Raw genomic sequence first — 72,089 nt, forward strand, 5'->3', positions numbered from 1 at the left:
TTTGTTTGAATAAGTAAATGTATATTTCCATAGGACTACCTCAAACAGATAAACAAACAAATGTCCGTGAAAGAAACCCCGTGTCCTAGTGCATCCCTCATTTACAGGAAAATCTCTTTTGCTTTAATGAATACAGCTTCTTTACAGATAGCCCAGCTTCCAGGGAGACTTGTAGATATTAGTGAGGGAAAAATAAATACCTTCTACAGTCACTCAGATCAACTGGCTCCAAGCTGGCAATCAGTGTGGTGACAGATGTCACACCTGTGACACACACACTCAGAACCCGCACCTGCTGGCTTACACCTGAAGGTAATTTCTCTAAATCGGGGGGTGGGGGGCGAGGGGAGGAGAGACATCTTGTTAAATGATGATCTGACTTGTTTGCATTGTCCTATGTTTAAAAAGAACATAAAAAGGCAACAACATGGTTAGAATAACAAACGACCTATTTAATCTTAATGGAAGAAAAAATGTCTTTTAAGTTTTCATGGCAAAGTGTGAACTAATTGTGGCAACTCTCACTCAGGAATTATATTAAAATACACAGAAATGGTAAAGCAAAGAAGTTACACTGCTTTCAAATGTGCTTGTCCTTCCTCCTGGGTACCAATATTCTGCTACTTCATCATATTTAATCTCCAGAAACGTTTGAACAAAGAACTGGAAGAGGGGGTTCTAATCATTTTTTTGTCTCTCTATTTAGGGCAATAAGTATTTATTAAATATCTGCTGTGTGAGAAGTACTGCATCTGATACTACAGTAATAAAATGAGTAACAAAGGATTCCAGCTCTCTACTAGCTTACTTCTAGGGGAAAGCGCCGAGGAGAAGGACTCACAACGCTGAGTTCAATGCAAAGCTTTGGACACAAAGCTAGGGTCAGGCTGCGCTGTAGAAACAGACAACAGACTGTTATTGCAGCCTGGGAAGTACTCACTTGACCTTCTCTCTCTCCACCCCTCTTCTTTCACACACACACACACACACACACACACACACACACCCCTCGCTCACTCTACCTTTAATGCAATGGAATACTAAACCTGAGTTTGAACATTCCTGCATAATTTAAAGGTTAGGGTTTCACTCACTGCTTTTGGGTGCATTTTGGTCTGACTAGTCAATAGATTCTGGAGTCCTGTCCGCAGGGCGTGCACCAAGATCCTGTCATGTGTGTGTGTGTGTGTGTGTATGTGTGTGCGCGCGCGCGCGTGTGTTTGGGCAGCTCCGCCCACCGGGCCTGCACTTCCTTCCTGGCTGGCCCACGCTCTGCCCTGCAGTGTGGGGTGGAGGACTGCGCCGTGGATGCCCCAGGTTCTCAGGTCACTGCGGACCAGGTGGTGGAAGAGGGAGAAACCAGGCCTCTCTCCCTCCCTCACTGAGTCGAGGTCCGTCGGTCCTGCATGGGATTCCTCCCCAGGTGGCTTGGACTCCTCCTTCCAGCAGCTCCGCACCTCGTCCCCCGCCTTCCCGGCTCAGGGGGGAGAGGGGCTTTCTGCTGCGGCTGACATCCAGGCGCCTCAGTGTGCCCCGTTCTGTTTAGTTTCTCAACTAGTCTGTAACTGTGTAAACCATCCGTTGTGTAAAACTCGCTGAATTTTAAATATTCAGAGTTGTTTCTGTGTTGTGGCTTAGACCCTGACTGATCCCCCTCCCAGACACTGCACCAAGTGCCAGAGTCACACTGAATGGCGTTCAGGGTTGTGCTGACCCACTTTCAACTACACTGAGTCATCTCAGTTCACTGTATTATAATAATAATAGTAAGGACAATAATAGTAATAGTAATAAGGATAAATGCTTAACATTAATTGTGCTATGAATTTCCATGTGTTTTACATGTGCTATTTTACTCAATCCTTCCAAGAACTCTAGAAGATTGGCACCATCATTTTCCTAGTTCACAGGTCAACCACAGCTACCTGGTTGCCGGGAGCAGAAGAACCAGGATCCTGCTTGGCCTTTTGACTCCACCGGTGCAGCTCAGTGCAGATAACTCCTGAGAGCCCAGCATCGTTTGCTTCCCTCCAAGCTGTAGTCTCCATCTTTATTCGCTACTCTGAATATGATGCATCCTGGGAAATCGCAAAACTATACCTGACAGACTTAAATCCATCATATGGGCAAATGCAGTCCACTCAAGGGCCTGGAGAGAACTTGTACGAGCACAGCCTTCAAACTTCAATGACAATAGGAGGATTGTTCCAGCTCACATGGCGATTCTCTGCTGTGCGCTGAAGTGTACAGGTTGATGCCTGAGCTCCTACTGTCCAAATTATTTCCACATACATAGGATCTCTGCTATGAGTAAATTGTGATCTCTCTGAAGGCAAAAATTACATTTTATTTATCTCTGCAATCCCAGTCGAGTTCCAGATCCGAGTCACTGAAGGCACTCAATAAATGTGATTTGTAACAGCAGTTGGATGCGTATATGTGTAAGTGAGTAAGTACAACGAGATAAATGTGTGTAAGGCTCTAAAATATATGTGTGTGAGTACCTGTAAAATAAATGCCCCCAAATTATACAGAATAAATCTGCCATAACTTTAAGAATTATCCCATATTACACACACACACCTGCAGTTTGCAATCTAAAGGTGATTTAGATAAAAACTCTTTGAACAGAAGCACTCAACTCAGATAATGTCACGGTCACATTTTAGTTGCGGGTTGCTCTTCACATTGGTCAGTAGTTGATTTTGACTTCTGCTCATGCATGGGAGGCTGAGCACACAAGTATTTCTCCAGAATATGCCCTGAGGGCCCCTTGAAATGGCCGAAAAGAGGTTTAAACCCCAGTGCAAACCCACAAAGGGAAAGAGAGCAAGATGGGAACCCTACAACAGACAAGAGATGCCCACCCATTCTGTAAGCTGCAAAGCAGAGGCGAACTAGGTGTTCCGTGAGAAAAAATGACACCTAGGCCTTGCGTGGAGCGGAGAACCACAGCAGGCTGACTCCTCCCACAAGGTCACAGAAACGCTCAGGGCTCGGAGAAAGCAGGTGCCTCCCAAGGGAGGCAGTTTGTCCGGAATCACGGCGGGAAGGATGGTGAACAGGTCTGTGGGAGAAGCAGCTATGTTCTCAGATGTCTCCTCCCAGTGCAAGTAATTAGGCAATCATCCCTTCCTCTTTGGAGAAAACTGGAAGCTTCCTCCCCGGAAATACTGAACCACACAGTTTATAACCTTGGAGACACTCAGTGGTAAACATTTCCATCTAGAAAACAGTAAAATGTATGTGTCGAATTGTAGGCTCATTCTCCCCTCAATCCTAGTGGGAACCTGCAGGACTCCCTCCCTCCTTCTGGCAAATAACCTGCCTAAAAGAAAAACCCATGAAAAACTGGATTTTTTCCAATAAAAAGCCAAATTCCCCCATGGTCACCCCTGCGGGGAGATCTGCCAGTCAACCAACACCACCTGTTCTACAGAACCTCCAGTAACCACACTGTACTTCCACGGGAAATATGGATCACCTGGAAGAGCCGTCGGCGTTTGAGGAAAGTCAGTTACAGAAATCACGAAGGCCAGATAATGCCATGGGGTGGCGCAGGGGGTGAACGCTTCAAATATAATGTGAAGCATAAAAGAAACCATCAAAAATCACACTCAATTTCCATTTTAAAAAAAACATAAAAATTATTATAAAGTTAATACTTTTCAAATGTAAAAAGACAGTATGCCAGTAAAACAATACCAGAATGCTATAAAAGGCAAAACTGTGAAACAAACAAAACACCCTTGAATGAAACCTCTGTAATTAAAAAATAATTAAAATTTAAAATTAAATGTTAAAAAAAAACTTTCTGTGGAGGAATTTAATGAAAACCTTCTCTCCAAAAGCCTCAAAAACAAAGACGTGAAAACATAAGGAAAAAAGCTAACATTACCTAATCAATTCAAGCAGTTAATTATCTGAACAATGGGAGCCCCAAAAAGAGAGGGAGGAGATGGAATTATCAAGGGAATAACACAAGTAAGTGTTCCAGAGCTTAAGAACGTGGGGATACAAGTAAAAAAAAAAAGCCAAATCCTATTATAATGAATAAGAAAAGACTTATTCCAAGTATTTCATAATCACGAAATTTCAGAAAAATAGGTATGCAGGGAAAATTTTGAAAGCATTATAGAACAAAAACAAGTTATTTATAATTGATCAAGAGTCAGACAGTATCAGAATTTTTAAAATATCATTAAAAGCTTGAGTAAAGCCTTCTGGTTGAAAAAATAGATACTAGTTTGAACTGGGTGCAGGGAGAGAGTGGAATTCTTCACCCTGTCAAATCAATAATCATTGTACCTTTTAGTGATTTCTTATATGTTTTGTCTCCCAAGTACCAGTCTTAAAAAGGTCCCGTAGAATACAGCATAGCAGAGAGGTTGGCCTTGCTCAGAGAGAAAGCCTGGCTTTTGCCCTTGGAATTTTATGCCTGGTAGGAATGTCTCTGTTTACCTGGTGGCCTGGGGCCATGCCACACAGCCTAGCAAAGAGAAGCAGGGTGAGAGCTGGCCACAGCAGAAAGACAAGTAATGCAACATAGCGTGAGGGTTTGGGGTCACACCATGTCAATCAGCCTGGAGACTGAGATCAACCAAGTGTGCAACCAATCCATCCATCACGCGGAGGTGGTGGAACCCAATAAAAAGGAACTCCAAGGCTCAGGAAAACTCCCCTGGTTGACAATTCGTTGAGTGAGTTGCTGTCACTCATCGATGAACGGAAAGTCATGCATCCTCACTCCACCCGGAGAGGACAGGAAGTTCTGCATTTGGTACTTCCCAGGCGGTTTATCTATGTAAAGTACTCCGAATAGTTCGCCTATTTTCTTGCCCTGTGGTACATCGTGTCTGAGAGGAAAGCAGCAGCCAGTGACTTGTGCGAGTCCTCCTAGCAAATTATCAAAACTGAGGGTGATTTTGCAAAACTTCCAAACTTGCTATTGGGGTCAGAAATTAGGGTGGCAAACTGTATTCCCTCTCAGCTTTCTACTTGGTTCTTGAGTTATGGCAAATATGCTGCACCAGATAAGGACATGAGCTGGGAAACAGTACGCGTTGGGACTGCAGAAACGAGGCCCATGGCAAAGTTGAGCGGAGCTCTCAGGAGGAAGAGAGGGCATCCCCCCTACCAGCTGTGCACCAAGTCTTTGTAAGCAGTGGGTTGAGCAGAGAGCTGCAGGCGTCCAAGAAGGAGAGGAAGGAGGCTGGGGAGAGGCTGGGAGGTGTTCAAAGTAGCAGGCACCTTAGCAAGGCTCCCACAGGTTAGAGTTACGTAAAAATGTGGGCCCCTACTGTCTGATTGTTTCATTTCTCAAGCTGGAAATGCAGCTTTCGACATGATTTTTCTAAGGAAGCATCTAATTTTTAATTGCTGACAAGAAATTCTAACACTGCGTTGTATAAACATCACAAATCTGTGGGTCTCATCCCACCAACACGCCACTGTTTGCAGCCTTGCTCACCAGCGCCCGCCTTCCTGGCTCCAGCAGCATTTCATGCCGAAATGAAGGCTCCGACGACATTCCGTGTCTGTTGCTGAGGTTCCCTTCAACCTCCTTCCTCATGCCTGCTGGGTTTGTTTTTGTTTTTGTTTTTTTGTTTTTGTTTTTGTTTTTGTTTTTGTTTTTCACAAATGACGTGGAATTCCAGACCTGTCAGTTTGACTCCATGCTAAATGTTCATTTACTCTCTCAATCTCTAGACACGGTTTCTAGCAGGGTCTCCAGTGAGAAGTCAGCTTCCAGGGTTGACACCGAGCGCCCTCGTTTGCATCATGAGGTGAGAGAGGTTGGGCTGCCGGCACTGTCAGGAACGGACCACTGCCTCTCCGGCCTTGCTTCTCTCCATGGGGAGGACTTCTCCCAGGAACCCAGGGCGCTCAGGGGACCCCCTACAAAAGGGTGCTTCGGTTTCAAGGGACCACCAGAGTCCTTGAGGAGTCAGAATCGCCTTCGAGTAGAATCTAGAAGGTAGCCATTCTCACTAGTTTTATCATGCAGCAGCCCCTCCAATCCCGTACACATCTGCCACCCAGACGGTTGCAACAGAACTCCAGACCGGCCACCCACTGCCACCCCTGTCCTCCTCTGTTCTCCCCATAGCACCAGAAGTGTCCCTTGAAAACTACAGGACAGGTAATGTCAGTCATCCATTCCAAACTGTCAGGGGCTCTGTCTCATGCAGAGTAACGCCAATGTGATTGTGTCGCCCTTACCCTCTGCCCCTGCCCCATCTTCCCCCCGCTCTGTCCTTCCTTGCTGTGCTTTTCATCAAATTAGCCTGAAAAATACCCCCACTCACAAGATGCACACGTCAAATCACTGGAACCTGCGGATTTCACCTGATAGGACTAAAGCAGTGATAAGTTAAGAGTCCTGGGAAAATCTGTTTACCCTGGATTCTCTGGGTGGACCGTGAATGCAATCCTATGGACCCTTGTAAGACACAAGCAGAGGGAGTTTTGAGAGAGATGCTGTAGGCAAGACAGTGTGGTGACAGAGAATGGAGAGATGTGGCCAGAGACCAAGGGACCCCTGTGGCCAGCAGCACCTGGAATGGGCAGGAGTGGACTTTCCCCTAAAGCCTCCACAGAGGCAGTGTGGCCCGGCAGTTTGACTCCCGAACTCCGGCCTCCGGACCTGAGAGAATGAACTGCTGTTTTTGAGCCACCATGTTGGTGGTCACTAGTGCAGCAGCCACAGGCGACTTGCCGCCTCTTTGCTGCTTTGGTCATATGCCCCCTTGGCTTCCTTTGAGGGGCTTTAGAGGCACCCTAGTCCCGGGGAAGCTGCACGTCCAGATGTCTGGGTGTCACGTGCTCATTCCCAGACATCCAAAGGGTGTCCCCAGGTCTGTCCTGAAGCAGCACCTGTTCGGCGACGTGGTCCCTGACCGCCCAGCACCCCCAGCCCTCGGGCCCACTTCCCCGCCAGCATCCGTTTAATACACTTGTCTCACTCACAAGTGTGTTTCTTCTCTGTCTCCCTCGGCAGTCGTGACCAGCACCAGGACAGTGAGGGCAGTGGCCTGGCTCCGCTCTGTTGCGCCCCAAATCCCCAGCGCTCGCATCAGGGCCCGTGGCCCCCACACAGCCCAGAGGACTGCTGGCCCGGGCGGCCGCCGGCGGAGCCAGGCAGAGAGCCGGAGGCCAGGCCATGGGCGCTCCTTCTGGCTCCTCAATGAGGTCGGTTTTGTTCAGACTTCTATCTCAAGTTGCTACAAGACTAAACTTCATTTTTTTTATTTTAACACAATTGTATTGTCTTAGCATAGTTTATTGGTGTGTGATCTTATTCAAATATTACATTAATGTTTTCATCATGACTCGCCATGTTTTCACTACTTTTAAACTTGTTTTACGTTTATTCAGACACTTTGTACATTTCACTTTAATCTTATTCTTACTGATCAGTGAGTCCTTCTTCTTGAGTCTTTTACCTCCAGCTTTCTATTATTAGTTTTATTTGATCTCTTCATTTACATGTTACCCACATTAATAGAGTTAGAGTGGTTAAGAGTATAGATTCCGAAACCACGACATCCAGGTTTGAATCCCCCCTTGGAACTCGCTAGACATGAGGCTTTGAAAAACGTTATTTAATTTTTCTTGTCTGGAAAATGGTAACAATCATCATTCTTCACATCGAGGGTTCTCATGCAAATTAATGGCTGAGTCTACTTTCAGTTTATCTAACTGTGTCTGGCTTGGAGTAACCATCAAAAAAAATGATATTAAGTTTCGGACTTTTTTTATTACATGATTTTTATGTCTGAGTTTTCCTTATTTGTTTTATTATGACAACCTGACAGTATAGGCATAAATTAAACATTAGAATCACCACACTCTTAAAAGGCTGATTTATTTGAAGTATTTTCAGTGCACATCGCTCATCAACAACGCCTCCTGTAGCCACACTCATCCCTGCCGTGAGGTCTGCCACCTCCCGTCTGTGGACTGATCCCAGCTCGCTGCCTGGCAGTCGTCACTGGCATCGGGTGTTCGAAACAAGGACATCTGTATTGTGTTCCCCATAATAAAGAAGGAGGGGAAATCATTTTGAATCACGAAGTAAACTACCCTAAAGGCTAAAATTGGTGCCAACTTAATAAGCCCACTCTGGCTTATGAAATATTTGTGCTCTGTCTCAGAGCCCACAGTAGAAACCGGTGGTGGGTTTTCAATTGGATAAAAAGAAAAACAGAATGTATTGGAATGAGGCCACATTCATCTAAATCAGCAGAGACATTTCCTACCGCAGTGACCTTCACTGAGCTTTGAGGGCTGCCGCAGCGCAGAGAAACTTTTTTTTTCTTAAATACATAAAACACCCTGAAAGAGTCTCTCTTTATCTAGGCTCTTTCTTCCTGTGATCAAGATTTTGAGACCTCATTATAAGGGTTTCATACGTTTGGCATTGCCATACGTTTCTCTCCACCACCACGAGCTACTCTTACATTTTACGGAAATGCTGAAAGTTCCCCTAAAAATGCCGTATTCCTTCCCTCGATGGTCATCGCTCAGAACAGCAGCTTTCTAAAAACCCATTGCGTTGACATCCATAAAGAGGAATATTCTTAAGATGACTGGAATCAATCAACATAATGGAAAATCTAATGGTTAACATCTGTAGAAATACTTGGATATAAGTATTAGTAATAAGTATTAATTTCTTCATCTCTTGTAGATTACATTATAACAGACAAGACACAATCTGACTTTCGAGTCATTCTATAGGTCTTCACAATTTTAATACAAATTATAATTTTTTCAAGTTGCCAAATTTTCAATATCCTAATTCAATTATGATTGAATTAAAAGCGATGAAATCTTTTTAAATTTCAAGGGGAAATATGGAGTTAATTTGTGTTCTTTTTCTCCATTTTCCCCTTTGGCCAGGTTAACTTTTGTGAACACAGGTATTATCAAATTGCCATCACTTAATAATTAAACTAAAGAGAATATATATGCCTTTTCTATTTCAGAACTTCTTACACAAGGGCACGTCTCTGCAGGTGCATATGTACATATGAACAGGTTCACGTCCATGGTTGCTCTCCCCTTGGCATTTGCGTGCTAACATTAAACCGTCCATTGGGTCATGTGGAATGGTGCACTAAAAAGTAATCCAAAATACCAAGTATGTTCGTACAATTTGAGAAAAAAAATGTAATCACACATATTTGCTTACCCACAGCCCTCCCTCTGCAGGACTCGCTCATATGCCGTGACTAGAAGCAAGACCCGAAGGCCTCTGTTCTTCATGGAGCGCCTGCTCCAGCCCAGCACTGCTGAGGGGAGCTGCTGCCCGGGCATCCCTTGAATCAGACAGTGAAAGAACCTGGGAAAACTCGACATGATCTATTACAGGGGGCACACGGTGCCTTATGAGCCACTGTGTGGGATTGAGGTATCACATTACTATGCAGCTGACTGTGGCTTTCAGGACCAGGAATACGGACCTGCTCGGGTGCAACCTGATGGGTGGGTGCAGAGGGCGCTGACTCTTGACTGGGGGGTCACATGCTGGTGCAATGTGGTGGGATGGGGGATCTCGGGTCCACAGGAAGTACTGAGAACACAGTGACCGCTACAGGCATCTGGGTCATCATGCAGGGCAGTCTGGCTACTTTCATTCATTGATGCATGAGATTTTAACCCATTCATTCACGGAAAAAAAATTTACTGGGTGCCTATTCTGTGGCAATATCTCTTACAGAACTTGGGCTTCATTCGAGAAGAAAACATAATAATAAAGAAAAAAATTCAACCTATTTGAAGTTTGCCCGCTTGAGGTAACAGATAATAAACACAACTAGTAACTAAAGTACACAGCATAACGTGAAGCGATATACAGTGATGAGAGATAGAACAAAAGAGAGCCACAGAAGGATCAGGTGTACGGGTGAGGGTGGCTCTACTGCCATTGCAGATAAGGTAGCTGCAGCAGGGTTTACTGAGAAAGTGACATACTCACAAAGACCCCAAAGGGGGGATGGAGACACAGGGCAGTCACCGGAAGCAGAGCCGAGAGGCCCGGGAAGCAGGTGTAAAGGACAGGCTCGCAGAGGGGACAGCACGGTGCAGGTCATCCGGGGCTCTGCTCGTCCTTGCACGGGTGTTCGGTGGTAAGAAGCAGCATGATCTGCTCACAGGGCCACTCCGGCTACTGCCCTGAGGACAGACAGCAGCAGCGACGGGGACAACGGTGGGACTACCCTGACACTAACTCTAACCCGGGCAACAGATGATGTTGCCAAGGCCCACGGCGACGCCAGCAGAAGTGACAAAATGGGTCGAGATCACTTTATTGCTACATTCCAGAGTCAATTCCTGATGGGCTGGATGTCAGAAGGAGGAAAAGGGAGGGGCTGAGAATGACGCCACGGCATCTGCGGGCGGTTGTGGCTGAGCTGGACGGAGCGGAGCTGCCCGGTCAGCGCAGCCCGTTCAGGCCACAGGGAACCGTCAAGCCGTGAGCCACAACGTCGGCATGAGCAGGAGTCTCGAGAGCAGGCGACGTGCCCTTCTTCCCCACGGGGTGGCTCCCTGCGAGGGACAGCTGGGTCAGCACACACTTGGGGATCATCTCCCTGCTGAGGGAGCCCCAAACAAAAGGGGTACGTCATCCTACGAATTCAGGGTTTAGGGAAGGAGCAGGCAGGGCTAGGAGGAGAAAACTACTAAGTCAGAGTGGGAGAAGTATCTTTAAGGTTTTCCCCTGGACCCCAATAAGGAGGTCTTGGCAGAGACGCAGGGGAGGGCCGCAGTGGGGGGGGGGGGGTGGGCGGCCTCCAGATGAAGGCCCCGGGCCAGGAATATTGAGAGAACAGAGGTCTCTGAAGGAGGCAGAGGCCTTGACTGCAGCCCCTTTACAGACCACAGCGCACTGGCTGCACCCCAAGCCTATGCACAGGGTGGTTTTCCCCATGAGTCCTGCCACGGAAATGATCCAGGGTGGGACCTGAAGGGTCACCCAGAGGTTTCTGGGCAGGAGGCAGACTCCCCATTAACCTAATATGATAGATGACAGACTGTTAAGGATAGAAGATCTTCCAGAAAAGATGGAGGAGTTCAGTTTTGGACATATTTTGTCTCCTTTCCTGAGTCTGTCAGCTTAAACTAAAACATGTAATACCAAACAAACCCCAAATCTCAGTAGTTTGCATAGATTAAAATTTTCCCATACTATGAGTCTTTTGTAGATAGCCTGAATGTCAGCCTCCTGGGGAGGCTGGTAGCGGTGGGAGAGAGGTTGATTATACTGATTAGGCAAATCCAAAACCTGAAGTCCAGAGGGAGGAAGAGGCTGGGGAACTTCCTGGGCAAGAGCTGACACAGCAGCCCAAGGACAGACTTTCAGAATTTCTTCTTCCTTAGGGAAACCTTAGTTCTGTTTTCTAAGGGCTTTTAACTAATTAGATCAGGTCCACCCAGTTTATCCGGGATAATCTCCTTCACATAAACTCAACTATTTTTAAATGTGAGTTATACCTACCGAACACCATCCCAGTAACACCCAAATACATGTCAGAATGAATACTTGGGTACGGTAGCCTAGTCACGTCACCCAGAAAAGTCCCCATCACAGTGACGTACATGTCACTTCTGTTCACATTTCATTGACCGAATCAGGTCACGGGGGCCAAAACTAAGCTTTAACTTCTGCTCACATTTCATCTGCAAAATCAGGTCACAGGGCCACACTCAGAGCTTCATATCAGGAATATATAACCCTATTGCAGGGAAGAACTACTAGGAATCAGGGCCTGACACAGGGAAAGGGAATAACTTGAACTCTAATAAAGTCTACCACAATTTCTGAACTGATGTGTCTTTTGTTCCTTGGTTTGCTATTGCTCCTCTCATCCTCAAATGTATTTTTATCCCAAAAGATAAAAAAATATCCTTTGTACACCATTATGGAGCGACAGGGATGTCTTTCCACTTACTAAAATACTGTCACAGGGAGAATAAATGAAACCTCAGCAACCAAATTCATGGCAAGACACCCCACCAGTCAAGTCCATGCTGCAGAAGTTTCAATAATCGACGAACACAACATTTTATAGAAGCAAGAACAATCAACTGGAGCCAGTAAATGAGATTCTGGCCCCCAACCCTGGCCTCCAGTTTTTTTGTAGGCCACTTTAAAACCTCGAATGTAGAATCATTGGTAATTTTTAACGTCTTTAACCAACTAAGACTCTCGCAATTGATGTTGCGCGTGGGTCACTGGCCAGCAGTGACCACGGAACGCTGCGGATGGCTCGCCGAAACACACGCGAGAAAAAACAACACATGCACAGAGACAAACTAGTTTCTGTGGGGAAGTAGGGACGAAATGGCCACCCCCCCTAGTGGGGAGCGCGCTGATTTACCCTCCATACCTGCTTTTATTGGGCTCATGCTACATAATAATTCAGGTAAAGTGCAGTACTCATTAGGGGAAGTAAGGAACCATAGAAAACAAAGAACTCTGCCGGTCTATTGAGTTGGGGTCAAAGAGCTGTAAGACTGAGGAACAAACTAACTTCCTCCTAAGACCCTTCTCATTCAACTGAGAGCATTCTAAACAAAGAAGGTTTCACAGTAATTTACATATTCTTTCTTAGGCCTGATCACCCCGGGGAATCCGCACTTCTCAGTACAGAGCTGCACCACCCTGTCATTGTTTCAGGCTTAGGTGGAGCAAGGGAACTAAGGCAACCGAGAGATAAGGAGATTTTCTTCCAGTCGCTGAGAACTCAGGCTATGTCAAAGCCGAGGAGCGAGGGTCCATCACCCCCCTTTTGCTGCAGCCCCCCCAAGTCCTTCTTTTGGGGGGCCTCCCAAAGTGATCGTGCCTGTCTTAGGGTCGTTACCCCGTGGGGAATCTTACCCGTCTTTGGCTAACCGACCAAGCTTTTTGGGGTTCAGTTATGAATAAAGCAGCAGAAGCAGCATTCCTGCCAGGAAGATAAGCTTTTGTCTCCTTGCTGGCTTACGGTTCCAAGGGCGTTCCCTTAGCCTTAGCTAGGCGGGGGTTTCAGCCTCTGATACCAGTCAGGGCGGTTCCCAACAAATTGACAGTGACAGAACGCCAAACCTAAAGTCTATGGAGTCACAACTGAATTACTTTTCTCCCCAATTACAAAGGCAGGGGCTCGGGGGCTCAGGGGGGGTCAGGGGTGCCACGAGGCACAGCAACTGCGACTCTGTGTTGTCCGTCTTCTCAAACTTGCCCTCCCCTGCATGTGTGCAAGACGACCCCGAGAACTGCAGATCTCAGGTCTCCCCAGCCTCAGGCCCAGTGGGAAAAGAGGGGGATTTCCCCCTCACCACTGGGAGGGCAGCGCGGGCTCCCTGCGGCGCCCACAGCCTGTGCTTCCGCCGGGTTTGTCACTTCGGCTGGGGAGACGGCCGCAACCAATTAGGTCTCCTTTCCAGAGCTGCGAAGACGTAGATTTGGCCATCAGAAACACATGCGTGGATCACAGGGGGCGAGTTCCCCAAAGGAAACGTAGAATTGTCTTTTCATGGGAAAAATCGAAGGTAGGCTTTGTGAGTGTAAAGGCAGATTATACAGCAAGAATCGCCAGGTGTTCTTTCTCCACAAATGAAAGGATCTATCCTAGAATATTTCAAATGTCTCTTCTAGGTCAGTGATTTTTTTGCAAGCTTCTAAGTCATTTATTTCATGCTTTGAAACTCTGGGTCCTTTTTATTGATAAGATTTATGAGGCTGAGGACTCAGGTGGAATTGGGAATATTTTATAAATAGGAAACATTATAATGTAGTTCAAACAATCACTCTGATTTTTCTTTCCTCCATTTAGAAGCTAAGCTGCACATTTTCAATCAACTGTGGATAAAGTCTTGATTTGTATTCATCTCTTCAGCACACCTACTAGTTGATTTTGATGCTTTTTCTGTAGGGGAGTTTTGTTACATGGAATTTGTTAAAAATGTTTATCCAAGATGCAACTAAATTTATGTATATAATGTTGCTTAATAATAAAATTGCCTATGATTCATGTTTCATATTTTAATTTTACTAGTTGTAATGTGTGACTTGAACTGGACATTTCATATTCACATTTCTTCAATGTACAGCTTAATATGTTGTTACCATAAAATTTTCTTATATGGATAGAACATTATTTATTACTATTTCAAGTGGTCATTCTTATATTTTCAAGGGCTGACACCCACTAGCTTTCATTCCTTTCTGCTTTGGCAATAAATCACAGAGAAGGATAATTATCACTTTCAAGATAAGGTTACCAATTCCCGACCGATGTATCACAACCACGACTGGAAATGTTTGTGCTTAATGAACCCTAAAGGAATAGAGTGTTTGAATAATGTGGTCCATTATTAAAACTTAAAATGACAATTAAATGGTTAAGAGCAGACATCTCTGCACTATTGGGACAGAATGAACATGTCGATACGCAATAAAAAGACCATGGGTTTTAGTGCATTTGAACTTTTAAGTTTAAGAACTTAACCACTGCTTATCAATCAAGTAGCTTGTTAATAAATTTGACCTTTAAGCCTTAACTATATGATGAAGTATTTGCTCTCAGCTACTCCACATTTCCTTGCAACAAAGGTAACTATTTAGTTTTTTTCTCAGTTCTGGTTTTGGGCTTTTTTACACAACCAGGGGATTAATGCTTCCTCAGGGGATCTGAGTAAGTCATTCTCGGGATTTGCTCCCTCCCTCCGGCCTCCCTAGTCCGTCTGAGCAGGCAGACACTGCCCGGATGGAGAGAGTATCTGACCACCCACATTTCCTTTGTCCAGGTGCTGCCTGTCACTTGAACATGCCCATTATTCACTTTTCTCATCCACAAATATTCAGCGTTATCTCTAGGTAAGGCTACCTGTGCAAAGAGGGGTCAGCTCTTTATCTCCTGATGAGTGGTGACAGCCAGCGAAGGGATTAGAGTGTCATTCAGTTAAGATAAGACCTGGTTACAGAGAAGGCAGGTAAATGAAATCCTGTTTAGTGCTCCAGGCAGGAGGGATCCTATAGCACTTCAGTCCTTTCCTAATAGAGGAGATTCATGCGGACTCATAAAATTTCGATTATAAGCATATGTCCCATGAAATTGTTTTACTGTATATCCTTTTTAGACATTAAAGCAATATTAACACACCCAATCAAAATACACAAGGAGAAGAGCTTGTAGTTCTATGAGAACAATCCGTCAATATAAAAATGATAACTGGGAGGTTATGCCTTTCAGTTCTCAACTGTTTGGTACAAATGAAGCATTTCCACTGATCTCTTTTACAGAGAAATATTCCAGCCATACGACTAACTTTCTAATTTTAATCACTGTTTAGTAAGATGATGGAGACATACGATGAGTATAAATTTGTGAAGACAATTGTACTACTGAAATCAAGGGAGGAGGTAACTACCGTGGGTGTCTTTCTAAACCTGTATTTTTCAATACGTGACTACTGCATGCTTCAGATGTGGCTTGTCTAAACTGAGGTATGCTGTGTACATACAGAATATACACCAGATTTACTAGTTCAGAAAAAAATCAATTACATCAATAATTTTTACAATGATCACAAAGAGAATGTCTTGAATAGTTGCGGTTAATAAAACGTTACAATTGATCCCACCAGGTTCTCTTTACTCCTTCACATACAGCTGGTAGAACGTTCTACACGGTACATAGTTCTTACATTTTGATTGGACTGCCCTGTTCTCAGCAATACTGCATAGCGTCAGCATACTGAAAATTACTTTTTTCCACTCAAATTTCACACATGGTTCATATAATCCATGGCCTTTATATTAAAAAATGGCCTCATATGGCTACAGCCATTAGAATGTGTTATCATAAAGGAATAGAGAAATGAATTTTCCTCTTTCGTATAACTTCACAGCTGACACAGAAGTAACTACCGCATGCATTAGGGATGTCTGGTGCAAAGTATAAATCTCAGCAGGGATGGATTTTGTTATGATTTGTTTTCATTCATTTTGACATTCCCAATTACATTTTGGAAGCCTTCCCTACAGTGTCCCCAGCAATCTTTCCAACCAGCTGAATAAATTTTGTTAAGTTCAACCAAAGTATTGATGATGATTTATTCATTTAGCTATGAACTCTAGTTTCTTTGACATAACCCAAAATTGAACTTGCACCAAATTTTGTTTGCAATCTTATTATTAAATAGGATGAAGCTGTTAGGGGCCCATTTTTAAACACACTGAGATCCTATTGTTCCTTTCTGTGGTTACTAAAGTGTGTGAACTTTTAAATTTTTTGCTCAGTAACTAGTGGCATAAAAACTGACCTTTTATAAGCACTGGTGAAGTGAAGAAAATATTCTCTTTGCTATTTCCACGAGCAAGCCCAGATTGTTTTGTCTAATATTTAAACTTGGTCAAACCCTTGAGTAAATCAACTGTTTTTTTTTCCTAAGCTCACTTGACAAAAACTTTTTTTCAAAAGCTAAACTACTTTTTTATGTACCACTTTTATCAAAATCAAGAACAACCAAATGTCAAACAATCTGTTTCTATTCTAAGAAGACTTCTATCTCAATGGTGTTTACAGTATTCAAATATAAAATAACATTTTTGGGAATATCAAATAAGGAAGCGAGGTGACCTAAAAATCCACTGCATAAAACTTATAATCATAAATTATTTTTGCTCTCCACCACAATATAAATGAAAAAGTCAAGATGAAAGGCATTCACGACCAAAGATGTGCTTTGACAGGGAGGAACGAGACTCGTGCCCACGCACGTGAACCGCACGCACGTGGGCGCCTGACTTACTGCCGGCAGAACTCCCGGTTGCACTCACTTTAAATGCTCCTATAGAGACAGAAAAATTCATCCTTCCAGAAAGGTATTGTAGATAAGACAAAGCAAATCTATTTATTTGTAGGCTCTCATTCTTAAAATGATATCTTTATACAGCATCAATTCTACCCTCTTAAGTCCATGTGCAAGAAACAAAGCAGACTGTGTAATGCTCAAATATTTTTATTCGTCCCATCAGGAATCAGAGTTAAAAGTGTTCTGTTCACAAAACTAAGTCTATAGAGAGTATTTCTTGAGCGTACCAATGGATTCTCTAAAACTACACTTTCTTTAAAGTCATGGTGCTTAAGATAATCAATTAAAAATAGTAAATTTACAATTGATGCTTATGTTTAATTCTCTCAGTATGAAATGGGACATTCCTCATTCCTTTTCGGTAATTCAGACTGGCCACTGTCACACCTTACAGCCAAGGGAAAGGTCTCTAGGGCTGGAAGGAGGAGCCCTGGTTTGCTGGGCTGGTAGCCCTTGTAAGGCAATCTTACAGCTTTGTGGTGGAAGTCAGTTCAGCTGCAAGCAGTTAGGAACTCAGCTTTTACTGAGTATTTGCTGCACACTCAGACACCCAGACCCGCCCTGATACACAGAGACCTCTACACACCAGAGCAGAGGGCAGCTGGGCCAGCCTGGAAGCAAATGGAAACCAAAAGGGCAAGGTTTTCTTGGGAGGCTGCAGGTGGCACCTCACTGTTCCTTCAGGCTTCTCCTTTATTAGTCTGCCCTTTACAATTTTTTTAATGATAGAATCATGCCTAATTCCATTTTTTAAAATTCTCTTTGATTTCCTGTTGTTAAATCATTGCGTCTCGAGCTTCAATGTTTTCTTATATGTTGTATGTTACTGAAGTGCATTTTTTAAAGAAAGCCAGAACCAGACTGTGGTTAAAGTGGTACAAACAGAGGTTATTCAGAAACCACCGCAATAGAGGGAAAGAGACCTCATTACGGAACGGGGCTCCCTTCCAAATACCGCGAGGGCAGGTGGAGACTTGGCGAAGGAGTGGGGAGGGGCCAGTGGATGGGAACTTACTATGGGGGCACATCAACGACAGGGCACTTCCTGCCACACAGGATTTTTGCTAAAGCTGGGCTCAGCAGCTGCAGCGGGGGTGGGGCCAAGGGGGAGGCCCGCCCCCCAGAAGAGGCTCAGAGGAGCCCGACAAAAGTCTGGGCCAGGAGAAGGCCTTTGTCAGTATTTATCTGGTTCTTCTCCAATAACCACCTCTGTGGAGCAAAATAATGATGTCTATAGTTCTAGTATTTTATGCAAAAGATTTATAATAATCTTGTGATTATTTCATGCAACCTAGCTGCTTTTTCTCTTTCCCCTTTAAGCATATGATTCTGCCAACCATTTATTTAATTGCATGGGGTTAAGAATTTGCTACTGAAAGTGTTTCAGAGAATCCCAAAACAATATTTGTCCTAAGATCATAGAAGACATTGAAATGGAGAAACAGACAATATTGAACACAGGGCCGATGGGAAAAAGTACTACTAGAGAGGAACAGAGAAGTAAAGAACCAAATATTTGGCATAAACTACTCTTACCTAAACACTTTTTTCCCTTTTTAAATTAAATGTATCTGGGTGATACTGGTTAATAAGATTATATAGGTTTCTAATGTACATTTTTATGGTATACGACCTATATGTTGCATTGTGCACCCACCACCCAAAATCACATCATCTCCTGTCACCATATATTTGGTCCCCTCCACCCTTTACTAGGCCCACCCCCTTCCCTCTGGTACCCACCATGCTGCTGTCTGTGTCTGTGAGTTTCGGTATCACGTCCCACCTACAAGTGACATCATATGGTTCCTAACTTTTTAGGACTGACTTATTTCACTTAGCATGGTACTCTCCATCCATGTGGTCACAAACGACAGTAATCGCTCTTGCTCTATCCCTTCCCTCCCCCAACCCATCCCCAGAGCTGTCAGCCTGTTCCCTATCTATGAGTCCGTCTCCATTTTGCTTGTTAGTTCAGTTTGTTTACTAGATTTCCCATATGAGTGAGATCATGTGGCATTTTTCTTTCTCTGACTGGCTTATTTCACTTCACATAATGCTCTCCAGGTCCATCCATGCTGTTACAAAGGGTAAAAGGTTTCTTCTTTTTCATGACTGAGTAGTATTCCAGACACTGAAAAATACTGCTCACAACTCAGATTGCATTAAACACACATGCACACAATCAGCGAACTTACATCATATTTAAATGGACAATAAACACGGAGACCACTGAGAGAGGCGCTGCAACATTTGCTGGTGTTTATACACAGGCCAGACACATCCAATCGCCAGTCTTTACAGACGTGGGAGCCTCAACAGTGCCGCACATACCAAAAAAGCAGCCACTGGGTCCTCTCACTTTCCCTTCTCCCTCCTAGAAAACCCAGAACCTCCCCTCCGCCCCCTTGGTCCTGCACGGCCCTTCTGTGAACCACCCACCCTGGGACCATCAGCGAGTACCCTCCTGGCACTCAGCATAAGCTGCGCACACTGCTCTCCATTCTCTGGAAAGAGCAGCATCCTCACGTGTTGCCCATCTACAGTCCGACCCTCGTACAGCAGGGATCTGAAGCGTGCAGGCCCCCTTATGCAAGTACGCAGATCTTTTGCAATACATATAGTTGGTTTTTCGTATTCCCTAGCCCTCGTTTCACATGCGTTCACCAACCGTGGATCGAAACAGTATTTTCATCTAAGGTTGGTGAATCTGTACTTTCCCCTGCAGCTGGTGAATCTGTATTTTCCATCCACAGCTGGTGAATCTGCAGATGCTGCTGGCCGACTGTATTCACTGTTCTTAGCCTCGTTTCATAAGGAACTGGACCATCTTCAGATTTGGGAATTTATAAGGGTTTCTGGAGACAATCCCCTGTGGATACTGAGAAACAACTATAGTTAAGTTTTGGAGGAGTCAAGATATAGCATATTTTGGACTGTGGGGGTGTCAGTGCCCCTAAACCCTGATTTTTCAAAGATCAACTGTACTTTGTTCAACTAATGTCAGGTTTTGGAACAAACCCAGACTTACTTCTGACACTCAGGGAGCAGGACTAAGAGCCCTTGGATTGGGTAGCAATATCTCGGGGAAATCCAGGGGACAGTCAGATCCGCGGCTGCTGACTTTCACCCCCGCTCTGGTCCGTGCCAGAGAGGAGTTCTCATCCTCACACTGTCCGCCACACGTCCACGGATGGATCGCTCTCGTCTTGCTGATTCACGCCTACTGCTCATGAAGTGTGTCTGAAAACAACACACTGCGTGTACACCACGTGGAGACACCCAGCATGGGTCAGACTGGGGACCGTGGGAACTATGCTGTCAGCTAACGGGGTTGCCCAAGTCTGCTAACAGGATCCCATTTGCCAGCTGAGGCTCACACTCTTCCTTCTCCATCCACCCTCGCCAGCAGCACTGTGCCCGCAAAATCATACTGCAAGATGCCCCTTGTGACTCCTCAATTCCTTCTAAACCCTATGGGCCCACTTTTACTTCAAATCAGATACAATCCACTATTGTTATTAACTAGCATCATCAAACAGAGCAAGGGACCACTTCTACCACGTCTCGTTTAGGAAATGCCCGGAGATAGTTTGCACCTAAAGTTATCACCAGGATGCCCATGACTGGGGCAATCAAATCAAAACTCTGTAATCCAGAATCTGTACCAATGGACCCTGTAAGATTATATAGAGATAAAATTATAGCTCTTCCTCAATAATGATAAAGCCCTGCCAATGATACATGCCCGTACAAATATGGGCCTCTCTTCCTATTGTTTACAATGATCCCTCTCCTCCTCCAGTACTCACTGAGATGGAAAGACCTTGCACTAGACACATGGCCAAGGGTATATTACTATGGACCTCCTCCCTGGCCACTTATCAAAGTATATAAGGAAGGCAATGTATACAACATGGTATTACCTGGGCCAAGGCATCTGTAAGCAAATCAGGGACTAAAATTGTCTTGGGATTCTTCCCTAAGGTAAACTTCTCACAATGCCAACTGAAAGTTTTAAGTAACCCTCCGTGGGTGGGAGCTCTATGGCCATTGTAACACTGTTTGCCTGTGGTAAAATAACCTTAGGTCTCACAGCAAAGTCAATTCTTATGAAAAATACATCTGATCACACGGGGGAATCAAACAGCTCTCTGCATGGGAGTTTCTCTGCTCACATTGACAACTGCTTGCTTACAGCTATGATAGAATTCTCTGTCTGGGTCTACCAGGACCACTATTAATAAGAATTTAGAAAATAAATGAGGAAAAATGCTACCCAATGTTATTCTTCTGGGGGATCCTTTAAAAAAGAAATGATCATGAAAAGCCCAGGGGCAGAGCGAACCTGGGAAGAGATGTAGCGGTGTAGTCACACGGCCGTCCTCCAAGAGGCCACCCTGAGGCTATCGCGCCATGGACTGCCCAGAGGAGTTCCCACAGAAGGGAAATGATGGGGCAGGTCATCCCTCACTGGAACACAGCCATGACATGACAACCAGGTACAGTAATGGGCCAAATGCAAGATGTAATTAGTGTCTGTTTATAAAGAAACAATGGCCCGCTTTGAGGATCCTATAGGTGAATGTCCCATAGCTCAGGATATAATGTTGCATGCAGTGATATTAATAAAATACAAACAGAAGGCTAATATCAATGAAAAGTATTGTTTTTAATATAATAATCTTCTTCGGTCATCGTTTTTGGTGGGGAGGAGCTCCTCTGTGCCTAGCATGTTCACCAGCCTCCCTGATCTCTCCCCACTGGAGGCAGCTAGTGTCCCCAGTCCCGCCCGCGACAAGCAGAAACCTCTCCAGTAGGGCCAGGTGGATTCAGGTGTGCGATGGAGCCAACCGCGCCCTCTACCGGCCCAGGGGAGTCTAGGCTGCCTTTTCCTCCTGCTTCTCCCATCTCCACCACCACCCTTTCCTTTATCACCACTGGACTCTTGTTCACTCGCCCGATTATTCTTTACGGCAATAGATAAGGGGCCTTTCCTGAAATGTTAAATTTCTACTCCCAAACTATACTTTTAAGATTAAATTGTGAGTTTATTCTCCTTTTCATGTTGAAGGTTATAGGTTTAACTTGTACTATTTTCACCTATTTTTGTTGATTGTATTTATTGTACAACAGTAAAAAAAAAAAAAGATTTACACTTCTGTGACTTTCACGCCATGTATTCCCAGAAATCTTTCTATCTTTTTTTAGAGAGTTATTCTTTATTATTACCATCATCATTGTCATCATCATCATTGTTATTTTTTAATTTTTTTAAATTTTTCTTTTAATTGTTGTTCAAGTACAGTTTTCTATCTTTTACTACCATCCCAGACCACCCATCTGGCCCTCCCCACCTCCCTCCCATTTCCACCCCCCACCCCTAGTTTTTGTCCATGTGTCCTTTATACTTGTTCCTGTAAACCCTTCCCATTCTCCCCTGAAATTCCCTCCCCTCTCCCCTCTGGTCACTGTCAGCCTGTCCCCTATTTCAGTGTCTTTGGTTATATTTTCCTTGTTTCTTTGTTTTGTTGTTTAGGTTCCTGTTAAAGGTGGGATCATATGGTATTTGTCTTTCACTGTCTGGCTTGTTTCGCTCAGCATAATGCTTTCCAGCTCCATCCACGCTGTTGCAAAGGGTAGGAGCTCCTTCTTTCTTTCTGCTGCATAGAATTCCATCGTGTAAATGTACCATAGTTTTTTGATCCACTCATTTACTGATGAGCATCTAGGTTGCTTCCAGCACTTGGCTATTATAAATTGTGCTGCTATGAACATTGGGGTGCATAGGTTCTTTTGGATTGGTGTTTCAAGGTTCTTAGGATATAGTCCTAGCAGTGGAATTGCTGGGTCAAAAGGCAGATCCATTTTTAGTTTTCTGAGGAAGTTCCATACTGTTTTCCATAGTGATTGTACCAGTCTGCAGTCCCACCAACGGTGCACTAGGGACCCCTTTTCTCCACAACCTCTCCAACACTTGTTGGTTGTGGCTTTGTTTATGATAGCCATTCTGACTGGTGTGAAGTGGTATCTCACTGTGGTTTTAATTTGCATCTCTCTGATGGCTAGTGATGCTGAGCTTCCTTTCATATGTCTCTGGATCCTCTGTATGTCCTCCTTGGAGAAGTATCTGTTTAAGTCCTTTACCCATTTTTTAATTGGGTTGCTTGTCTTCTTAGAGTGGAGTCATATAAGTTCTTTATATATTTTGGAGATTAAACCCTTGTCTGAGGTATCATTGGCAAATATGTTTAAAAAGTTCATACTTTAACAAAAGTATGAACTGTTTCATAAAAATGATTTTTTGACCCAGTAAAATTCCTGATTTAGTTCACTTCATAGGTTAGGGAAATATTCTTTAAAGTGCAAATGTGACTGGGAGATTTAAAATACTGTCATTGATGAAATCCGATTTGTGAGTTAAGAAATTCCTGTTTCAAAATATGAATGGAACCTGAAGGATTCCAACACTGTCATTCAGTTTTTATGGACATCATTCATTAATCATCAACTTTCTTCCTCTATTTCACCTCTTAAGAGTGAGATTTAGAATACATTTTACACAAAATATTTTTCTAACAATTACCAGGATACTGTTTCTTTGAAACAATGATGCTGGATTCAAAAAGGAGAGTCGGTGGGCAGGTGCCTTCTTGGAGTGTCTGCCTGTGAATGTGTATAGTATGATGGGGCCAAAGGCGTGACTGGCTGGCTTTCAAGCCCTGGCAAATGCAGTAGAATGAGAGAGCAGAGGAGTTAAGAGTTGAAGGCTTTGAAGAGAAAGTTCATCTATTAAAAAGTCCCCAGAGTAAAACAAAGGCGGAACCACATGCTATTATATACCCCTATAGTGCCTTTCAACTTTGCCCTTCTTCTTCCCTGTTCTTTCTGAGAAGTATTTTCTATAGATTCAGAGAATGTATCTATCAAACATTTAGAGAACTTAATTTTCTAAACTCTTCAATTTCTAATGGAACTTAAAATTCCATTTGAATAATCCAGCATTACTTGATGTTGTGCCACAGCGGAAATTCAGCCTCTGAGGAGCCCGCAGAGCGCTGTCTAAACACGCGCACGGTGTGAATCCCTGAGAGCAGCTGTTGACAGTGCAGAGACAGGTAAGGAGGTTTTTTTCTCAAAAAGTGCCCCGTGCCTCATGTGTGAAAAAAGTCTAGAATAAACTCTACTTAATTTACATGGGACTAAGGATACAATTTCAACTGAACAAAAAGATGAATTTTCCTACAAGCATTCCTGCACAGCATGGCAAGGAACTGTTTTTAAAAGAAGCAACATTGAAAAGTATACTAATCAAAATTTCATGAGACTTTCTTCTGAAATCTACTACTATATTATCTTCTTTCTGTCTTGGGATATTTATGTCCTCATCAATTTTAGGTTAACAACTGGTTTATGTGAGAGACCTGTCCAAAAGTGTATCATTGATCCTTTCAATCATTTTAATACTGTTTTAATTTAGATCTGTTAGCATTAAATATATAATGAATGTATGTACAAACCTACCAGTATATTAATCCACTATTAAAATTATTAAAAAATATGTGACACCCCTACTCTGCAATAAGCTGATATGTGTGTCTTCATTATTTTATAATAAACTAGGAAACCTTGCCATTTTTTTACTTTACTTAAATATCTTACTTTCATCATCAAAGTAGATCTACATATCCTAATTTAAAAAAAAAAAACAGAAAAAAAAGCTCTAAGACCTACCAACTGTGCACTAAATCCTGTCCCCATTGAAGGGACTATGTTGAAATTTCCAGAGGCAGCCAACAAATGTCGTTTCGAGTCTGACACCTGTAATAACTCTCCGGGTTTAATTTTAGGGACACGTTTATCGGCTTGACTTGCCATCCTTGAAAATAGGTTGTTAAAGTGAAAAATCTGAAGGAACTTTAGAACCCCACTCCCTCAACTGCCTTTATACGAATAGTAATCCTGTTTTAATTCAATGCCATTTTAAACTTCCCGTGTCCGTGATTTGTTCACTAAATTGCAGCACTTTCTAGACTGCCAAGATGACACAAGTCAGAAACCAGACCCAAGCAACTGAGACCATTTTATGTCAAACTAAAACCTGGAGAGAGTCCAGCTGGTGGATGCCCCATGAGATGTGTACACCTCAGGAGGGTAGCGGTTATATACTGCTGCGTGGGCTTCTGCACAACACCGGAGACATGACACATTCAAAGGGCAGTCAGACGTAACATCCCCAGAGAAATACCCACCGAATGCCTATGATCTATGGTGCATCAGTTGAGCATGTAAGTAGGTTCTTAAGCACAATGTCGAAAAGTTTAAGCCAAGTGCCTGCAGAATCTTAGATGAGTGGATGGTGGATTTAGTGGACTTGGATACACTTTACAAGCAGTATTAGAGCCTTAATGGGGAGCATTTTTAAAACATCATATCCTGGCTGGTGTGGCTCAGTGGATTGAGTGTGGGCCTGCGAACCAAAGAGTCACTGGTTCCATTGCCTATCAGGGCACGTGCCTGGGTTGCAGGCCAAGTCCCCAGTTGGGGGTGCACAAAAGGCAACCCCACATTGATGTTTCTCTCCCTCTCTCCTTCCCTTCCCCTCTCTCTAAAAATAAATAAATAAAATCTTTAAAAAAATAGGCTGGACTTAAAAAAAGTAAATTTTGAAAAATCTTAATATGACTTTTTATGTGACCCAACATGAAAACCTCAGAATAACTTAATGGAGAGCCAGCCACGCTAGTCATTTCCTAATACTCAGGAGGGTTCTTTAAAGTCTTTGGCATAACCCCATTCATTGTGGTTGACTGACAGCTATTTCAATGGCATGCCATTGGAATCTTCACAATGGTTTGCTAGGAAAGGGGACATTTGGAAATTGGGGTCCTAATTATATATCTAACAGTGCTTCAGAACCATGCACAATTCATTTGATCTCTCTGGGGCTCATTTTTTATAAAATTAGGAGAATGAGAAAATGATCTTTATTTTGCTTCCCATTTCTCTGAACAATGGATGTGGTCATGCACACGCACATGCGCACTATCTTATGATCAGCTCATAGAAACATTTTACGTGACGCCGTACATAGGTCTTACAATATCATTGACTACATGCCCTAAGAAAACTTTAAAAATCGGCTTTGCTTAAATAGATTTTTATTTTTAAAAATCACAAAATTTAAACTATGAATGAATCAGAACCAAAAAGGTCTGAAAAGCTGGGCACAGCTAACAAGGAAAGGAAAGAAATCTGTGGCTGAATCACCCTGGTAGCATCTTTGAAACAGTGAGACAGAAGACACTGAAATACTTAAGATGTATATCTTGTAGATTATCATTGCTACTTAAAGTTATGAGTGACTGTCTAGACTATATATTTTTTTAGGGAAAAAACGAATCTAGCATTTGATGACTTATTCTCATTTTAGATTTTATTTCTTTAAATTAAAAATCAAAAGAAGAGCAGACACTAAAGGCTTGTCACGTTTTCAGCTGGGTCCTCCTGTGATGTTTGGTGATGGATCAGAAATGTAGTATCTCGATGACTTCGTCTCCTCTCTGCATAGTACAGATTAAAGTGCTTTTTGCTTTGATCATCAGGACACAACAGTTAAATGCATGTGCATAAATTACTTTGCTAGTTCTATTAGATTAATATTAACACTAAATGATTAGTAGCTTATATTGTAAGGCACACATGCAAAGAAAGAAAGAAAAAAATTAAAAATCGAATACTTTTTAAATCCCAGCAGAGTATTTTCAAGTATAATTTCTGCAGAAATGATAAAAAAGTTTCATATGCACCTATGATATGCTACTGAACACAAATGTAATTTTACCAAATGCACCGTATGATTGTGTTCTGGGAAATGGTGTGAGCTCTTCTGTACCACTTCTGTGAATGAGCGCGGATGCTGAACTGCTCCCCACGAGGCCCTTGAGGCGCAGCACCTCTGGCCGAGCGAGGACTGCTGGGCAGAAGACCCAGGGCACCCTTCCATCCACCGTCCCATGGGGCCGGAGGGACTGTGGCTCGGCCTGTGGGGGACACTGTGGGTTTTGTGATTCTGGCCACAAAGAGTTAAATGAAGAGGACACTACAAATTTTATCAGTGTTTTCTTTCCTCCAGACTCAGGCTCTCTTAAAGAAAGCAAATAAATAACCAATCAAACTCAGAAATAGAGAAATACGTTGAACACCTACCTGATAAAATATTTCCTAAATATTTATGAGTGAAAACCTTAAACTTAGTCTTTAGAGGTCATAAAAAGAGAACAGACTTTCTCAGATGCTGGCTTTGGTCACAGAATAAAATACACATCTGTGCACCTAAAGCAAATAACTATGTACACAGGATTTTTGAGAAGAAAACTATGAACACTCACTGCTAAGGAGACTGCTGATATGCGTGCTGAAAAGATGAAGTTGAATATTACAGGTGACTAACATCATGTATAGTCATGCTGATGTGGTAGGAGGCATATCTTTCTCTTAGGGAGTTTCATATCCTAAATCTGAAGAATAAATAATAAACAAGGTTTCTATTCTTGAGCTCTTGTGTTACATCAAATAACATTTAAGTCTATTTTGAATTATGAGACTATAACATTACATACAAGGGCTTTGTTGGCCACAAAGCCACTTGTTTTCATCACAACAACCTTTGGTGGAATTATCATCCCATAATTTAAAATAGTTTAAGTATTTGATATCATTCATCACCCACAACAATTTCGATGGTGACTGTTGACTTGGTGAAAAGATGGAAGAGGAAAGATGAGATTTAGAATTAAAACCATATTAAGATTTTAGAAAGACAGTGTTTCCAGAGAAACAACAAAGAAGTAGCGACATTTTTATATGGTATATCTAAATGTAAATTCCCTATAATGTACCCTTTATTTGTGAGTTGGACCCTGTGTGAATTGGAGTCATTTTGGAAGCAGTAATCTCTCTGTCAAGCTCAGTATTCTCACTGCAAACTGAGGAGGTTAACCTCTGCAGGATCTAAGATCTCTCCTAGCCCTGACGTTCTGGTCTGGAATCCAAATACGCAATCCAAAAAGCAAACAGACTTTCCATGCTTGTGAGAAAATATGACCTTCACTTCTGTGCATGTGAAATTATTATATCCCAAAAATACTAAGATTCCTCTTCCCACATATTTCTTCTAAAGGAAGGGAATACATCTAAATCAGCAAATGCATGATCTTTCCCAAAATCCTGCTCCTAATTCCCAAAGGTAATTTCTTCATCTGTGCAGCTCTTTCTGAAGAGAGTTATTTAACCGGATGGATATTCCTTGTTCTTTTTCTCACTGAAATTACAGATCTCTAACTCCATAGCCAAAATTTGAGAGTCTATATGAAGAATATTGTGCTTTTTCTGGGCGAACATCATACATAAAAATATTTCCACTGTCTGCTAAAATGAAAACGTGAAGCATTAAAAATCAAAATAGCAAATCTGTACACTTATCTCAATTTAAATATTCAATTTGTTTCTGATACAAATTAAAGACCCTTCAGCTAAAATAATCTCCAGGTATAAAGAACTGTCCAGTGGGTATAAAAGGCATACTTAGAAATTCTAACACTTATTTGTATTTGACAGATTCCACCACACAAAACTTCTGGTAGCATTTTAATAAAGTAAGCATTAATACACACCATACATTACAGGTAGAAGTTCCTTAAAGTTCCATAATATAGAATTCATGGATATTAAACATTGAAAAATTAACAGTTTTAGGAAATCCACATTTATTGAGCATCCCATTCTTTTTTATAACATATTTATTTTTGGTAAATTTTTTCTATCAGTTTTTTTTTCTTTTTAAGTTGAATAAATAAACCAAAGAATTTCTGCACTGTGTATTACCTGAAGGCAGAGGTCTTGGAGCCCTTTTACAGATAACTTTTATAAATGTGAAGCACTGTTTCACATTGGCTTAAGCATTTTCACTTTGGACAAATGGAACGTCTTCCTTATTGTCTCGTGCGCTGAGTCTGAGACCATCTGCTGACTGAGAAAGCCCCCCCTCAGCCAGGTGCAGGCCCAAACAGGGTGTGCAGGGGTAGGGCGTCAGGAAGATGCACGACCGAGAGACAGGGGAGCTTCTGTCCAGCATGCACTGTTCCAAGAGGTGGTCCGTTTCCCTTTAAAATTCAAGATGAGTTCCAACCGCAAGTAAATTTTTTTTTCAATATTTTTATATCAAGTGTTTTATTTGAACACAGTCCTCCTATTGGATGGGCATTTCATTAAGTTATTGATGTGGTTTATTGTGCTGAGGTTGATTTATTGGGAAAAAATACTTCTTTTAATAGAAATACATATCAAATTTTACCATGATAATGAGACAAATAAGATCCAATGAAACCTGTTCAAGAAATGTATGTCAAGCTCTCTGTGGAATGGATAAGCCTGTTATGTAAAATAAAGTGCAGCCTTCCCTTTATTGAAGCTTTTCCTGTTACTGCAGACATATTGACTAATCCATTTCTATTTCCTTTTGGATCTTTATAGCCCTTTATGCTTGTCCCAAAATTGTTAAGTGCATGTTGGCAGACATCCATCAGATCATTCTGGCCTCCCTGAAATGACTCTGGGAGCGCATGCCTGGGCTCTATGTGCACATTCATCTCACCTTTTCAAAGAAGGGTGATGCTATAGCCATAGAACAGCCCTTCGGCTATCTCCATAGGATAGGAATCATTTTCAAGCAGAACAAATGAGACTACTGTCGATGTACTCACCCTGCCCAGGCCATGCGAAAGGGTTTTGCTTTCACCTTCTGCTATCAAGGTCATTTACAAATGATATCAGAGGAGGAGCACCATCAATTTTTAAGGAACATTTTAGCGTCAGATTTTTTTAATTTACTGGTAGAAGAAGAGTTAACAAAGGAACATTTGTGAATTATGTGCTTTGCCTTCTTTCTGGGCCCAAGGAAGCCCTTCTCTACCAACTCCTGGACACGGAGACTGTGCACTGAACTCTGGACCCTTCTAGCAACTCTCACCTTTGGAAATAGCTGATGCATTGGTTTAGCTATTAATATCACAAGGCAATGACCTCTAAGAAGATTTGTGCATTAGGGAACGTAACCCTAGAAACGTAACTTTGGCCTCATCATGGGTTGGCAAGAGATCTCTCTCCCACGAGAACAATTCCCAGTGACCACGAGCTCGGAGCCACACCTCCTGGTTGGCCGAATGTAGGACTAGAACAGCAACAAAACTTCGCGAATTAAATGTATGTGTTAGTTCAGAGGCAGTGTCACTTTTTCACCTCTCCTTGTATTAAACTCTTCATTTTCAATGAATCTTCTGGATAGAAAAACAGATAAATGGCTTATTTCTGATAACATAAACTCACACACACACATGCACTGAATCAGAAATAGATAATCCACAAGCATGTGCACAGTTATATATAGTATGCATAGAAGTATGTACATTTATATATATTACATATCTGAATAAAAATTCAGAAATAAATGTGCAGACTATACACATATGCAAATATACATAATATATACATTTACAAATTCACAAATATGTAAATATATATTTCTGAATTTTGGGTCTCATTTCTTTTAACTGTAGAAGTGTGATATGTTAGGAGTGACCCATTTACTGACCCCTCTATAGGTCCAAACTGCATTTTTTTTCTAGTGTCCAAGTGTCCCATCTGACCTCAGTGACAACTCATTTAAAAAAAAATGATGAGCATTATGCTGTATTTCTTGTTAGAAGTATGGACGCAAGAAGGATATTACAAAAGATGAAAAATGTAACTACATGTTGCAATCTATTTCTTATGTAGGTCATTCTCTTTGATCCTCACTTGAAAGCATTACCATTTCCAGGAGATGTTACAAAAAAATAAAAAGCAATTACCACCACATCTCAGTTAGAGGAGCTTAGAGTATTATGGGTTCATCACATTTTTCACTCTTCCTGTTTTCCTGTCTGAGAAACAGTGCTACGTGCTTTCGGGCCAGGAACCTGAGATTTTCCTTTTCCAGTAGGATATCTTTCTTTCACCTTAAAAAAATTCAACTTTCAAGTAGCGCTATTTATGAGTACTAATAAAATAGAGGAAGGATGCTCAACCTCCTACGGAACAAGGAACTGCAGTTAGCTGGGGCTAAGTCTTTTAATACCACCACTGAATATTGAAATGACCACACTGCTTTAGTGAAACACTTTGCATTGGCCACAATAATTTTTCAATAAAGAAAAATTTTATGAAATTGGAAATTCAGAACTTTAGACTAGGTTCACCCTGTAGACTTTACTTTTTGTACTCTTAACATTTGAGATCATTTTTACGTTTTCCTAGTTTATTCTCTAGGTGAGGTAAGACATTATTATTAACATTTGATCGAAAGAGAAGCAGGGGAAGCTGATAAGAATTCCCAAAGTCACCTAAACGGAGTTAGTGGAAGAACTGAAATTAAAAGTTTACTTCTTGAAACATAAACTTCTCAGGGATGTCCAACCTGAGGCCCATGGGCCATATGAGGCTGAGGATGGCTATGAATGTGGCCCAACACAAAATTGTAAACTTGTGTAAAACCATTGTGAGATTTTGTGTGTGTGTGATTACATGTCACAATGTATTTAATGTGTGGCCCAAGATAACTCTTCTTCCAGAGTGGCCCAGAGGTGCCAAAAGGTTGGATGCCCCTGCCTACATAGGGTACTTAATGCCAAGAAAATTTAACTGCTTGCTTAGAATGCCCTAAATCAGAAGCAAAATTTTGTTAGACTCTTAATCCTGATGGATTTGTATTTAATAATGCATTTGACTATTGGAGGTCCCTGTTGTTTCTCGAGACCTGAGACATCATTCAGAAATCTGGAAAATATCTAAAACTCCCACTGTACTGTTTCCTTTAAAGTAAGTCATAAAATGGAACAACAAAAGAGATTTGAGAGATTATACTTCTTCCTCCCAAACACCTTCTATTTCTAATATCTAACTATTTGATTCTATTTTTTGTAACAGCCATGAACTGACTACAAATATATTCTACATACAGAATGAATCATAAGCAACTCATATTTTAAGCTGGGCTATGCCAACTGTTTTAAATACTTTATTTTCACTACGGTGCATAAACCTTAATATGATTCATGTATAAGCACTACCATCCTCATTTACAAATGATCAAAACTGATGTTCATAAATACAATTTGTCTCCCCAATTTACAAGAATAATTACTGGCAAATCCTGGGTTTGAACAGATCTGTTTGACATCAAAGCCTGAGGTGCTAATAGGTGGGTTATAATACCTCCCGAGTGACCTCATACAAGTAAAGACTCTATAACAGCAGATGACAATGGCCACAATGACATAGTGGCCAATCGTCTCCATCAGAGGCAGGGACAGACCCATCACCAGTCATAGTACCAGAACGTGCGTATCAGAAAGAAGGAAGCCAAAAATCTCTATAAACGTTTCTAGCAAAACAAAGAAAGATGTTCTTCATTGACCACCCACTCTATGGGGACCCATAAGTAATCTCTAAACCATTAAAGCATGTATTTGAATCTTAAGGAAGGAAACGCTTATCTAAACCATATAATCAGTGATTCAGGCATAAAAAGGGCCTTGATGGAAAAATTAGGAAGTCTCCAAGGAACTCACCAAATATTCCTAAATGAGCCCAAGGCTACCATTGTCTAAATTATTGGTAAGTGGTGTTAAGAAATTTTCCCTATTCAGAGTTCCATAATTTAATATTGGAAAAAAGATACAAGTCTATTACACATGGATATCTGAAGCTTGGTATGATAGATATATTAAAATGTAAACATAGCCCATTATTATATCCTTGGGAAGATTAGTCAACATCGATTTATATTTTATAACAGGTAAAGTTAGAATGACTTATGGTTAGTAGAAAAAGTATCTTTAAGTATCTTTAGTGCAAAAGAAGGGTCTATTGAAATAAAACGAGCCTGGCTGGTATAGCTCAGTGGATTGGGCATGAGCTGCAAACCAAAGGGTTTCTGGTTCAATTCCCAATCAGGGCATAGGCCTGGGTTGCAGGCCAGATCCCCAGTGGGGGCCATGTGAGAAGCAACCACACATTGATGTTTCTCTCCCTCTCTTTCTCCCTCCCTTCCTCCCTCTCTAAAATTAAATAAGTAAAATCTTTTTTTAAAAAACTATGTGAGTAAAACTTAGGGAAAACACTCATTAGTTTCATATTGATCAAATCAAAGAATCTGAAATATAAAGTAAGGAGACAGGAATTTTAGATGCCTTCTGGTTTCTTACAAATTTGAGTCTGGCTGTGTATTTTTGTGAAAGTCAAGATGTACCCTTCACTGCTCAGGAGTGATGACCACGGTGACGCTGTGCCTGGGGTTAAAAGGGCACTCAAAGGTAGATAACATGGTCCATCCTAAATGTCCTTCCCTTCATGATTGCATCAGAAACCTCTCATTTCACAGGTCAACGGGCATCCTTGTTTCCACGGGATGTAAATGCGTTTCATCTCTTCTAATTTCATTTCCCAGAGAGTAAAAATTTCTAGCCTCTAACTAGAAAGCATAATTTGCATGAACACCATGAACTCAAATGGCTGAGAATTTTGTTTTAAGTCACAAGGCGTTAATACAATTCTGTTGAAGCCTCATAACATGTGAGGGGCAGGTTTGTATGCACGTAAAATTATATCATTATAAAAACATGAAATTTTTAATAAATACCCTGAAGTAAAAAAGGGTATACATATGAAGTATTTTATAGATTTCTGCAAGTTCATATCCTTTTGACCCATACAATCCTATTAATTGTAATGTTTTATCTCATTAGCTCAGATCTTGGGGAAAAGCAGCTATAGCCTTATGAATTGTAGCCCAGTTTAGAAGGCCAGCACTGCTCTGTAGCCACCCGCCCTGCACCGCTTCCTCCTGAGGAGCAAGAGTGGACACCTCTCTGGAGAATTCTTCTTTGGATTCAACATCACCCCTGCTCTATGCTTATTCATTCAGACTTTTCTTCCTTTCAGTCTCTCTTATTTCAGTCTCTCTCATCTTCTGCACCCAGAGTTTTCAAGGTTTATGTTTCCTAGGATTCTGGAATTAGAATTCTTTCCTTTCCTTCCAGCGTAGGGACTTCACTTATCTCAAAATCCATGTTGGCACATTGGAAAAAATTGCATTTCGTTTCCATTGTTCTGTATACCAACCTCCACAAAATGTCCAACAGGGACCTACAACTGAACATATTAAAAACCGTGCGCCTCTTCCTGTGCAAATGTCTGCGAGACCAGTCACCACCCACCTGACCACCTGACCCACCTGACCACGTGACTCTAACATCCCCACAACCCGGATGGAGACTGCTGACTTTGGACTTGAAACACCTTCAGAGCATGCCCTATCCACACCCCTCCTGCCACCAGACAGGGCACACCTCTCCCATACATAACCTAGTGTCCTCCACTCTCGCGGCCCTGCCGTTTCTCATCTGCTGGCTTGGTTTTCTGACTCGGTACTGAAATTGTAGTTCTGAAATTCAAATCTAAGCATGTGACTCGTCAGGATCTTAGAAATAAAGTTACATGATTGTATATAAATTCAGTGATTCAGTGATTGTCCGGTGACTCTGGATACAGGGTCTTTCCTGGAGCAGGGAGATGCATGTGTTTCATTCCCGGTTAGGTGGCAGATAGAACTAGAAACAAAGTGATTTTTCTGCACATATATATCCCAAAGGAGATAAGGTGAGCCTCTGGAGAACAAATAAACTTATAACGCTAAAGAGTGAGCCTAAGATAACCTCATGGAGCTACTGTCAAGGATCTGTCAGGTAAGTGGGGCATTTCAGGGTAAGAGTCCATGCTTGTGTTAGTTTCCTATCGCTGCTGTAACAAATCACCACAAACTTATTGGTAGGAAACAACACACGTTCATTATCTTACAGTTCGGGGGGTCATAAGTCTGAAACCAGACACGCCGCACTAAAGTCAAGTTATCCGCAGGGCTTGTAAGTGTGGAGTTTCCGAAGGAAAATTCATTGCTTTATCTTTTTCAGCATCTAGTTGGCTTGAGTTCCTGGGTTTATGCTCCTTCTCCACCTTCAAAACACATTCTCTGATCTCTGCATCTCATCAAATTACCTTCTTTTCTGTAGTCAGATCTCCCTCTGCCTTGTTTCTGTCACCACGCTGTGATCGCATCATCTAGGCTTACCAGCATAGTCTAGGATCATGTCCACCATCTGAAGATCTTTAACTTAATCATTTCTGAAAGCACCTTTTGCTGTGTGAGCTGTTGTTACAGGTTCCAGGCATTAGGACCTGCATTTCGGGAGGTTATTCTTCTGCCTACCACAATGCCCCAGCTCCTAGTATAACTTTCCACACACACGCAATAAGGAACTACAAAAGACATATATACCCTTCGGTCTTATTAGATCCCCTTTGTCAGGTTCCTACTCACCCTCAAAATCTGTTTAGTTGTAAGGTTGAGTAGGAATTCAGCAAGTTACTAGCTCCTCTATGAAGCTTTCCATGGTCCTCGCTGCACTGGAGACTCCGGCACTCCCTGCAACATCATCCCATTGAACTTCATACTTATCCTTGTCATTTGATTTGCTGGTTTGCATTTCCTGCTATGTTCTGAGACTCTTGTATCTTTTCCATCTTTGCAACCGTGGTGATTAGCAAAATGAATAACCCAAGGTACAACGATATAGTACGACATAGTGAATCTTTGCCCTGGGAAATAAATAAAAGTAACTGATTTTTAGAGTTTTTTAGGTAATCACTTTGGCCCACAATGTTTACTCGAATTGATAATATGTAATCAATTGATCAGTTAGCAAGTGTTTATTAAGTACTTCCTATATGCAGGTATTGTGAAAGTTTTTACTTCAAATATCTTTTAATTTATTTGAGGATAAGTCTATAGGGGAAAACAGTAAAATGTAACTCTTTCAGACAAATTAATAGAAAATATTTCCTAGTGTTAAAACATTTTTCTTCTCTATGATATCAGTAGCAGGAAAGTAATCCAAATAAGCAGAGTAAAATTATATTTTATTTTTTATTTTAAATATCCTCATGTGGATCAAAGTTAAATTCTTTCTTTATGTAAAAACTATACATGTGATAACCACTTTTATTTAAAACATTTAAATTTCTCAAGAATTAATGCTCCAGTGTTAAAATAAGCCTACAGTCAAGCTCCTGCATTAAAATATGTAGATTGCATTTTGGAAAGTATAATTCGTGAAAAAAAAAAGGAAATTTTTGTTATCGTAAAACATGGTTGTAAGACTTTAATTTGTATGTTGCCAATAACTAGTTATGTCCCTCGGGCAAATAACCTTCCAAAGTATCTATTATCTCCTCTCTAAAATGGGTGTATAGTAGTATCTACCATATAAATTAGCTTATTGTGAGACGTAAATGTTATAGTGCCTGGAAAGCATTTAAATCAATGTCTAGCTTCAACAAATGGTAGCTGTAAACTTTCTTCTAAATTATGCCAGAAGACTACGGCTAAATCATAGCTTTTCCAATTGCCTAACATTTCATTTTACTTGAGACAAGAACCAGGATTGCCCCGACATCAGTGAGATTCCCCACATAATATATTGAGAGCATGGCTCACTCGAAGAAGAGCTGAGAGATACGATATGTGTCCCTGGAGGGAGAAGAAGTGAGGGGTGTCTTAGAGACATGAATTCCATTTTCCTTAGAGCAGGCAGAAGACAGTCCGTCATCTCTGAAGGCTGTGTCCTCACATCATAAAAACAAACTTACTTTAAGTCTTGGCAACTTTTCAGAAAGAGCAAAGCATCTTCATGCTATCACTCTTGCACCCTAATTAATTACTGTGCATAAATTCTTAGCAGTGTAAGGACATCCACACGTTTTTCAATTATACAATCAGCAGGCTCTTCCTCGGTCCAAACCTCCCCTTGTAAGAAAGTTTGACTTCTGCTATATATAAGCTCACTTTCTGAAAGCCCCCACTCAGATCTTCTGGTCTTGCCAAGGCTTTGCCTGTTCTCCTTCCCATTAAATCTGGCACTCCAGTGGCCGGTTCAGAACCCTGCTCTGCCACCTTCTAGCTGTGTGACTCTGGTCAAGTTCCTTAATCTCTTCCCATTAAAGTCAACTACAGATTCAGCACAATTCCTATCAAAATTCCAATAGCACTTTTCTCAGAAATAGGAAAAAATCCTACAATATTTACAGAGCCACAAAAGACCCCAAACAGTCAAAGTGACCTTGAGAAAGTATAGTGTCGGCATAAAAGGGGTCCCTTGTGCACTGTTGGTGAAATGACCTGGTGCAGCCACTACAGAAAACAGGGCAGAGGGTCCTCAAGAGATTAGAAATAGAACTGCCATAGGATCCAGAAATCTACTTCTGAGTCTATATCCAAAGGAACTGATATTATTATCTCAAAGAGATTTCTGTATTGCCTTGTTCATAGCAGTATTCACAGTAGCCAAGGTACAGAAACAGTCCAAGTGTCTGTCAACCAATGAAGGAATGAAGGAAATCTCTTTCTCTCTCTCACACACAGTGGGATATTGTTCAGATTTTAAAAAGGAGGAAATTTTGTTTTCTGTGACAACGCAGATGAACCAGAAAGGCACTCACTTGCTAAGTGATTGCTATAAGCCAGATGCAGAGAGATAGATTTCACATATTCCTTACATGTGGAATCTAAAAAAAAAAGCAAAACTCATAGGAACACAGAGAAAAAGTGGTTGTCAGTACCTGGCAGCAGCAGGTGCAGGAAATAGGAGGAAGATGTTAAACAGAAGCTACAAACTTTCAGCTCTAAGTTGAATGAGGCCTGAGGTTTGTGCTGAATGTCCAGCACAGTGACTACAATTAACAACAGTGTGTTGTAGGATGGAAATTTACTAAGAGAGTAGATGTTCAATTTCTGGCCAGAAAATAAAAAAACTAAATATGTGAGGCTACGGCAGCATGAATGCAAAGGCGGGGAGGGAATCCTTTCACGATAAGAAAACATATCATATTACTATGCTGTACACTTTGAATAATACAACTTTATTTATTACCTATACCTCAATAGAGCTGTACAAAAACAAACTCTTCCTGAAAAAGAAACAACTGATAACAAAAGTTCATGCTATTTTCCTAAGATATGTTTCACAATTCTTGACCACAGAGAATCGGACAATCAAAAGTAGTTAGAGAGTTTCACACTGTAATAACAGCTCTAATTACAAACTAATACCTTCCTCGAAACCATTTATACTAGTGGTCAAAGTATGTGTATGTCCTAAGGAAGTGGTCTGCCCACTCTCTCTCAGAGCTGCTGTAGCCTTACTTTCTACATTTTTCACAGTCACTTTAACACCTTCCAAGTTGCATTAATGGACTGAAAGAGTTAATATACTCCTCTAAGTACTACATGTACTACTAAGGAAGGATATTGATGAAAGAATGATTCTAAGTTATTAATACCAAATCCTCATCTGTGGTTTGTGGTATTACAGATTATCCTTTCACAGTGTCATTTGTCAACATGCTATTATAATAGAGAGACCTAGTAATCTATCATAGTTCAAATTATGTCAGCATATTAAAATGAAACAAAAACCTTTGGTTGTTTTTCAACAACATTTATCATCTCTTTTTGTCCTTTCTGTTCATGAATGTTTTCCTGATAAATAATGGTTGCATATGAAAGAAATTGTATAAGCACACAGACTTACATTTTCTGTGCATGTAATAATTGACAAGAATAGCCTAGCGTCTTAGATGAAGTATATAAAAAACTGTGTTTCTCCATTCCCAGCCACAGGAGCAGTGCTGGGAAATGTATCTGAAACACACCGTCACTAATCAGCCGCTCTCACTCTCCAGCAGCTAGTGCACAATGTCTTCCCCACTGAAAAGCAGCAAACTCTCTTGTGTTAATGATCAAAAATATTGTGTTGCTCCTTCTGTATAGGAATAATCTAGATATCTTGAAAGTGATTAGTAACTTCATTTGGAAAGCAGACGAAATGAGCACCTTGACACTACATTTGTGCTGTTGTCGTTTAACTTGCTGTATAAAGATGAGCTAGGGAACAGTAATCCAAAACAACAGCAGCCAAAACAAAAACAAAAACAAAAAAACAGGCATTTCTGATTTTAAAATACAACATATTAACACCTAAAATGAAACCAGTACAGATTAAATACTGAAAAAAATAATGAAAAAAAATCTTTCAAATACACTAATTGCTTCAAGTTTTTAGCTCTGTTGGAAAGAACAGGGTATTCATGAGCCTTTGATCCCTGTAAGGGTAAATTAAATTTACACACTGAAATCTCTGCTCCCTTGCTACAGATTACACCCTGCAGTCTCAGCTGGGGGCCCTGCCAATGCACCCCATGGATCACCAGGGGTCTGGGTGTGGGAGGTTGAATGCGTAGTGTAAATTCATTACTAAAATGTAAAACTAACTTCAAGTTTTCTGACCCACAGTGGGCCACTGAGCAAATCCAATGCTTGCTCTGTGCCCGAGATAGCTCTCTGCCCCCCGTGTCTCCAGTAGGGATTCCCGGCCCGGGATCCCTGGCAATGGAGCAGTTGTCCATGTGAGTTCCTGCCAGCCCTACCACTCATCCGCTGTAGGACTGGGAAGAAGTTAGGTTTTCCCTTCAGTTTCCTGATGAGTAAAAGAGGAACAATTACCTCCCAACTTCTGAGTTTTCGGGAGGATCAACATCACGTCATGCTGTAAAGTATTTAACACAATGGCTATCACACCTTGTGGACACAATATGGCCAGCTGCAACTCTCATCATCCGTGTGAGCTTGGGGCAAATCATTGTACCTCTTCTTAGAGTCTGATGTCATATCATGGCAATCATGAAAATTAATGTTTTGATAATTTTATATTCCACATAACGCAACCTGTCTCACATCCTCAACTAGAGGAGAGATCTTATATTACAAAATAAACTTGGCCTTTGGGGGGAAAGAAGCTTAATTTTTTCCGTACTACAAATATATTTCATAAAACATATAATCAGACCCTACCATGTAATTATTTTATTTAATGTGTAGTTAATAGAGATTATGGGTATGAAAGAGATAGAAGCCCAGTTTCAAATCTGGAGACTCCTAAAAGCTTTTGATGGGAAGACAGACACCCAGTACCGAGGCTGCTACCACGTAACGCCACTGTAGACTGGGGTATTCATTTCTGGTGCACAAAGTCTGTGCCAGGCGAGCCCTCCCCAGGCCCAGCTCCCAGACGCATTCCTGGCAGTCGCTGGGTGGTCCCCCACCTGAAGGCCTGGGCGTGTGCAGTTCTCTGCCGACATGTGTCTTGCTCCCCACTTCCCTTTAAGTCTTCGATGAAAATAAAGCTCTGAAACCCATCTCTGCTCTTCCTAAGTAAACTTAGGAAGTAAAAGTAAACTGCTTTTCCAGCTGAGGCACTCCATTTATTTCCTTTCATCCTTCAACGGGTTCACTTGCTTTGAAAATCCTTCAAAATATCTGTAGTATTTATTACTATTTAAAATATTATTATTATTATTATTATTATTATTATTGCCCATTGCCTATAATCTTCCTTTAGAATATAATTTCGTTAAGAAATTTTTTCTTTCTTTTTTAAATTTCCACTGCAATAAAGCAGTGCTTAGAACAATGCTTAGTATGTAGATAATACATAAGTCCCCCAGTAAATATGTTGTAGGAGTAAATAAAGCATCAGGCTTTTCAGAAAAAGAAGAAATTAATAGTAAGCACAATCTGTAAGCAGTGGTCCTAAATGGCTATGGTAAAAATATGGAAAAGAAATACATTTTTTACTCTATATACTCTTTTTCTGCCTTTTGAATGAACACATTCAATGCATGCATTCATGTTCAGATATAAATGTTTTACAGAGAGGATGTCTCATAGAAACACTAAATATTGGATACGATGGAGAGAAATGAGTTGGCTGACCACAAATTAACTCCCATCTGTCTTCCTTATATGACCACTAGATTTTCCTGAATGTTTATTATAAAAGTAACTTTATTTCATTTATTTTATGGTTCCCATCTCTTTGGAAGAGGCTGTCACTCAAACAGTAAGCATAAAGAAAATTTTTTCTTTAATTTTTTTGTGTTTTTGAAAAAATGCACTTTCTGTGCAATTCTACCTACAAGTTTTGGCGTATTTCTTGATATAAACAAGTTCAGATGTTATTCCCCATGTGAGCTGGGAAAATGAGCTTCTGTTCACACCTACATTTCTTACCTTAAGATAAGTTCTCCTGTATACCAAGAAAACATCCCTTTCAATTTCATCCAGGCCACAAGATACAAAAAAAAAAAAAGTTCATATGAAATGAATCAAAAGTATTACAATGGGAATTCAAAGTCCTTTCCTGAATCCCTCTGAAGTGGCACTGTTCAGTACAGTTGCTACTAGCCATATGTAGCTTTATAAATTAAAATTAATTAAAGTTAAATAAAATAGAAGATTCAATTGTCAGTCCCACTAGCTACATTTCCAATGCTCAGTATCCACATGCAGCTAATGACCGCCATAGGGGACGGCACGGATATAGAACATTTCCATCACGGCAGCACAGCCAGGATGCTTTGTCTTGCCCTACCCGAGGCGAAGGCACAAAGACAGCAGAGCTATAGAGAATGTAAGTACATCAAGCACACATGGTAATGGCTTTTTCCAGGCAAGAAGAATTCCTTTAAAGCATGACCTCACTATTCTTTGGTCAAATACTAGAGGATAAGAAGCCTACAATAGCATCCAGTAAGACACTGCACATATTGTACTAACTGGGTTTTCAAATATATGTTGAAAGAATTAACCGATAATTATTTAATGGCTCTTTATCAAGTACACAGTGCTATTTAAGATATGGGGTTGGCCCAAAACTTCCTTGCTTGTTTGTTTTTTCTGTGCGATGGCTCTAGTAGCATTTAGTTGCCTTTAACTTCACCACAAATAATTTTGTTAGATTGCATTGTGACAGCTGACACATCAGTGTGCATTAAAAAGACTTATCAAAATTGGTGAATTTTTATATAGCCATTTTAATATTATAGATGGAACAAAATATGCAGCATTTTTGGCATATTATGCTTTATTATTTCAAGAAAGGTAAAAACATGACTGAAACAAAAATAAAAAAAAGAAAGAAAGAAAAACAGATTTGCACAGTGTACGGAGAAGGTGCTGTGACTGATTGAACACGTCAAAAGTGGTTTCCAAAGTTTCGTGCTGGAGATTTCTCACTGGATAATGCTCCACAGTCAGGTAGGCCAGTTGAAGTTGATAACAATCAAATGGAGACATTAGTGGAGAACAATGTTATACCATGTGGGAGATAGCCAACATAGTCAAAATATCTAAATCTATAAAGTTATTGGTGAAAATGAAAAATGTATATTTTATTTTATGGCAAACACTAAGTAAACTTTTTGACCAAATTATTTATTTATACACACACACACACACACACACACACACATATATATATATATCAGAAATTAACACTTTGCAGCAAGCATCTATTTTTAAGCCATCATTGGAGAAAAATGTTGAATTGGAATTATATGACTCAATATCATCACATAACTACTTAAATGAAGAAAGAAGTCTGTTATGTTGGTTATAATTCAGGGCACACACACATCAGCAAACCAGAACTTTTGGTCGCACCAGATCCATTCACTTCCTCAAAAGAGCGAGCCTTCCTCAGGGCTCCCTCCACCACCTCCCTTCCCAGAGTTCACTCCTATTCCTCCCCGGGGTGCAGATCCATCGTCATTGTCCCAAGTAAGCAGACATCTCCTGACCCTGTATTTCCATAAGGCCCCGTGTGAACCCTTTCATAGCACGGTTAACTCTGCCTTCATATTTGAATTTGTACTCAAATACTCATTTCTGTTACTTGATACAAAGCCTATTCTTTCTATTAGACAATGAGCTTCGTTAGGGCTGGAACTAAAGCTACTCTCCCCCTCACTGTATCTCCCACTTTGGCACCTGGTGTGTGTCCATCACCTAAGAGATAAACGAAGGCCACCCACGCTCCTTGGGAACGGTCCTCTCTTCCCGCACTCCTGGCTCGCTGAAATTCCCTGGGTATGATACCAGTTTAAGCGAGCGTCTGGGAAAGAGATACTTCCTTTGGATCATTGCCTTAAAAGCTTCTGTTCCTCCCAGCAGATTTCGGTCTCCTCCTGTTAAAGATCAACAGCACGCTGCCGGCATGGTGCAGTGGGAAGCATAAACACGTGGGAGTGAGCACACTTCTGTTCGCCCTTATGAGGCGTCGCCCCTGCGTGACTCCGGGAACGGGGCTTCTGCTCCCTGATCTGTGAAATGGGGAGAGGGCCACCTGTCTCGCTTCGCTCCGACTTACACACGTTTCAGAGGGTCATATGGAACGAGCTGTGTGAAACCGTTTTCAATCCACGTTATTATTATTCAACACTTGGGAAGACACGCGTTCTGAGTGGTACGGTTCTCATGTTTTCCTCGTTCTCTGGTAAAATTTAATTTTTCTCCACTTCGGTGACTTTCCTTCTACTTCACACACGGGGAACTCTCCGTCTCCTTTCCTGCTCTGTTTGATTCGCCATCTGTCTCCCACCACGGTTTCGTTCTCCACTTCACTGCCGACAGGCTGCCTTCTTTCCTTATCAGGTAATTTCTCTGTGCGGCCTTGCCTCTGGTCTCTTTCTATCGCTTCACAAAATCTGTTCTCAAGTGAGCTCCTTCCTACTGTGTCCTATGGCCATTTCACCAGGCCATTTCTCCGTAAAACCTAATCTGCTCCATCAGCAGCTTCTCCTAATCACTGAACCTGCCAAAACAGTGCTTATACAGGTACCTGACATTCTTATCTCAGTATTGTTTCAGAAGAGTTATATCCGGTGTTGCTTGTATCATTTCTGCTTCTATATGAAATCCACCTAAAAATAACTAGATAGTTCCTTCTCCTATAAAAGGAAGAACGGATGCTTGACAAAAAAAAAGTTATTAAAGAATTAACTAGTGTACTTTGAGATCCCTCTTGAATCACCAGAATGATACATATGTGAATTGTTTACTAGGAAAAATGTTACCATCACCATCAACAACAAGTGCAAACCAGGATATGACTTTAAAATCAAGATGGATTTAATATTATCTCTTTCTTCCAAGGGCACAGCTGCCTCTCCTACAGGTGTGATTATAAATACAAAGTGACGTATTGCTAAGTGGTGATCAGGAACAGAGCTGAGGGCTGATAGACATGCTCACCAACAGACTACGTACCCCTCTATACACATTTGCTCTCAGAAATGGACTATTGCATATCTGTGTCTGGGGTGGGGGTGGTAAATGCTCCAAATGTTTAAGGAAATGACGATGTTAAAATTACAATGGAAGTACAAGAGTGCCAAAAATCCACTGCAGTTTTGAAGAAGAGCATTAGGGCATTCCTGCTGAAGCGCAGGAAGAGGATGCAAGTTCAAGTTCATGCACTCCTAGTGAAGGTGAAATCCGGCACTGAATATAGAGAGCTCCGGAGATTCCACCAAGAAACTACGAGAACTGCTAAATGAACTTGGAAAAGCAGCAGGATGCAAAATAAATAGCCACAAATCAATTGCATTATTTATTATACACCAATAGTGAACTATCAGAAAGGGAAACTAAGAAAACAATGCCATTCACAATTGCATCAAAATAAACAAATAGTATAATGCCTAGGCCTAAATTTCACCAAGGATGGAAAAGACCTGTGCCATTGCAGTCTTTAACCAAGTCAGCCCTTGACTAAAAAATACTTACTAATCTCCTACTCCATACCAGTCACTATTCAAAATGTTTGTGTTTATTGATGAACTGTAAGGCATGAATCCATCTTCTTAGATCTGATGTTTGAATAAATGATAAATAAGTAAATATGCAGACTGTAAACCCAAATATTCATGTAAAAAGTTGGTAATTGGGAAACAGACCAGCTGTGGTACTAGAAAATACACGTAGAAAAGTCACGTAAGTGGGAAACCAGGAAGGAGGCTGTGTGGGTAGCCTGCACACAAGATGGGGGTGGGATGACACAGAACGGTGGAGGAGGAGGTAGAGACGCAGAGACCTATTTCAGATACATGAGGAAGTGGAAACAACGGGTGCTCCAGAGGATTATAGATAGGAGACAGAAAAAAGGTAAGAACAAAGGATGGCTTGTGATTTCTGGTTTGAGTAACTGTGCAGACCATGGCCTCGTAGTCAGGATGGACGGGAGTAGGAAAGGGGCAGATTCGTGGTGTGGACTGGAGAGGAACGCCATTTCCATTCTGAGTACTTTAGATGGCTGGAATATGCAAGTAAACGTGTCGAATGATAGTTCAATGTGTGATTTTAAAGCAGAAATTGGAAAACTTTTTTTTATAAAGGAACAGGTAGTAAATAACTGGTTTTTCTCTGTTGCAACTTTTCAGCACGCTCTTGCAGCAAGAAAGCAGTCACGGAAAATACCTAAACAAATGAACATGCCCATATTCCAATATAACTTTATCTATGGACCCTCTAACTTGAACTTAATATAATTTTTATGAAATATTACTCATCTTTGGATTTCTTCCAACCATCTACACATATAAAAACCATCTTATATCCTGGGCAAAAGCATGCTGTGTGCTGTCTTTGACCAATGGGCTGTAGTTTTCAAACCCATATTTTAGGCATAAAGTAGTCCAGCCCAAAGAAATCAGATGGTAATTGAAGTCATAAAAATGAATGAAACTGTATAAGGAAAGCAGTATAGAAGAATATAAAAGATGATTCAGACATAAGGCCTGGGAAATTCTAAGAGCTAAAGATCATAAAAGAGAAGAAGATACCATTAGGGGGCCTGGAAAGGCACGGGCCGAGGGAATCCGGTCCCGCGTCCAGGAGAAAGGAGAAGGCAGTCCCGACAGCTGTCAGCTGGGGGCTGGCCCGGCACCAAGCGAGGCCGTGGTGTTTTCCTGCTGAATGTGAACAATGTCACACAATCCCAGTGTGAGACAAGGTCACCGTGCAGCCACCGTGGAGTGAGAGAGAAACCAGGGGCCTCTGGGACCATGCCTGAACATGGACAAAAACAAGAGCGCCATAAAAGCGACAAATGTTTCCAAACTTCCCTGCTCCCAGCGATCACGGGTGACTGCTGCTTCTGTACTAATTACACTTTCACCTCGCTCTGCCCCTTCTACCTACTGCATAACAATTATTAAGATACACAGCCGTCGAATCCCATTGCTTTCTGAAAGCAGCCAGTTCAGGTGATTCCCCTTCCTAGAACCTTCCTCCAAATCACTTCACACAGCCCCGAACTTGTAAGAGAACTTCTTAGCACGCTCATATTAAAATGCCCCACCATCGCCCGCAGCATGCGGTCCCCCTTCTCTCAGCAAGTATTCAAAACCCCGACCTGTGCAGCTCCAGGGGTGTGGCCGGTGGCCTTTGACCGAAGGACATCAAGAAAGAGGACGTCTCAGTAAAGGACTGTTCATGTGCATCAAATGCTGCACAGAAGTCAAATAAGATGGGGGCTGAAAGTGAGCCTTGTATCTGTTTACATGAAAATAGTTGGTGTGTTGGAAGCCAGTGCCCCATTCTGATGGGAACTTGTGTACATGCTCAGTGGGGAAAAAAAAAAATACCACATGCAACTGATGGTCACTGGCGCCGACTCAAACGCCAATAAGAACCCCCAATTCGGGGAGCAGTGAAGAGGGAAAACTGATTTAGTGCAAACAGCTGGACAGTAATAGAGCAAGGCTGTGAAGACAGCACTGTGGTGAGGCCGTGGCTGGGCCAGCTGGGCCAGGGCCAGGCCCCTCCTCAACTACGCAGCTCCTCTGTGGGGTCGGCTGGCCCTAGCCCAGGGAGATAAATCAGTGTTCTGCTTCAGCCGGGAACCGAACTCGTCAGTGGAGAGCGGCTCCCAGACTCTGGGGGGAGCCAGCTTATGGAAACAGATGTTCCCACCCTGGCCTCTGATTGGTCAGAATGGAGCGCTCTGAGGGATCACAGCTGCGCAGCTCTAATTGGACAAGGAAAGCCTGGTTCCTATCGGTTGAAAAGGGACTCCGGGAGGTCCTTTCTGGGAGTGGCTTGGAGGGCAGGACACTGTGCAGGCAGGCAGTTCGGAGCAGGAGGCAGGGTCTAGCAGGGGCTTCTCCGCCAAGGGCAGTTTGCCTGACAGGGGTCTTGGCACAGAAATGGCTGCTAGGCTCTGTTTTTTGTTATTATTTTTCCCTTTTTCTTTACTTTTTTTTAAACCCAGTTAGCCACCTTTTTCCTCAAGTTTCACACCAGTTAGCACGTATGTATGACCTTGAAGAAACACAAGAATGGATACATATCACCGATGATTACCCTTCTATGGTCCAGTTATAGTCTGGTCCTCGATGTCTATCCTTAAAATACTTTATAGGTATTGCCTGGCATAGCACTGAATTAAAGATCTTTAATAAAATCTCTTTTGACGATGATGAGATTTCAAGCATTTCCATCCCCAAAATGGCCCAAAATAAGTAGAGTGATTCTAGGTGGAAACTCTCTCAGCAATCATATATTTGACAGGGAAATATTTCTGCAATACAAAAAGACTTTCACAGGGAGAAAATAAATGCAGTTAATTATTTTCCAATTAGTCTGACGTATTCTCATGGGCAAAACAATACATGAGTAAAACAGTTCATTTATCTGGAGGTTCCAGATAACAATCATGACGGCATAGCATATTATATTTTATTTGCATTACCAACATATTGGCACAGTTCTTCTTCACTGTAGAACATACACTCGAGACCTTAGGAATCTGAATCTCTTCAAGGGAACTTCGCTTCTGTTGGTTTTGCTTTGATGTTCAATTTTAGAGAATATGGTTTTGCCACACAAGCACTTCTCTGGTAATCAGGGTAGAACATCAGGGCTCCTTTGTGATAGGCCAGAAAAAAGAGAGTCGATTGTTTTAAGATTCAAATGAACCACTTTCTCTAGCATGCACTTAACATCCACTCTGCTGTAATTCAGCTGATTTCTTTTTCTTCTAACACAGTTAAAAATTGGTTGCCAGTCATCAGTCCTGTGGTTAAAAGCTTAGGTAGCATTGTTTTCGGCTGTATGTCACATCTGAAAAGCAGGCCTCAGTCTCTTTTGAGATTGCATTAGGTAGTCTTAACTGTAGTACTTTAAAAGGCTCTAGGAATCTTTACCCTCAGTATTAGATTCCCTCACTACCTCTGCCATGTTCCTATACCATTCTAAGGAATTAAAACATAATTTATTCTACCAAAATGTACAGTATAGAATTGATAAATTCCATATCAGAAGAGATTTCTGTAATGCAAAAATTCTGCCTTTGCTCATTTACTCCCCAAAAGTCAACCGCTTTGGAACAACTACCTGGAAATACTTCTCAACCACACCTAAGAGTGGCAGTCTTTCTGTTCTATGGAATAAAAGAAATCTATTCCTTAGCATATTGGTATACTCTAATACAGCCTTCTCTATAGAGTGCTACATTTCCCAGTTGATTCCTGTTCTGTTTCTGCTGCTTTTCATTTCTCATATGTCCCTGTGTTCTGCTTTATCTGACATCCAGGCTGTACCACATCCAGTGAACTCCATGATGCTGAGATGCAAGCACCGGCATTTTTGAAAGTCCCCCGGGTTACTCCAATATGCAGCCATGATCGGGAACCTCTGGTTACAGTCATCGTTGATAATTTTAACCTCCTAAAATACAGTTCTTCAAATCCCTACTCTGCATATACCCTGTACAAAACATATCTTCACAGCATCCCTCGCAGGCACTGGATTATGGACCACGTTGTACTGATAAAGAAATGAGACTTGGAAGTTCAGTGCTCACAAACCACAGAAGAGTGACTGGAGAGGGCCAATCCCCCGTCCCACATTGGCTCCCAGTGCCCTCTCCACTGACCCAGCTTCCTTGTGGAAGGGCTATGGGGCTCTTTGTCCATGTTTTGATCTTTAAGGTTCAGGTTTTCTCATATCCCCAAGTCAATTGTTCCCCTTATAGTCCCACACCCCATGATGGCCTTCCACTCATTTATACCTCGGAATTCAATGCCCCATGACCACCTCCAAAATGTTCTTCTTGCTGCTTATGGAGTAAAGTACACTTGCATAACAACTTGTGCTAATAAAATACCATTTTAAGCAATAAAAATGTGGTCATCCCCTCTGCCTATCACAACTAATTGTGAGCTTCTCAAGGGTGTTAACGGGTTATGTCTGTATCTGAATCTCCAAGGACTAACAACCAACAAACACTTGTTAAATGCACATAAGTTTGGCAAAACCACTGTCTCAGATTTAGAGGCAGAAACATTCCAAAATGTTCAATTTATTAGACAATATTCTTTTAAGAATCCATATGCTTTTCAATGACTAACTCAATACGATGGTCCATTGTGTGAGTGTGAATGTCTGTGTTGGACAAATATGTGTATATACTTGTTAGTGTAAGTATAGGCATTTATTTGTTTAGCATTTCCCAAGCTTCCAAAACACTAGCTGTGGCCACTAGATTTTGCTAGATCGTAAGGCGTGGGAACATAGGACTGACTCTATGTGCTGGACTCCTGCTGTCCTGGAGTGCAGAAGTGGGCCACTGAGAGCCAGTTCAACCTATTTTGATAAATGCAGCAAATTCAGAGCCCTTCATCTGAATAACAGATGTCCTGCCACACTCAGGAAATCCCATGGGATTTTGTTTAGGGTTGTGTTACCCAGAACATTTCCCTAAAGATTTGCTCTTAACGGATCAATTCCATGCAAGCAGCCTCCGTGAATGCTTTGCTGATGTACATCAGCGTGTAAACATTCATTCTTCTGCCTCTTCTTGTCTCAGCCCTCGGTGCGGCAACCTCCTTCAGATAATGTCAGATGTATGGTGACTCTGTGATGCACAGGCAAGTTTGCCTACTGAGACCAGCACATTTGTTTTCCCACTGTCTCCTGTTCTGCCCCTGGAACCAGAGTCTCTAGAGATGAGGTATATTCTATTGTCCCTTCTCTTTCTATTAGGGTGATAGGCAATATATAAGATTCAAATCTTTACTTGCCAGTGCAGTTTCTAAAATGTCTCCCATATTAAATTACCAAGTAAAACCAATAGCTTTCTGTCCTCAAGAACTAAATATTTGAACCTTAACAGGCAGTGTGCAGGCCACTCAAAGTCACTGTAGAGTAGATTTCACACAAATGAAATTGCTCCCAAACTCACGCTACAGTTAGCAGATATATGACACTCCGCATCCCTCAAGAATAATACGCTTCAAACAAAACAATGTTAAAGAGGAGCAAAAAGTAAATTAAGATATATTTTATCATTGGGTAGTTTCAAAATGAATGGAACTCCTGTTCACTGTGCAATTCATGAGACTGATGCCTTAAATATTGATTTCCTAATCACCGTCATTGCAAAAAGGCATTCAGGATTTTTTTCTTTGCCATAAATTTGACTTTAAACAGAGTAAAAGGCTTTTAGCAAGAAAATTTTACATCTGTTTATATCTGAAATTAAAACCACAAGAATTGAAAGGAAGAAAAAATAACCAAAGGGGTTTTCAAAAATTTAAAACTCCGTCATGCATAAATGGAGCTCATCAAAGAAAGTAATTTCCCTGCAGAAAACACTCCATCTTTTGTTTTATGTAAGTTATCAACATGAATATTTTATTCTCAATGAAACTGCCTTTGCCCCTTTGTGTTTCCTAGTCTTCACTTGGTGTCTCAAATAAATAGGCTTCCTGCCTTCCATTCTGCTCTATTATTCAGGTCAGTTGCAATAAAATATTTTCCTTGCCTGGTGTAAGTGTTAATTATAGATTGAGCTTTACTAATTCAATATTTTTCATTCTTAGCCCTATTGTGTATTGAAGTCTGAACACAATAACCACTTGAATTTCCCATTATAAACACAAAATCATTTTTCTAAGGTGGCGTATAATATCGAAAGTATCTATGAAATTAAAAAGTATCTCTTGGCTAAGTTTCATTCTTGACCCAGATGATGAAATAAAAGTTCCATGGAATGGCAGCTCTAGGAAGTGCCACCCACCAGAACCAGTCCAATCAGCGGAACTGGAGGCAGTGAATCAGACATTCTTATCCCATTTAATCCCCCAGGTTGTAATCTTTGGATCTGTTTGCATAGTACTGCCCTTCAGGGGATGCTACTTCTGTCTCCTCACCTAATGGCTTAAATACTATCCAAGTCATTCCCTGTATCTTCTTGCTTTGCCTATACCTTAGATAATTACATCGTGATATATAGAATATCAAGAAATACAACTTATTTGTAGGCATATCAAAATAAAATATTATAGTTTAAAGCTTTCCATCACAATTAAAATTTATTGGTAAATATTTTTAAAACTAAAGCAAATATAGCTATTATCTTCTATGAGCCTAAGAGATTGAATTAAGAAATTAGGAGTGGTGGGGAGAAAATTACAACTGTAATTGAACAATAATAAAGTAATTTATAAAAAAAAATGAATTAAAATCAAATTAAATAAAAAACAAACAAAAAGAAACTAGTTTTAATGTAGACTGCATGTATATTTATACACTTAAGTTTTTGAATAGTAACATAGAAGTTCATTCTCTATGTTTCTAGGTGCTTGGCTAAACAATTTTCAGCTAGACTTTGCTTTCCATAGTTCAACTGAGAAATAATCTTGTGAAGTTTCAAGTTCAGAAGCCCTTATAACTTATTAGCAGGAGAGTTTTTTCACATTGGTGATAATTACCTTACATACGACACCATAGCATTCAAATCCTCATACAACCATTTAATATCTCACTTGCATAGCTGAAGAGGGTATTCATAATTCATCTGATATTTTTAAAATTACCCTGACTATAGTGGATGCTCATAGGACCCAAGATGAATATTCAGGAGATATTTTTTTCAGAGGAACAGGCTAAAAATGGAAAGCACTAGGCATTCTTTAACTCCCATATAACTTCACATATCTTGTATCTTGTAACCATCTTAAAACCAAACAAATGAAACACTGGTAAATAATAAATAGGAAAACATCAATCTTAGGTGATCTTGCTAGATTAGCTTACTTTTAAATACAGCCCTATAAATAGGGCAAATAGTCAGTGATCATAAACTATGTCAAGGCTGAGTTTTTGACAAATAGGATTTTTAGCTTCCTTCAGTCTCTGGCCTCAATATAGCATTGCCCTTTAAAAATGCAACAATAAATCAGCAGCATTCTCTGCACTGTAACGTAAAAAATGGCAAAAACTACAGCATAACTCACATAAATAGAGTGTTATGCTAATACTCAAATCTCTCACTCAAGGCAATAGAATTATTTTTGAAGCAAGGCAGTTTCTCATCCCTCCCATGAAACACACCTCAAAACAAGAAGTAAATACAGATTCAACTACATCGTCCCTATTTTGTCCTGATGACCAGCTACTACAAATATTTCTTACACCTCTTAGCTGCATCATTCAAAGTATAAATGTAAGAGCAGTTAATGTAAAGAAATAATTTGTATAAGTAGCAAGATTTTTCCTAATGTTATTTATAGGTCTACCCAATAAATTATAGCTATGGGGCCCATCTGTATTCAATCTTTAAGTGGTATATTTGAGACGCTTCAGTTTAATTTTTCTTAGCAAGATCTCTTAGGTGGTTTCTTTAAGGATAAGGATGGCAGTTTACAAAAATGTTTAAAACAGAATAATAATTGTCATTCAAGAACTTTATAAAATTTTTTGGCTTACCTAAGGCATTTCAAATTAATTATAATGTACATCATGTATAACAGGTTTTACTAAGATAAAATGGTTTTGAATGTGAAGGTGTTCTCACCAAAAAAAAATTAATAAATAAACATCTTAAACCAAGGGGAGTCATGGTATTTCTTATGAGGAGGCATTTCATTAGGATGATTTAAACTTCAGGAAATACATTTTCAGTGATGCCATTCGATCAGACATAAAGGATTATAAAAACAATGGCATAAAATCAGTTTCCTTCTTAGTTGGACTACTAATAAGGTATTCATGCAAGTTTGGCTACCAATGCTCAAATATAATATGTCAAACTAAATGTAGGTAAAAGATTTTTATTTGAAAATTTCCATAGCTATTTTTAGACAACAGAGTGTGGGAATGAAGGATAGAGTCAGGTTAAGGATGTAGCAAAAACAGAGGGAAATTCTAGGGCGTAAGGACCAGGGAATAGGCCCGGGCCAGGGTCATGGGCGCGGGACGTGTAGGGTTGCACGGGACCCCGTGCTTTGAAGGGCTCTGCACTTCGCTTAATATTCTGCTGGCACCTTTGCGATACTGTTAGTGACTTCTGAATAAGGGCTCTATATTTTGGCCTTGCACTGGGCCCTGTTTCCAGAACAGGCTAATGCAAAATGCATGTTCTTGATAAAGAGAACAGGCAAGTTAGGGAAGGAGAGTCTGAAGACCAGTGACAGCTCTGGAAACTATCGCAGGACGCTTTCCAGAAAGGACAGGAGGCCACTTAGATACCAGGACACAAAAGCAAAGGGGGAGGATTGATTTGAGTTATAAAGATGATAATTCTAGATAAGTACTAGGATGAACAGGAAAGAATGCATGAGGAGGTAGTTACAGCTTTTCCTCCAAAATTTGAAGACACATTTGTAAAATAAATGGCATTTCAAGAGATGACAGGCCTAACACTTTGTAGTAGCTACAGGGTCAAATTAGTTACCAAAAACACACCATTCATATCACTAAATAATATATTTCATCAACTACAAAAGAAAGATACATAGTTATTTGATAGGCTTTTGGCATCCTGTATAAAGTCCCTAACAGATACAATCTAAATTTTCAAATGTAATTATGAGATAGTATCTGTAGTTTTGCTTTGACTTTCTGAAATCCACACATGATTTAAATTTTTACGCAATTCCTTGCAAACAGAATTCTTATATACACTCTAAGTTCCTATGTTTTTTGTTTCTGATAAGCTCTTATAAAACCCTATGAAGGCTCACCCCATAAATGATAAGGGTTGCACCATTCACCATTTTCACAAAAATATACATATATAAATCTTAAAAGTCCTTATCTACTCAGAGCACTATACTGTTAACTTGGATTTATGGAAAACAAGAAGATTAATGCAGGGGAAATGTTATTTATATGAACAATCTTTTTTTCCTAAAATTATTCACTGATTTGGTTTAAAGAACCTTTTGTCATGTAACAGCACATGTTGGAAAAAGAAGGTAATTACAATTTTATTCTAAACAATGAATGAACTAATCCTACATTAAAGTAACATGCTAATGTAATAGAGTTTAAAATAGCTTTGTCAGAAAAATTTTCATTTATAAATACATAATGTCCAGGTTAAACCTCTTATCCAAAAAAAAACAAAGACTTAAGGGGAAAAAATGAGATAAACTAAAAAATGGCACTGTATGCTAGGCCTAACAATCCATCTTGGCTTTTGCTTGTACATACAGGTTAACTGTTAAATAAAAAATTCTACAGAAGATATAATCACTCCTATTATTCCTAATCCCTACCCAAAATATATGGCACAGTTTTCCCAGTGGTATAAGGAAAAAAGGAAGCCCAGGAATTGTTCATTCTCTGAACATAGTGCAATTAATAATGGAAGATTGGGTAAAATTTTTCCACAAAAAAATGGATGGACGGATAGATGGGTGGGTGGGTGGATGGATGGATGGATGGATGGATGGATTGGTGGATGGATGGATGGATGGATGGATGGATGGATTGGTGGATGGATGGATGGATGGATGGATGGATTGGTGGATGGATGGATGGATGGATGGATGGATGGATGGATGGATGGATTGGTGGATGGATGGATGGATGGATGGATTGGTGGATGGATGGATTGGTGGATGGATGGATGTATGTATGTATGTATGGATGGATGGATGGATTGGTGGATGGATGGATTGGTGGATGGATGGATGGATGTATGGATGGATGGATGGATGGATGGATGGATTGGTAGATGGATAAAAGAGCCTCCAACATGGGCACAGGCTTTGGAGCTCAACATGTACTCAAACGTTCTTGATTACATCTGCTTGACTTTGGCAATTACTTACTATCTCCAAGTCTTATAGTTCACATCAATAAAACAGAGTTTATAACTTTGTCTTAAAGGACATTAGTGTAAAAAATAAAATGTCCTGGAACATAATAAATGCTGAATACAAATAAGTCTATATTGGTTCACAGTAGGTCAATTACCTGAAATGGAATTTTATTTTTAGTAATAAACTTTGTTTTTTAGAGGGGTTTTAAGTTCAGAGCAAAACTGAGCAGAAGGTGCAGAGATTTCTCATTTATCCTTTGCCTTCAGTCATGCATAGCCTCCCCCACCATCCACATCTCCTACGAGTGGCACACTTGTTACACTGATGAACCTACATCAAGACATCATTGTCACCCAAAGTTCATAGTCTGTGGGAGCATTCAGTCTTGGTATTGTACATCCGATGGGTCTGGACAAATGTACAGTGGCATGGGTCCCTCATTACAGTATTACATAACATAGTTTCACTGCCCTAAAAATCCTGCAGGCTCCGGCTCTTTGTCTCAATTGGCTATATTTATTTGAGCCTACTTCTGGGCTCTATACTCTGTATTATTGATCTCTGTATCCGTTCTTTCATCAATACGTCACTTTCTTCATTAATGTAGCTTTACAGTAAGCCATGATGCGGGTAGTGTCAGTCCTGCTGAGATGGGATTTTATGAGAGAAAAAATAATTAGGGGGCTTCAAAAACTAGAATTAATTCCAATTTGATATGTGGGAAAACATGGTATTAACAAAAAAGTAGAATATTTTAAAAAGTCAGTTTATGTGCACATTTGAGCTACCCTGAAATAAGTAAAAAATTGGGATATTTAGACATTGCAACTACATTCAAGTGATGCTACATTATCAGAAAAAAACTAAAATTGCTAGAGCTTGTATCCATTTCCATGCACAAAAAATAGAACAAACCCTGCCCTTATTTCTGTCACAAGAATATTATGATAAAGGAAGATAAAATATGCTTGAAATTACTTTGAGCTATTTGAAAGGTCTGAGACGTGCGTTTGTGAGTATAAGCTCCTCTTCCTCCTGAAGGACTGCGATATTACTTTGATTATTTCTTCAAGTGGTGTTCCCGGACACACTCGCCCAGCCACTTCACCATCGTTGTAACAACTCTGTTGCTGGAAATGACTCCTTGTGTCTGCTGCTCCAGCGGTAATGATTGAATAGCTCACATAATTCAAAATCATGAATTTCAATATTTTATTTTGGACGCTATCCATGTGTAGAAACTTAAATGAGTGGCACCAAAAATATCTTTATTTATAATAAATTGCTTTACCCAGAAAGGTCAAATTACTCTCCTTGTGGCATTATCTTAAATTCACTTAAAGAATTAAATAAATCACAGATGACTCGTCTTTTTTTTAACTTTCCTACATTTATCTGATTAAGGTCATGCCTCATTTTTAAAAAACCTTACTTCAGAAGTTTTATGAGCACATCTATGTCAAACTCAGATTTTGCCAAAGTTGAAACACCCCTAAAAATAAGTATGGAAGCAAAGTATTAATTATTACTTTCATGGGTAATAATCAGGTTTGGGTTAGATACAGAATAAAATATGTATGCCTTCTTGATGTTAAAATCCCAGGATAGCTTCTCTTCCTCTTGGTTTGGATGTTTTATAAGAAATTTTCTTTTTATGATACAAGAGCTCTTAAGTGTTTTGCAATAGAGTATATAAAAACATCAATTCCCCAAATGTAGAAAAAATAATTCATATGATCACAAACACTAGCAATCTTTCTTTTATTATACCTTTGATAATCAGATCACTGTCTCCATAACACTGCACTGGCATTCTTTTTTTGCACTGTTTCTGCTCCAGAAAATAGTATCCCCAGAAATCCTCTTGTGTTATTTGCCCTCATCTTGACATATTGCTACTTCTACAGATTAGAAATATTTGCATCATAGACATAGATCCTCCTAGACTTGCTAGCTTATTTCATTTGACATTGTAACATCACATCTGTGGGTTACATCATGAAAAAATCTCATGAGAACTCAATGACACAAAATCCCATTGCGGTGAAGGGAAATTAGTGACGTAGGAAAACATTATGAAAAGTAACTAGAATGCCTTCTTTCTGAGAGATTCGTCTCATAGCAATGGAAAACTGCTTGATATAATTACTTAAATAGATTTCTGTGTGACTTTTTCCCTTCAAATAGTATTCTCATAAAAGAGAAACTTAAAAGAAATTAAGAAATCAGACACCAAAAACCCCAGATGCTTTCTGTTTGTTTCCCACAGTCAATGGCTCTGCAGTCCAGGCCAGAGAAGGGGAGGAGGAGGGAGGCCTCATCCGCTTGCCCCTCACCGTTCTGTCCCAGCATGCATTTCCATAGCATGCGTCAGGAAACCTGGTAGGCATTAAGCCAGGGTATTGGAAACTTAAGCCAAATACTACTTCATGCTATTAATAAACTAGAATTCACCAGGTTGACTTTAAAGCCGTCTGGGGAGAGAAGTCAACTACTTCAAATTTCGCAGTAGATAAAAGGGGGTCTTTTCTTTACATTTTTTCCCATTTTGTTTTAATTTTGTTTTGAGATATGACATCCTGTCCCATCCTTGTTTACACCATGGGGCAAGTAATTCAGTGACAGCTACAGGAATAGCTTCCACAGCCATTGCTCTCGTCCACGGCACGAAGGAAAACGAGCTGGATGCTTTTCAGCCGACAGGGCAGAGCTATGAATCTTTCCCGTGTCCTGAGCTGTGCATGCTGCCGGCCAAGGCGCTTTTATTCCCCTTACTGATATGGGTATTAATGTGAAAATTTCCCTAGAGTCTCTTGCCTTTATGCAAAGGAAGCCTGGGTGTTTCATTAAAAGAGAGAGGGAGAGAGAGAGGCTACATACAAGTTTTCTGTTTGAATTTATGGAGCTTAGTAGTGCACAATTATTTATCGCCGAGCTGACAGGGAGCACGGTGCACATTACCAACCGTCTGCTCACTGATTTAAAGTCACTTCTGGAGACGAGAGCTGAGATTAGCTCAATTACTTTATCAGATACTTTAGGTATAAAATAGCACACGTATCGTGAAGACAGAAAACTTCTAAATCTTTACAACAGAGCTGGAAAGGTTGCATTCAAAGGAGAGTGCAGTTCTCAGTAGTTAAATGATGGACATGCTATTTTGATAACAAATCATTGTTATTAAGGCCCCCTAGTGAGAAGAGGATAGCTTTTGTAGTCAGAAATGATAGGGAACTGTGCTCCTCTATTAGCTGAGGGACATCCAACAATGGAAGGGATGGGACCAATTTTCAGGGTAACTCGGAGACTTAAATGAGATGCTTGCTACACGCCCCGGACCTGGCAGGCCCGGCAGACATGACACACGCGAGTCTCTCCACTCACAGCCATTTGTTCTGCCCTTTTCGTCACAACGGTTCTATGACGGCCACGTGTGCATGCCTGCCACTAGCAGCTCTGCCCCTGATGAAAAGAAAAGAAGCCTCCCATTGGGAAACTTTCCCATGGGTCTGGCTTTGACCGTCTAGGTCAGTCATGACTCACACTCTGGGATGGACTCAAGAACCAATATCGATATTTAAGATGTATTTCAAAGATCCTTCTCTTCACCCTTGCCTCGTAATTGATATTCCAACCTCTTCTCCTCGCCTCCTTGTCACATCGGACACCTTGTCCCCAGTAAAGGAGAAGCGTGACTTCCTAACCGTTGTCTATTTTTGCTACACACCAGTTTGCGGAACAGGTGGAGTGAGAGGGAGTGAGACGTGAACGGCAGTTTTCTCTGCCGGCCTGCGTGGCCAGAGAAGCTGCACTCACACGGTCTGCTCCGCTGCACGTTAGCTGTCTCCTCCCAGGTGCCCTGTCTTGTTCCCCTACAGGTTGACTAAAAATAGATTATTACATGTTTTTTTAAGATTTTATTTATGTATTTTTAGAGAGGGAAGGGAAGGAGAAAGAGAGAGAGAGAGAAACATCAATGTGCGGTTGCTGGGGGCCACGACCTGCAACCCAGGCATGTGCCCTGACTGGGAATCGAACCTGCGATGTTTTGGTTCACAGCCCGCGCTCAATCCACTGAGCTACGCCAGCCAGGGCTAGATTATTACATGTTTGATATCTGAATCAGGAAAGTAATGTCATTGATAAATATATACTTTATGAATTATTTGGAAAAAAGGATCTGACTTTTGGAGGACTGAGAATCAAATATAACATTTCTGACTTAAATCAATAACCTTATTAAATACATTTACCTTGTAATTTACTAATACTGTTAGGTGGTAAAGATAACTGCTAATTTATACAGAGGAGAAAGACTTCCCAGTCATCATGAGGTTGACAATTCCATCTGAAGGTTTCTTTCCGCGTCACCTGGGATAACGGATGAGGCAGCGCCAACCAGCAGTCCTCCATGCATCAGTCACTCACAACACGAAATGTCACCTCTTCTCACACCCACATCCCATCACGCATAAACGGAGGCCTCCTCCTTCTGTTGTCATCGTCCTCGCTCCCAGAACTGTCTAACAGACTGTCCCCCTCCTGGAGCACGGCTGGTCTCGGCCGCAGAGAGCAGAAGACAATGACCGGTCCCACAACGACAAATACTCAACCTGAGGGGACACCTGGGCTCAACACGTATGGACAGAACTGGCCACATGCACCGAACAAAGACAAGGATGGAGGAAGTGCAATTCTGACACGTGCCCGGAAGAACTGGACCATGTGGGAAACAGCACCAATTGCTATCAAACTATAGATGAGGCTGTGAGTGGCCAAGAGACGCACGTAGGAAACATGCACAGACTCAGGAGCCGGCCCCGGGCTTGGTACTTGGAAGGTACCCAGACAAGAGTTGCTAAGTGATAAAAAAAAAAAAAGGTATCATGAGAAACGAAGCTGACTGGCAATCATTTTAAAAACCTATCTTCTTAGTAAACCACAGACTACCTGTTGAAGAAAGACAGAGATTTGTACCATGTAATGCTAGAACCAAATGAATTTGGCGTGAACGGCATGGCAAGTTATAATCAATAACCTCCAATTCCTTATTTTTAAAATGTAAATGAAACCACCTGCCCTAGGGTAGAATGCAAAAGTACTTTTTAAGCTGCAATATGCTTAAATATTAAATAGATCTCATTTCTGTCATCCAGAATGAAGCCACACAAGAAAACCCAGCTGGGAGAGGTTTATAATCCAAATAAAAAATCAAAATTGCAATTATAAGCACAGATGGAAATGTACAGCTCTGGATAGAGTCACTATGTATAAATCCAGGAGCAATTTTAAAGCAAAGGATATTGATTGCAGAAGAGAGATCTCCTCAACCGAACAGTTTAGCATCTCCACCCGAATCCCCTCGAGTTTTCCCACGCCCTGCCTGCCAGCATCACACGCATCACCCCGCAGTGAGTTCGCTGGCACCCTGCGGCTCAGCTGAATAAATGAGTCGGTAAACAATGAAAAATATGCTGAGGCATGCTGTCACTTAAGGCGTAAGTGTGAGTGGGCCAGAATTACAGAGGAGGGGAGCAGGGTGTGGAAGCAGGAGAAGAGGGGACGTGTGAGTGACTGAACACGAGGTCACGCATCAGGGACACACGGGCCAAGCCAAGAAAGGACTGTGACAATGAAGACATGCGGACGAAGATGGATGAGATTTATGTTCACAGGACAAATGCACATAACATTGTTAAGAAAGCCACGCATTGTTTAAAGCAATTCATTGGGTTCTTTAAAGCTGAGGACCAACGCAAGCTCCCACGAAGGAGCAATTAGAGATAAGTGTGGATGGGGCCTTCGGGTCCAGCCATTTGGGCCCCGCGCTGAGGACTGGCAATGTTCCTTGCGTACTTGGATTGCACCGCCTGCTGCTTTTATCTCTCCTCTCACTTGGGCATGTATTTGATATTCAGAGAAAATCCAGGGTAACTAATAAATGCTGCAAGCACAAATGAATATTATTTCTATGCAGATTTTTTTGGCAACTGCATAAAACATTTGGAGAGAGTAACCCAGCCTCGGGAGCACAGATGCAGAGGGGAGGCTGTGCATTCTAATCACATGCCCCCCTGCAGCCCCGTGCTCGCCCTCCTTGGGTCTCCCCTCTGTCCCCTGGCTGCACCACCGTCTGGCTAAGCGAACTGACAGTTCCCATGGTACGAGTTAACTGATGGTGGGGTAGTGATCATTTAGAATCCCAATCAAGAACTACTGAAGAAGTGATTCATAAATCAAAGCCCATGATTTTGTTTCGCAAGCATTCTGAACTTCTAAGTGGCCACTGAGCATCCCATTTACGTTCCGCGTCCTTTCAGGGGGTGCAAGATACAGGTAAAATATGTAGATGATTTGAAGCCAGAAAGTATAGATTTTGTTCTAGCACTTACCGGTGAGGCCTGACTGAAGCACTTCGTGTCTCTTAGTGAATGTTAGTTACATCAAATTTTGAGAGTCTAAGAAAGTGCTCTCTGTAGGATTATGTGCATAATTTATGTAAACATTTTATACACTCCACGGCAATATACAAACATAAGGAAAGTTATAAAACTTTAGAGTAACGTTTCTAAGGCATATTTCTAAGAAATCACAGTAAGTGCCTGAATATAGTAATATTTTCTGATATTTCAGGATGAATACAAATCTCACATCCATCCAAGAAACAGATGCATGCTTACCGCACAGCAAATACTTTGACAGATATACTGAGAGTTAGGTCCACTCAGGAAAATGCATCTTGGTGTTGCAATGGTTGGAAATCAGTGCAGGGGAGTTTGTTGTATGCACTTTAATATTAACTTCTTACTAACATGTGTAAATGATCTTTGAGATTTAGAAACCCTAGAACTTCGTCACTCTGCATTCTGAAATGCTTGCTACCCAAAGATGTACCCAAAGTTTACATCTTCCTTTTAAATGTGTCTGATTTCCCCAATATAATTTTCAGGTTCATATTTCATTTGATTGGCATAGTTTCAAATATCACAAATTATAACAATGTTTAATGCTTAGTCTTAATTATGGAAGCATCCAAACAGATGATCTAGTCTTTATTTAAACTCTTTGATAAGGAAAACCAAAGCTGAGCACTTACTCTGTTCCACATACAGTGCTAATTGTGTGTGTGTATGTGTGTGTGTGTGTGTGTGTGGGGTTCCATTTAAATCTCACAAGAGAACCTATAATTACATAAAAAGAGACTTGTTCAAGGTCACTTAACCCTTTGGAGATTTGTTTGTCTCCAGGGCCTTAGAAAGTTGACTAAGAATCTCTCTTTGTGCATTGTACAGATGGACTTTGGTGCTTAGCCAGCAGGACATTGACACATGACAAAAATATAAAGAAAATAAAAAGAGAGAATGATCTTCCTGAGATGGGCGTGCCCCAAATAAACCACAACAAAGAGTCAAACAGTAGGTGGATGTTCGCTTTGGAAAGCATTTTGCACCGAGGACAAAGGGACTCAATTTACATTCAAAGCTAAGCACATGTTTTTACGAACAGCTAAATGCTGATTACTCTTGTGCAATTTTGTTATAATTAAATACTACCATTAAGAACACTAAATAATGTGCTAACCTTTCAGTTCGTAGGTAAGATATGAATCTGAGGTTCTCCATCATCAGAGTGTTAAAACCTTTGACTCGGACGCCCCTTAGTTCCACAGCACCGCTGCCCCCGCTCCCCCAGCTCTGTGCAGATGGAGACCCCGCATATGAGCCCCGTGTTCACCTCGAATTGGGACGTGCCAGCCAGCTTCAGTGCTGCATGGACACGTATTCCCATGAGAACACGCGCAATGAGAAAATCGGAACGGAGCCACAAGATCTGATTTTGTTTCGACCATGACACATGCTGCACTGTCCACCGTGACCTTGCCAGAGAACAGAAAGTCCAAAACCAGCATCTTGTTTGACCTGTCACACACCGAAACTTGGAGAACTGAAGTGATTTGCAAGAGACCCACATAAGGTCGCTGGCACAGCGAGGTTAAAAAAAGGCAAAGTTGGTGCAAATCATGAAATGGGCATTAGTTAGTGCCTCTGTAAAATTAAAAAATTGAGAAAGATTACTTCTTTACTCTATCTAGCAAAAAATGACTGTAGTTGGTATTTAAGGTTTTGGATGAAAAATGTATGTACAACAAGCCATGAGCCAAGAGACAGATTTAAGAACTCAGAGCCTTGGTTTCCTCGTGCAACACAGAGTGTGTTTGCGTCCTGCGTGTGTGTCCTTCCTAGTGTGTGTGATTACCGGGAAGGTCGCAGGATCCAAAGTACGTGGAAATACTCTCTGATGCCCTCAACGGTATTGCAACACATCTTGGGTTGCATGAATTTAACTTGCTTGAGATACACCATTTCCTCAGAAGGCATAGCTCTTTTCAATCAAAACATAAAACTTCACAGGGACAAGAAGTCACTTTCAGGGCACACAGAAGTCAAATCCCCCCTCCCTTCATGGCTTGGAATAAGTAGTCAGAAGCCTTTCATGGTGTGACAGCCTGTAAGACAGGGTGAAACTTCCAGTTGTGTATCAGCCACGTGGTGCTTAGCAAGCAGAAACGGAATCACAAATCTGGATTGTTCTATAATATTGGAATGTTAATGCCTAAATTTAGCTTCATGATATACAGGGGTTGGCCTAAGTAGGTTTATAGTTGTTTCTGTGGAAATAGAACAGCTGATAGATAAATAATAATACAATAATAAACTCTGTGCTTCACATATTCACAACTTAAAGCTGCTTTTGCCCAGCCTGTATTCAATAAGTTACTAGATCCGTGAAGGAATTAGCTTCTTCACTTATGAAATTGGAATAATAATAAAAACTCTGTTAGGGTTTTTCTATAGGCCTCAAAAGAAACAGTATATGGAAAGTGCTTAAGAAAATGCCTTCTGCAGGGTAAACCAGCAATAAATTTAAATACTATCACTACATTCATCAATAACTATATATTGACACATTCCATGATCAGTTTGCTTTATATAACAAGTGATATAAGCCTTGGAAAACTGATTTTCTCTCCTAACATATCTCAAAATCACAACCAAAATTCACATTAGGAATATAGATTTTTAAAAACCAGTAATTGGACAAAAAAAGTTTACTTTGGAAAGAATAGTGAGAGTCAAAATGCATATACACTTTTATCAGGCAGGTGATATGCTCTTGAAAAAACAGTGAAGAGCCAAAAACATAAAAATAAAGAAGGTGTGGAGAAGTAATTTTATTAGCTGTCTTTTGTTCCTTTCAGAGATAAAGAAGAAGAATGGCTTTGCTCTGGGAATGTTAAGTCATTCCCCCGAACTCCCCTCATTCATCTTCTGCATGCAAAGCCATCATGGTGTGCAATGGCGGACTTGCTCCCAAAAGTTTGTCTTATTATTGTTATTGACGATGCCATGCTTCAGATGTCTGGAGGCAGGAGAAACAAAGAAAACTACAGCTCTTCCAAGACAGCCTTTGCATGTCAGTCCTCTACGTTAAGCCAATAAAAATGGTGTTATCATTAAGACAAAACAAAAAAGACTAAGGGCAGAAGAATCAAGGCAATCATGTCTCAAGAGGTTAACTATTAGATCCCCTTATTTTTTTTAAAAAAAAAGCTTCAATATTTTTTCAATTCTATTTAGATGAATATAAACAACAAGAACTGGTTGTTAAGAATTTTCATGACTTCAATGTCTGTGTGTGTATATGGAATGTTGAAAAGAGCCTGTAATACAATTTCAAGAACAAGTACATTGTATTCTTGAATTTCAGGGAAAGCTGATTTAAGCAAAACACTGACTGGATGAGCCCTGAGATAGAGGACATAGTCACGTGCTGCCCCTGTTTCTCGGAAGGGATCCGTTGTGTCTGGGTGGCTCCAGAGATTGGCAGCATCACTGCTCTGTGGTGCCGAAGGCATGGCAGGCATTAATAAGTCACCAGCCATTTTCACGTGCTTGTCATAACCTTTGTGTCACGGTTGCAGTGACGAGAGAATGTGAGACAATGAACTTCACAGACAGAATGTTACAGCCGGCCCGTCAAGGACTGGCAGGCCCAAATTTGACCTGCCATCGGCTTTTCTCACTGTCCCATCAGAAGCGTGTGTCAGTCTCACTCGGTCAAGTTCTCAAACACAGAGCCTAATTTGGGGGGGGTCTGAACGCCGTCAAGTTGTCCCCAGCCCGGCCAGGGGGCATCCGGGCTTTCTGGTGATGGTACTGATTTGGAAAGTCTAACTTAGAGCCTCTAGGAAATCAGAATTTAAGCTTTGCCTTTTAAAATTGTAAAATTAAGACATCTTGACAAGCACTCCATGTCAGTAAGGTCTCTACAGTACCTGCATTCCTGTGTAAGACTGTGACGATCTGAGAATGGCCAATGGGGACACCACGGACCCTTAAGTCGCACATTAATAATGAATATCAGAGTTCAAAGCCCACTACACAGCATTTTGGGACAAAGAAACATTAATTGAATAACTGTTACTATGAAGGCCATTAATGTTAGCTCTATGCAATCATTAATAGGTAGCAACCACAAAAGAAATTTGAAAATATAAAAAAAGAAAAATAATAATTCATATATGTGCATGCAGTTAATATTGCTTATGTGGAAATCTGGAGTTAGAGTTAAAATTTGGGTAATGTTATTAAGCCTTTCTTAGGCATACATATATATATATATATACATATATATATACACACATCTATATGAATTCATGCTTTAAAATAAAGTTTTATTTAGAATCTAGAAAGAAATTAAAGATAACTTCATCAAGCCATGGCCTACAGAGAAAGGGATCATCTACTTCTTACTTCTTTGAGTCTGCGCAACACCATGCAAAAGCCAACACACTTTCAGAGTAATTTCTAATCTCTTTATAGTCTCTACAACAGAGTAGTCCTGTATTTAAATATTTTCTATAAAAAAATCAAACAAATAACTAATTTGCTTGAAAAAGTTCAAGTCCACTTTCCTTGATAACCTCTTACCTAATCATATCACATTTGTACGATTTAAAACATCATAAAATTCAGCACAAAACATAATTTAAGCCTTGTGCCAGCAAAATTTAAAATGTATACATGCACACAGATACAGTGAGGCAGACATATCTGTTGGTATGTATATTTTAATTTAATTACTTAGGAGATAAAAGAGACGACTATGAAAAATGTAAAAATATAGATTTCTCTTGAAATTGTACGTTTCTCCATGTTTCAGCCTCAGCTCAGGTGAGCCGTCATCTCCACACGTGTTCTAAGGTCGCGGATCTCTTCTGACCCTGGCTTCCTCACTCTGCGGTCCCTGCCTGCACAGGTGAGGCCGTTACACTCTACCCACCAAACAACGGAGGAAGTGAGGAAATAGGAGGGAGACCTGCCTGCCGCTAGGCGTCCCTGAGTGAGAACTTAGTCGGTGGAAACAGACAGGGCGCTGGGAAATGTAGTCTCCAGATGCACTTCCAGGGACCCTCTAACACCAGCACGGAAAGGGGGCGGTGTGAGAATGGATGCTGGGGACCAGTGAGCAAGCTTTGCTGCCTTGATGCATTTTCTAATTCTAAACTTCAATAACCTAAGAATGTCACCTCAGGGAAATCCACTAGTACTCTGAAATGGAGATTCCCTCGACGCTGTCACTCATGTAAATGAGCATTGTTCAAAGCTTGCTTTGTTAACTGGAGCCATTACGGGTCCCTGTCCACCGCACCCGCTCCCCAGGCTCTGGTGGGAGCAGGAGACAGCAACGAGGTCACAGTTACTTGTGAGTGGAAACTGCCAAGGGCATTCCCCTTTCTGAGCATTATGTAGCAACCAGAGATCTCAAGATGATTTATATTTAGCCGTGGAATGTAGCTTTGTGACACAAAGTTATATTTGACAAAATCACAGAAACTATCAAATCACAGCTCAATAATATGAAGATGACATTTATTTTTTATTTAATAACAGTCTTATTTAATTCATGCAATACCAACATCACCATCAAGTACAATTAAAACTTTCAAATGTAATGATTGCTGACTTGTTCTGGATATAAGAGTCCTACATATATCTGCTGTCATTAAAAATAAGTGGAATCCATGGGTCACTTAGGTATGACTTCAATTAATGAAGTTTAAAATTTGTGATTCAGTTCTGGACAATCTTTAGGTTTTAAACTTAAATATCCTATCTGGTTAATTTGCATGAATGTTAATAACAATTATCAAATAATTTTTAAATGCTAGGTTTAACTTCTAAGGAAATAAAATTTACTTTCTAGAGAAGAGTCCCAACTCTTAAAATTCACATTTACTAAGGGCAGGATTAAAGGAAGACTATATATTTGTCTGCAAATCAGATGTCAAGATGCACAGTGTAGTGAACAAATAATCAAGAATCAAAATTACATTTATTTACTCAATAAATACTCATATGTTCATCACATTCATTCTTCATTCAGGGTCTTATGATAGAAGGAATTTAATAGAGGAAATAAAATGCTTTTTGCCCTGATAAAATTTAAATTCCAGAAGGAAATACAGGTAATAACTATATAAGCATTATTTTGATGAGTTTCATGAAAGGAGATGCAGAAATATCACTCACTGGGGCACCCATTCTGCTCTGGGGAAACTAGTGAAGTATATGACATCTTAGTCAATACAAAAAGGATGGCATAGCCTTATGTGTATGAAGATGTAGTGATGGGGAAGAGGAGTTCCAGGAAGAAGCAGTTTCCTGTTCTAATGGCTGGATGTAGGAGAGAACATGGGTGTAGAACCAATTGAAGTGAGTCTCATTTGTCTGAAGCGTAGGTACACGTGGAACTAGATAGAGAGCAACAAGATGAAGCTCAAGAGGTGGGCAGACACAATGCTTTACAGAGACTTGCTATTTGTAGTAAGCATTTATAACTTTTTGTAAATGGCGATAGGAATTAGGAAGGATGGTCAAGAGACTCTATCACTAGTCTAGGCAATCAAGGGGGCATTGGCTGTCTGGTCAACAGTAATGGCAATGGTGGTAAAAAAGAAGGTGACAGAGGAGAGAAGCATTTGGACCAATCAACTGTGGTGATGGACTGAGGTGGGAGTGAGAAGCAGAAGAATCAATGATGATTCCAAAGGTATTGGTTTCAGCAGCCAGGTCTACAGCATATCACTGACTGAGACGGAGAACAGGGAAGGAAGGGTTCGTTCAGGTGGAGGGAGGGATATCAGTGTATTAGTTTTTCTGTAAGACATCTCAGTAGAGAGAGCTAGGGAGGCACTAAATATATAGTTCGCAGCTCAGAACAGATTCTGGCTTAGAGTTGGAAATTACACAAACGTGCCGTAGGTGGAAACGGGAGGGAGGTGGGGAGGGCTGGGGGGGGGGGCTGGGATGGGGGTAAAAGGCAGAGAACTGTACTTGAACAACCATTAAAATTTTAAAAAATAATTTTAAAAAGACATCGAATTGAGGTGAATGATATTCTTTCACTCCACTAAATAATCTCAATGGAGTTAGATTCTCCATTTTTAGCATAGACCTAGGATCAAAAAGAGTAACCTTCTTTTATGGAAAAGTAATGATTTTTAATAATTGGCGCCGGTATCAAGAATAGAAACAGTTCATCTAAAGCAGTCAAAATTATAAAATATAACAATCAAATAATTTTAATTGCTAGGTAATATAAATGAATTAATTTCAATAGAAATGACTAAAAAATACAGTGAATGTAGTAGTCAAGGACTATGATAGTGATATTTTATGTCCTAGTAACAGACAGTTAGGGAATGAAATTAAGTGTATTTTATTAGATTATAAATAGAACATTTTGTCTAAAGTTTTCTTCTTTAGTTTATTAATCTCTAGATATGCTCAAGAAAGGGTAAGGTGAAAAGTTAAAGTTTCAGGTTCTACTGAAACGTTTTATTTGGAACAATGGTTCTTATAATGAGAAAATAACAAGGCACATGGGTACTTTGTAAGGAGGAAACACCCACTAGAGTTACAAGACCTGTATTTATATCTTTATTTTACTCCTTACTTAAATTTTGTGAACTGCGGGGTTTTCATCTAAAAAATAGATCATAAACACTTCCATCACTGTACAAACCATTTGTGAAGAATAAAAGAAGATCAGGTTAGAGATTTGATTATAACATCCAAAGCAGCTTAGCTGCTCTTTGGAATTTGGTCATGTAAATAAAGAACATGATTACCATATGATTCAAGGAGAGAATATTTTTTTAATAAAAAGACATCTGCGACATCATAAATTCATTTCCGAGCCCATGAGAGCAAAGAAAAAGGTCACATCGACTAGGCCCCTGGCGATCCATCCTGGAGAAAGTCACACCGACATCCAAGGGGACTGTGTACCTCCATCTGCGACACCGGCACAAAGGAGCAGGAAGACACAAGGGGAGCACCACCATGTGAACACAGGAAGGTGCATAAATTCAAGACGAGGTATTAAAAAGCTACATGAATGTCTTTGAAACAGTGAAACTCTTCGAACACCCGGGAAGTTCATAGGCAAATGAGAGCTCTGGAAATCTCACACACTATATAAAAAATGAAGCATAAAGTGAGTTTCCATAAGTTAAAGTTGTAAATTGAACTAGTCTTCCTTTTTCATAAAAATTTATAAACTTAATAAATAAAACGGACTTGCTTCTCTAAAAAGATGACTTGTTCATGTAATCGGTATGTTATATGGATTTCCCCCATTTGACTGAATGGCTCACACTGGTCTTTTTTTTCTATGCACTCTGTCTTTGACTTGCTCATGCTGGCAGCCACAGAAGTTAGAAGTTTAAGCAACTAACCTTTCTCAGAACTTCTGCTGTCGCTTCATGTCAGGACCTAACTCTCCATCACAGACAAGTAGCCGTACATGAGCAATGCATGACATGTGTCTGCAACATATACAAGCACAAGTGAAATTAGCTTTCCTTTCCCACAGGAGTCATTGAATGGGAGATGTGTACCATATAAATGACTTCTTGTCATCTTCTTTCATTTGATCAGTTGAAGGATCCATCTGTAAAATGTTGGCGACGTGAAAAAGAACTGGCGACATGATACCCACTTATGATCAATTTGAAATTTTGTTCAATTTTGTAGTCACACTACTTTCTGATGGTCTCTCTTTTCAAAATGGGATTCCTTCGATGGTCAGGCATCTTCTATCTTATTTCTTTGGGCTAAGATCTCTATTTTCACTGCTTCCTTAGGAAAGTTAGAATTTCTGTCTTCCACAATATTAAGTAGAGGCTTTTTTAAAGTACGTATGACTTGACAAAAAAATGCATTAGCTGTGAAAACTGACAAGATTTTTGTGCTTGTGGAGCCTGTGAGAAGCAGCAAACCCTCTATTGCTAGCATATTGCTTTTTATTATAAAATATGACTCCCATTAGTTTTGGGCTACAGCCAACTCTCTCCTCATAGTTTAAAAAGGAGTTACCTTGACAAGATGCGACTTAAATCACATCTTGATCTATATTATGAACACAAAAGAACTCTTTCTGCATTAAAGTGACAATAAGAGTCTGATTTATAATCCTAAAGCAAAGAAATTCAGAGTTAAATAAATCAAATGACTTAGCACTTGTCCCCAGGTTTTTTTTTGCAAGGGTGTGAAATCTACAAGAAAAAAGAATAAATGTTATACCAAATATTCCATCTGTAAATGCACAGCATTATGTAGGGTTTATTAAGCATGCACTTTCAGTTTTGTGAATTTCAAAAAGATAATTAAAAATAAGACAACTGTCTCCTCAAAACTATAATGTAATTTGTGCTGTTCCTAGACCCATAATAACTGTGTGCTTTTTTTCCCTTTTCTAAAAAAATTGAAACTAGTTCACATATTTCATAATCTCAAACACCCTCAGAAAAATTTATTTCTTGACAACTTAGAGTTCAGCCACCTAGTATTTGTCTGAAGCCCCCAAGCCTAATAACTCTATAGTATGTAAAACAAAACATCTCTACAGAGAATATATAGCCAAAGGGAAAAGAGACAACCACCTATTCATTTAAAAAATATGTAGTCAATATCAAGAAGTATTCCGAATGCAGGAAAATTAGACAAAATTCATGCTGTCATGGAGCTTACTTTATGGACAGCTCTAACATTTATATAAATATAAGACAATTATCTAAGTTATCTTGTGACCTAGATCTAAGTTCTCTTGTAGATCAGATGGACAGTGGAAGGTGCAGACGGGGCCAGGATTTTGCAGGAATACTTCGGAGGAAAAAACACATTACACTGTGTTTTGAGGGTGCATGGGGAGGTGCAGTGCTGTCACTGGAAGGAACACCATGACGGGAAGCCTGACTTGAAGACGTCTGAGTAGGCAGGGTCACAAGAAGAGCAGTTTTGTGGGGATGGAGAAGACACGCGGGAGAGTCTTAGGCATGTGTCTGGGATATCCAGGGTAAGCGTTTCTCAGACTTGGATTTGAAAACATCATTCTAGACTTAGGATGCGAATGGAACTTCCTTATGACCCAGTGATTTCTCTTTTGGACATGTATCCAAAGAAACTCAAAACACTAATTTGAAAGAATACAGGCACCCCTATGTTCATTGCAGTGTTATTTACAATCACCTCACTATAAAAGCAGCCCAAGTGTCCACTAGTAGATGAATGGATAAAAAAGTTGTGGTATATTTGCACAATGGAGACTCAGCCATTAAAGAATGATATCTTACCATTTACAACAGGAGAGATGGACCTAAAGGGTATCACATTAAGTCAAATAAGTCAGCCAGAAAAAGACAGATATCATATGATTACACTTATATGTGGAATCTAAAGAACAAAACTAATGAACTAACAATACAGAAACAAACTCATAGACACAGAGAACAGACTGATAGCTTCCAGAGTGGACAGGATCGGAGGGCTAGTTTAAAAATTTAAGAAATTAAAAAGTACAAATAGGTAGTTACAGAATAGCCATAGAAATGTAAATTATAGCATAAGGAATATAGTTAATAATATTGTAATAACTGTATGGTGCTAGGTGGGTACTGGATATATTAGGAGGGAATACTTTGTTAAGTTTTTGAT

This window comes from Phyllostomus hastatus, unplaced genomic scaffold, assembly GCF_019186645.2.
Source record: "Phyllostomus hastatus isolate PE091 unplaced genomic scaffold, TTU_PhHast_1.1 phas_contig_159, whole genome shotgun sequence".
Lineage (NCBI taxonomy): Eukaryota > Metazoa > Chordata > Mammalia > Chiroptera > Phyllostomidae > Phyllostomus > Phyllostomus hastatus.